The sequence below is a fragment of the Pelodiscus sinensis genome, chromosome 2 (genome assembly GCF_052426305.1).
Source record: "Pelodiscus sinensis isolate ZL-2025 chromosome 2, ASM5242630v1, whole genome shotgun sequence".
In the NCBI taxonomy this organism is placed as follows: Eukaryota; Metazoa; Chordata; order Testudines; family Trionychidae; genus Pelodiscus; species Pelodiscus sinensis.
The window spans coordinates 238,753,740-238,825,828 of NC_143053.1; positions in this window are offsets into that span (position 1 = coordinate 238,753,740).

Below are 72,089 nucleotides of genomic sequence, written 5' to 3' on the forward strand. Positions count from 1 at the left end.
AGCCGTGTTAGTCTGGTGTAGCTGAAACAAAATACAGGACTATGTAGCACTTTAAAGACTAACAAGATGGTTTATTAGATGATGAGCTTTCGTGGGCCAGACCCACTTCCTCAGATCAAATAGTGGAAGAAAATATATATGGTTGTGACTATTTTCTTCCACTATTTGATCTGAGGAAGTGGGTCTGGCCCACGAAAGCTCATCATCTAATAAACCATCTTGTTAGTCTTTAAAGTGCTACATAGTCCTGTATTTTGTTTCATTTACATCATAGACATGCTTGAGAAGAAATAGGATAGTCAGTTTGCCAGTCGGAACTTTAAAGTATTTCCCAAAGCATTAAGGCTGCTGTTATAATGACAAATGCCTTTACTTTCAAAAACTGCAAAGATCTCCCTCCAAAAAATCTGCTAAAATGGGTACAGTCACCAAGCTATGAAGTCTTTTAAAAACCTGGAAGACATCTGAAATGTGCCCAATTCCAAATATTTCAGACCAACACTACAACAGGCTATGTTATTTTGGGCCAATTGCATATTTTTCCCTTCTCATAAAAGCGCCCCACTGAAGTGAACAAAGTCTCACAGGGGTGAATTTGGTGTTCATGTCTCAACTCATAAGAGAGCTGTGAAAGCTTCAAGCAGGTTTACAAAGAACATAGTATATTTCAGCATTAGCTTTTGTCTCTGTTGATAATTTGTGCATTTAGTTGTGTGCAACAGTATGTATATAAAGTAAAAAAGGGCTCTTCATTTTGGAACCTTTGTTAGTATCATATTGCTTACATATACATTTCAGTGACAATGAATTCTGGGTGTCCAGTAGCTAGGTTCAGAACCACTTCATGTTTATTTACTGCATTAAAATTGTTTTACCATCTGCCACTACTTCAGACAGTGATTCTGCTCTGGATGACCTTTGTTTTCCGTTTTTTGGAAACCTGTCCTAGTCAGCCCGGATTGATTTGGTTCTACTTTACGAATCCTTTAGGGCAAAAATCAACGGGTAATGTACCAGGAGCCATTTTTGAAGAAGATTGCTTTATTTTTACATTCTGAAACTTACACCTCTCTTCCCTTGTTCTGAGTGGTGAAGAAAACATACATCTTGCCTTAGGATATAGGCAGCTATGTATCTTTCTCACAGATACAAATGCATTTGAGAGCTCTAGCAATCAATTAGTAAAACACATTGCAATAAGAAGTACTTCTGGAGAGGGAAATTCATAGCTGGGAATTCAAAATTGCAGGACATCAGTACTGTATGTGAGGTTATGTATTTATGGAAATGGCAATCAAAGCAGTGTATGGCATCATCTTCACATGTCCCCTGAATAAAGAGGAGGGTGTGCTGAAAATATTTCTGTATGCAGTATGTGTTGAGTGATACTCTATTGCTCAGAAGTATTTACCCAAACTTAAGAAAAATGAGTACATAGCATCACAAAATATATGTGGATTATCCTGATGTTCATTTTGTCAGTGCATGAACTGTTTTAAGAGTAGAGTTTTTAAACTATTTCAGCATTTATTGTAAACAGTTGAAGGTAGTGATTATCTTGTGCCCTCAATTTGCACACTATAATTACAGTACCTAATCCTAATCATGAAAGGAGTCTGTTACCTGCCAGAAATTTAAGTAATATTTTATTTTTTGTAAAGCATATCTACAAAATCTTAGCATATCGGTAAAATGCAGAGGGAATGGATAATTTCTTCTAGCTTTCTCACAATAGAACAAATACGTTCATTTTTACAGTTTTGTCATAAACTCTGTGCTTACTTAATTCAGAAAGCATTTAATTATTTGGATTTTGCCCTTAATGAATAACAGGCATGAAGTCACTTAGCTCAATCCTGAAGTCCTTTCTCAGACAAAATATATATTGGCTAGAAAGAGTGATTGCTTAAGTAAAAACTGAGCAACAACCTCAGGTTTGGGCTTCAAGATTGGTCTCGATAGATTCTTGTTTGCTGTAGAAAGTGAGTTTGCAATATCATTATGACCATCATTCTATTTAAAGCCCTCTGCTTAATACTGATGCTGGCGGACTAATTATCCAAAGGTGAAAATTTGAGGGGAGGACACTTTAAATATTTAAATGAGAATGCAGAATAGAAAGTGTCCTATTCTCTGCTCATTTTAAACTTGAATAACCTGCTACTGACTGCATTTGCTCTCTTTGCTGAAATCAGCTTTTCAAGCTGACTAATCTGAATTGTATTTTACAATAACATCTCTTATTCAAAGGGGTGATTTTTTTCCCCCTAAATTACATGTGTGCAAGTCTACTTCAGATCCTGAGATTTCTTGCCTGGGACTGAAACTAGAATTTGATCTAGTATATTTTTTAAAAGTTTGAAATTCAATAAATTAGATACTACAACTAAGGTGGTTGCTTAGCTACTATGCACTCATGAATGGAAGCAAACATTTTGCCTCAGACATCGACTGCTCTTTCACTGAGGAGGAAATGTTGTACGGGGCAATATCACTCATCCTGTTTTCCACCCTCAGTGGGTGAGCCAACAGACTCACTGAGCTCCTGGGGAAAATGAAGGGGGCTAGCACCGCACTCCTGGAAGGGGCAGGGCCTTGGGTGGAAAGGGTGGGCCAGAGCAGCCAGCCCTCATCACTGCCCTGATCACATACCCCTCCAGCACCATCCGGAGCACACTGCCTGGGACTCTGCCACTCTGGCAGTGATTTAAAGGGCCCAGGACTCTGGCTGCTGACATTGCTTCAGTAGTGTTGGCCAGGAGCCCAAGAACCTTTGAATTGCTCTGTGCCCTGGTAGTTTCCCCCTTCCCCTTCCCTCTCCCCCACCAGTAAGCCTGCCCCAGGAAGTTTTGGTGGTCAGTTGAAAGGCTGACCTTTACTGATTTTCAAAATGTTCCCCCATTCTTGAAAAGAGCGTAGTTCATTCAGATACCAAGTGGAATTAATATGCAATCCTTGCGGATTGTGCTGCTACCCAGTGTGTGCTTCTACAAAGCACACAAAGGACCTGTTACCCACACAAATTTATCTATCCCTTCCACACTTTAAGAACACACACCTTTACCCAGTTCCTAGGGCTCAAGGTGCAACCTTGTTAATTTACACACACACACGTACCGAATTCCTAGGGCTCAGGGCAGAATTTCCTGCGGGTTTTCAGGTTCGTTAGCTACTGAAAGAGCCTCACACAGTAATATTCTTATTCTCTATTTATTAATTCCTGAACAAGCAGAATACACATGCTAAGCATACGGTATCATGCTCACCAATCCTGATACAGGCAGGCAGACTTCCCCTGCTGACTAAGCAAGGTCAGTCTCTCTGGATTTTAGCTGCTGCACATCATGGTCATGCAGGAGAATACTGGCAGCTCTGGTCTTAGGCTGTGTCTTGAAGGTGAGTAGTTCTTCCAGGTCTTCCCCCTTCTTCTTGGTCTTATTTTCTTTCCTTCTACTTCTATTACTTTAGCTCTTCTTGCTGGTCTCCTTCTTGGACCCCAGTTTATATAGTGAAACGTGAGTCTTGCTTAGCTATACCGTAACCAATTATTTTAGTATAATTTTACTAACCAATCATAACATACTGTAACAGAATTACCTAACCAATCATACCCCACCACCTTGGTTGATTTACATGTAGCAAAATTAATTATACAGCAAACAGAAACAGTTACAAACCAGAGAGAGAGATCACACAGACAAACAATAGGAAAGTGTGAGGACAATAATAATAGAATGAGGATTCCACAACCACAGCTATTGATAAGCAGTTTCTTGCCAGACAGAATGGTGTTACGTAAGTTTTCTTTACCCATTTTGAGATCTGTTTCTTTATCTGGTGACAGTGGGGGGCTATTAGGACAAGGTCGTATTCTCATAGCCTAATGTGACACTATTTTAATGCAATTTAGATGGAATGTGAATATGTGACTGCAGACTTTACAGCTAATGGCTGCTGTTCTTCTGTCTGGCTGCTGAACGCTTTGGTTCAAGCATACCAATATGGCTACAGGTCTTCCAACGTGGTTACAGAAAAACCATATTGTTACAGACTACACATACACAATTTGCAATAGAATTGGCCAAAGAGATTTTGGGAGGCTCTAAATGATAAAATAGCTTCTGTGATAAAATAGCTTTTAAAGTGATAAAATGCTGGAGATTTAACTCTTTCACCATGAGATGATACCAAGCTGGGAGGGGTTGCAACTGCTTTGGAGGATAGGGTCATGATTCAAAATGATCTGGACAAACTGGAAAAATGGTCTAAGGTAAATAGGATGAAGTTTAATAAGGACAAATGCAAAGTACTCCACTTAGGAAGGAAAAATCAGTTTCATTCATACAGAATGGAAAGCGACTGTCTAGGAAGGAGTACTGCAGAAAGGGATCTAAGGGTCATAGTGGACCACAAGCTAAATATGATTTAATGGTGGGATACTGTTGCAAAAAAAAGCAAACATGATTCTGGGATGCATTAACAGGAGTGTTGTGAGCAAGACACAAGAAGTCATTCTTCAACTCTACTTTGCACTGATTAGGCCTCAATTGGAGTATTGTGTCCAGTTCTGGACACCACATTTCAAGAAAGATGTGGAGAAATTGGAGAGGGTTCAGAGAAGAGCAACAAGAATGATTAAAGGTCTAGAGAACATGAGCTATGAGGGAAGACTGAAAGAATTGGGCTTATTTAGTTTAGAAAGGAGAAGACTGAGAGGAGACATGATAGTGGTTTTCAAGTACCTAAAAATGTGTCATGAGGAGGAGAGAGAAAAATTATTCTCCTTGGTCTGTGGGGCTAGGACAAGAAGCAATGGGCTTAAATTGCAGCAAGGGAGGTGTAACGTCCTAACTGTCTGGGTGGTTAAACACTGGAAAAAACTGCTGAGGGAAGTTATGGAATCTCCATCTCTGGAGATATTTAAGAGCAGGTTAGATAGACATCTATCAGGGATCGTCTAGATAGTGCTTGGTCCTGCCATGAGGGCAGGGGACTAGTCTCAGTAATCTCTCATGACATGACATGCATCTGACGAAGTGGGTCTTTGCCCACGAAAGCTTATGTTCCAACACTTCAATTAGTCTATAAGGTGCCACAGGGCTCCTCACCGCTTTTAATGATCTCTCAAGCTCCCTTCCAGTTCTAATATTCTATGAAATCTATGAAACTCTCCATAATATATAGAATGTTTAAGATCTGATTGATTGATTCTAGTATAAGAACATAAGAACAGCCTGTATACATCTGTTGTTGTGTTCAGTTACAGAGCTTTTGACATCCTGGGAGACAGAGCAAAACAATACAAATAAAATCCATCTGAGGAATTGTCAATGGATAGTTCAAATGTCTAAAGAAAATGATTGTCATTCAATGCATAATGATCAAGATAAAGAGGAAGTAAACTTTATTAAAAAATTATGACAGCCATGGAGAAAAATCTGATCATTTGTTACTCTGACTTTCACACTGTATGACTGTGTGCGCCAACCTCAGAGCAGAGATCTCAAGTTGGTTGTGTGTCCTATAATTAGATTTTACAAACCCAGTATAAACTCCTAAAATGCTGTGACAGTCTGAGTATGCCCACAGACAGTCCCTTTGGGCAATCTAGTCTTTCTGCCACCCAAGCAAGCTGTAGTAAGCGATAGTTGGTTGCCCTAAACCTAAAATCACAAACGTTTCAGGTTACTTCCAGTCCCAAGAGACCAGTCACATAGAGAAGGTCAATTTGTACCTCAGACCTCACTCCAAAGATGACATTTGTAGCCAATCCTATAGTTAATTGACTAAGGATTTATTAACTAGGAAAAAAGAAATGGGAGAGTAAAGCAGGCAATATATACACACAAATGAAATGAACAGTCAGTCTATTGTTCCAAAGGTGACAGAGATATAGTAATGTCAGCAATGAATGTCTTTTAGATCTAACATAAATTGGCCCTTGGGCTCTTGTCCCCTGTTTCTTAGATCCAGACCAATAAAATTCCAAACAGCGGGGGTGGGGAGAGAGAGAGAATTTACTTAGCCATCTAAATGTATTTCCTTTTTCCCAGAATTAAAGCTGATGTTATGAGCCTTTTTGCCTCTTCCTCAATGTGATGAGGCAATTAATAAAGCCTTTGGATTATGATGTCACACAATGCCCTATTTGGATTCAGTTATTTTTTTCTGATAGTGCCTTTTTTAAAAATTCAGCAGGGACAGAACACACATCCATGGGATTCCAGGAACAAAATGAAGATGCAGTTCTGCTCCATCATAGTGTACAGTTTCAAGTCTCATGATGAAGGTACATACAGCACATGTTTCTTTTAAAATTTCATAACTTGGAGTAAAAAACATCTCTGAATGGACATCCTCAGATAGGTTAAGGCACATGAAGTTCTTTTATAGAGGCAAAACACAAACACAAAAACAATACTTATTTTTAGTTGTAACTCCCCATAAATCAATACATATGTTGCAATTAGGCTCAGAAGAAAATTTGAAAGTCAATGTAAGTTGTAAAAATGCCTCATAAAAATGTTATTGGCGGTGATCACTAGCTTCTACTAGCATAGCTGAAAGTTAAGCTAAAGTTTGTTGAAAAGGTTATGTCAACACTGTGAAGCTATTTAGGGATACCAGAAGTATCCTGAAATAGCTATTCCACGTCTTTAAAGCAGCCCGTTATGTCAAAATAAATTTTGAAATAATGGACATGCTATTCCAGTGTCCCTGTAACCCCCATGGAACAAAGATTAAGGGACATTTCAGAATAGCACTTTATTTCAAAATGTGGTGCTGTGTAGACAGTGCCAAATATTGAAATAAGCTATGCAATTTGCAAGTTATGGGTGCAGTGTAGACACACCCTTAGAGAAAAGTTGCTCATCATATAATGATGAGCTGATGAAGTCACAAAGTAGTATCAGTGGGGATTATGAAATTGGTAAAAAGCATTAGGCAAGGCTAAAGATGATATGATAGGGAAGAAGTTGTCAAAGAGAATAAAGTAGCAGTTTCACAGCTGAAGGAGGAACAGCGGAGACTTTCAACTCAACTGATGATAGGACAGCACCATACTGTAAGCATAAAGCATGAACAAACAACCCTATCGAAATAAAATTTGAGTTAACAAGGCAGTATGCTAGCAAGTACTGAGAAATCATGTGAAATGTCAAAAGGTATTACAGGATCTTTATAGCGCAAGTGAACTAGACAGTAAAGAGCTCTGTTAAAATTTCAGCTGAAAAAAAGCTGAGGATGAATATTTTTTATTATGAATGGAAAAAATAGTGAAGTATTAAAGCTAAGTAAGATTTTAACATGAAACCAAAAAAAAAAAAACCCCACAGGCATATTCTGAGTTAAGTTTCTCTGAACCATTTTAATTATTTCCTGTCTAACATAACTAGTGCAGTATCCAATATTAAGCTCACTCATACTTCCCACATTACAATTTTAATGTATTATGACAACAGTAGTGGTGGTGAAGTAACCCAAATTAATATAGAGACATGTACGCAGGTTTGGTTTTCCTTGCATGATTTTAATCTTGACATAACTTTCCTATTCAGTTTCATGGATCAGTTTCAGGATCTGATTAGAAAAGTAACTACTATGCACATAGGAGTCCAGTGGCACTTTAAAGACTAACAAATTTATTAGGCTATTAGAGCATAAACTATTATGAGCTACAGCTCACTTCCTCAGATGCTGAAGAGAAAAAGTAAAGCAAGAAAGAAAGATACAAAGACAGGACTGTGACATCAGTGCTAATAAGTGAGGGTATGTCTACACTACCCCGCTAGTTCGAACTAGCGGGGTAATGTATGCATACCGCACTTGCTAATGAAGCCCGGGATTTGAATTTCCCGGGCTTCATTAGCATAAGCGGGGAGCCGCCATTTTTAAATCCCCGCTGCTTCGAACCCCGTGCAGCACGGCTACACGGGGCTCGAACTAGGTAGTTCGGACTAGGGTGCCTATTCCGAACTACCGGTACACCTCATTTCACGAGGAGTAACGGTAGTTCGGAATAGGAACCTAGTCCGAACTACCTAGTTCGAGCCCCGTGTAGCCACGCTGCACGGGGTTCGAAGCAGCGGGGATTTAAAAATGGCGGCTCCCCGCTTATGCTAATGAAGCCCAGGAAATTCAAATCCCGGGCTTCATTAGCAAGTGCGGTATGCATACATTACCCCGCTAGTTCGAACTAGCGGGGTAGTGTAGACATACCCTCAGAATGGATGTGGCTCATCTCCAAAACTGGTGAGAAGTTGAGAATACCTGAATGGGAAACTACCTATTGTAAAGCAAGAACCGCTCCATGGCTTTTCCGCTTTTCCGGAAAAACTTGCCAGCTGTCTACACTGGCCGCTTGAATTTCCGCAAAAGCACTGACGATCTCATGTAAGATTGTCAGTGCTTTTGCGGAAATACTATGCTGCTCCCGTTCGGGCAAAAGTCTTTTTCCGAAAAACTTTTGCACAAAAGGGCCAGTGTAGACAGCAGAGATTTGTTTTCTGCAAAAAAGCCCCGATCGTGAAAATGGTGATCGGGGCTTTTTTGCGGAAAAGTACGTCTAGATTGGCCACGGACACTTTTCTGCAAAAAGTGCTTTTGCGGAAAAGCGTCCTGCCAATCTAGATGCGCTTTTCCGAAAATTCTTTTAATGGAAAACTTTTCCGTTAAAAGCATTTCCGGAAAATCATGCCAGTCTAGACGTAGCCCATGTGTTTATTTTGACCTTAGTTCAGGGTGTCAAATTTGCATATGAATTCCAGCTCAATAGTTTCCCTCTGCAAGTTGCAATTCTCAGGCAGAAAAACTTCAAAAATGGACCGCAGAGAGAAACTGCTCTAATAAATGTGTTATTTTAGCACTCTTTGTTTTTGCTGAAACAGACTAATGTGGCACTACCTCTCTGAAATCTGAAACAAAATACAGGACTATGTAGCACTTTAAAGACTAAGATGGTTTATTAGATGATGAGCTTTTGTGGGCCAGACCCACTTCCTCAGATCAAATAGTGGAAGAAAATAGTCACAACCATATATACCAAAGGATATAATTAAAAAAAAGTGAACACATATGAAAAGGACAAATCACATTTCAGAACAGAAGGCGGATGCGGGGGGGGGGGGAGGAAGGTAAATGTCTGTGAGCTAATGATATTAGAGGTGGAAATCTCTGAAATCTGTTACTTTGCACAGGCATACAAGAAAGTTGGTGTGTTCTGGTTTTAAATTCACCCCAATTGGTGCACCAGAAAAAGATTCACTCCCTAGGGAAGCCACATATTGCTGGACCAAAACCATCTACTAATCTCATGGTCTTCTCACTATTGCTAGTTTGATGCTGCCAGTGTCTCCTTTTTCTTCTAGGAGCATTCCCTACAAGACCCATGAGTTCCTTTACAATTGCCATGAGTATATTGAAACCTGATTCTTGTCTGAACAATGCACTGCCTTTTTTGTTTCTTTACTCTTTCCTTCCATTTTTTTCTGGCTATATGCTTTACTAAAGCTCAATACTGAACTTTTCTGTTATGTATTGAACTTACATAGTTTTTTATTAGCCCACTTAATCTTATGTAATTTCATTTGTTGTTTGCAGTTTGCTACTCTGAGAGCAGTTGTGATAAGTGAGCCCACAAATTTATTCTAGATGTGACCTCAACAGTAAACGCTGAGTGTAGGTTCATAAGCTGTCAAAGTAACCTATAACTACAACTGTTAATGGGAAAAGGTATGAAAGGGAGACAGACTGAATTAGTTCAAACAAAAAGGTCTGCTGGTATAACTCAAAGATTGTGTAAACAAGAAAAGTTTGGAACCAGGATCCAAAGAACCAAAATTAATGTGTTAGAAACTAGGACTAATTGGTGGACAAAATAATGCAGGGATGGGCTATCCAACCTATCACTTCCTCTGGGGCTATGTCTACATTGCACATTTATTTCAGAATAAGCTACACTGCAGGGAGGCCTCAAAATTAGTCTGAGGCAGGCTTCCCTAATGTAGACATGCTATTTCAGTGTAGAGCCCTGGAAGGAATAAGTTAGAATGGCCCTGGTGAGGGGTTATTTCAAAATAGCAGAAGTGGAGCATCTACACAGCCCCTATTCCAAAATAACTATTTCAAAATAGGCATTAATCTTCATGGAATGATGTTTACAGAAGTTGGAATAAGCCTCCAATTATTTTGAAATTATTTCAAAATAATGCTATTTCTGCGTAGATGCTTGCATTGTTATTTCGGAATAACGGCCATTATTCTGAAATAACTTTGCTGTGTAGACACACCCTGGGGGTCCCTAAAGAAAGAGAAAAATTGACCAAGTTTCACCATCTGAATTGCCGCCACCATTATCTCCTAACACCCCAGACCTTCTTTGCCCTAATCCTGAAAGATGTCCTGATCAGATGGGGCAGGTCCTGGGAGATGACAAATGGGATCAGGAAAATGGGTCCACATGACATTGTATCCTACACCAGATCCAGCTAAATAAGGAATACCACCTGGGTTCTGGTGTAGGAGACAGTGTCATCTGGACCCGTTTCTGTGACCCCATCTGACATGACTCCTCATTTTTCTGCCCCTCTCCATGATTCCTCATTTTTCTTCCCAATCTTATTTCTTGTGGCTAAGACTGGATATTTTGCAACAGTCTGGAACCAGAAAGAGACAACTAAAAAAATGCCCTCTAGAACGTAGGTGGCGACTGTATGGATATGTCTACACAGCTTCCTTCTTCAACAGAAGCCTATGTAAATGAAGTGTGGATTAGCATATTGCTGTGTTTCATTTGCATAATGAATTAGCAGATGATTTTTGTGCAAGAGCTTTTTGCACAAAAAAACCCTCTTGAGGAAGAGCTGTTCTTTCTCATGTTTTCTATAACATCATCTAAAAGATTTTCAAACAAGGGGTTTGTTCCTGCTAAAAACTCTCACCAGTTAAAGGCAGAAAGAACAAGAAATGTTCAAATGAAAACTTTCTTTAATATTTTCCATTTCAAATGATCTAACTGTTTTGTTTACTTTTTTCATCTTTAATAAATTTTTCAAGTATTTTGATAGTTTGTTTGTTATGGTGCTAAACAGGCTAACGTCTATGTATACCAAATACTACACCTGGTTTAAAACAGTTTTATGGTGTACAGTAATTGTGTTATGGCCTCTGTATTCCAAGTAAATTAATGCATAAGCATCATCCTCACGTTTGTGTTATTTACCAGGTTCCTGAGCACACTTTTTTTCCTCTTCCAGCTTCCCTGGTCCATTCCCTTCTATTGCCAGAATTTATCTTGACATTGACCCTTTACTTCTGCTCAATACCCTGATTAAAGCTTTAATTCCTTCCCATTTTTAACTGTCCCCAGTGGGCTGGATCCTTCAGTCCTGACTCTGTCAAACTCTTTGAAGTCAGTGGAATTACTTGAGTGCTTTAGTGCTATTTGGGATGTGTAAGGTAGCAGAACCAGGCCCTTTGGGATTCATCCTGGCACTTTCGTAGCCCCATCAATTTGGCATTCTCTTCTCACCTTCCCTCTCTCTGAACCAAATAATTGTTTCTTAGGGGTGGAATTTCGCAGGGAGTATGGGATGATGAAAATCCCAGCTTACTTTGTAAAAGTCTAGTGCCCTGTTAGGCAAAAGCGTAAGCTACTCTCTGGACGAGGGAAAAGCCAATGGATGATGTCTACTATGGAAAAGTCATGTCTGCTGTTGTCATTACAGAAAAAAATAAGAATATTGGACTTAAAAGTAAATTATATTGTAAAACCTGAAGCTGGATTGACATAACAGTTGTTTGCTCCCAAAGATAGCAAGAGCTGGAAGACTGAGCCTGGGTTTTCTGCCACTTTAGTATTTTGACTGAATAATGCATCTCACATCACTGCACTCTTCAGAGAAAACCTTCCCTCCTGAATTGTTTTGAAAATCCCCCCTGAATCACTTTAAAGAAGATCACAAAACAGAGTGGTATAACATGGCATAGGAGCTGCAGAAGGCAAAGAATTATCCTTCTGTAAAAGCACCAAAAAGAATACTCAATACTTTTCCACAATAGAATTTTGCATTTTTGTCGTCTGCTCTTTATTATCCAGTAGTTTAATAATTCCAATTGTTACTCTGTATGAAAGCTATCAGAGGTACTGACTTTCCAGTTAGAATAGTTTAAATGATATTGAGATGGAAGGGCATGCAGGATGACTAAAATGAATAGCATCTTGTTCAAATAAAATCCAGTCCATTACTAGAATCAGGACTGTGTGGCAAAGCCTGTTCACCTCACATCTTAGTGTTAAAATGGAGACAACTTCAACCACATTGAGTTCAGAATAAGTGTTTAATATTATTGGTTTTGGTTTAAAATGTGAATAGAACCTCAGCAGGATAACATGAATTTGTGTTTAAAAGGACAAGTCGTTTTCTAAGGCAGTAGTCTAAATTGTTCCTCTCTCTTGTGTTTATAACAGGATAATCCATAATAGCCATCAATAAAGATCTAGGACAACTAAATGCAATGGTGAAATTTCATTATAGAGGCCTAGGACATGACATATGTAGTGCTTATTGGTTTTGGAGCACGGTGCTTACACAGCAAACACAGCCGACAAATTAATCTAGGAATTCTTTTTTTAAAGCAGTTATGACACTTAATTATGCAGCATTCTCTATATTCGCCATTGCCATAAATATTGCTACTTGTCCTAAAGCATGGCATGGCCGTGTGTTGCTAAGCAATTCCTGACATTAATGGAGAGAAGCTAAATAAACATATACGCTGCATAGAAATGCATGCATATGTAATCAGGCAGTCCTCTTTAACTCAAGACAACAGCTTAAAATAGTTGCTCTACATTTTCTTTGCAGTAGTTCCCCGCCCCCTCCCCCTAATTTGGAGCGCCATTCTGCAGTTACTCATGTTGAGCAGCATGTTCTCACACAGATATCCCAATGAAGTTCATTGGGGCTTCTCTCGCATGAATGCAAATCGAAGAATTGAGCTCCTATGGAATTACTGTATCTGTTTCCTGGCAAAATATTTTCAGTAGCATGCAAACACTTATGGAAAACTGGGTTTCATAGAAGAGACAAAAGTATCAGCTTGTGAGTACAGCAAAGTGTGTAATGTATGGTCCAGCAGGGAGTCCCACCTGAGAGGTTGCAGCGTGGGAGTAGAGCTGGTCTGGTGGCAGGCAGCATGTGGGGCCAGTGGCTGGGAGTGGATGTGAAGCCAGCCTGTGGGCCAGCAGCTGAGTCTTTTCAGGCTGGGGAATGGAGCCCAGGCAGCTGAGGGCAGGGAGCCCCATGCTCAGCAGCGGAGCCCCAGGGGCCAGGAGGGAAGCCCTGGAGAGCCCCTGAGAGCCTGGAGACCTGACCTCCCCTGGTCTGGAAAACTCTCTTTTTCGGGACCACTCCGATCCCCAAGGTGCTGGACCAGGGAGGTCCAACCTATAGAACTAGATTGCTCATGGTCCATCTGTAGCGTGAAGTAGGAGAGTACAAAGGAACCTATCCCTTCTCTTAGGAAGGCACTGTGAGGGTGTGTCTAGACTACAGAGTTTTGTCGACAAAAGTGGACTTTTGTCAACAAAACTATACCTTGTTATTGCATGTAAACTGTCCTTTGCGTCTACACTACCATGTCGACAAAGCAGCTTGCTTTGTCGACAGAACTCAATGCAGTCTAGACACTCTTTGTCGACAGAAGTTCTGTCGACAGAAGCCTGTAGTCTAGACGTACCCTGAGAGTCAAGCAAAATTTCTATTCCAACAGTCCAGGGTGCACAAAATTTGCTCCCTTCTTTCCTCCCTCCTGGGTATTCAATACTCTGAGGATATCCGGGATGAGGAGAAAGCATGGTTCCTCATCCCAGAGTCTTATAGGCAGCCATTTGTGGGGTAGTGAGAAGCACCCTCGGGAGTTCTGAAACTGGTGGCACAAAGCCTCCAAAGGCATTTCACTGGGACAGTACAGTACCATACCTGAGCTTGCCTATATGGCATGATCCAGCCTGCCTGGATACTGGCTTTGTATTTGCATTCAGATGGCTTGAAATTCATTTAAAGCTGTCATGCCACTAAGGCATAGCCATCCTACACAAAAGAACAGTGTGCACTCATCGCTGTACTCTTCAGGGGTTGCAGCAGTCTCCCCCCAGTGGCATGACAGAATGCGAGGCTGTTGGGTCAGCGTTCTGGAGGGGAAAGGGATGGAGATGTGGTGAGGTGCAGGTTATTATTTTATGAATAAAATAAACAAACAGATTGAAGTTTCCTGTCATAGGTAGCTATCTTTCATGTGACATTTGCAGCTGTCTTATATAAACACATGTGAGTTATAAAAATTCTTGCTGTGACTATTGCCTTTAAGAAACACACTGAAAAATCAAATAAACATATATGTACTGTAAAATACCTACATGCTATTACATTATGCATTTAGTAAAGAATAATTATATAGATGGCTGTCCTATCTGATAATGATATCATGGCATTGCATGTGTTATCAGGGAGCTGTATAGTCCAATATATAAGGGGCAGGATCATGAACAACGATCAAGATGCTAAAGGTGTCAGTCAGAGCCTTATCTAAAGACATTGATGCAACCCAGGGATAACTGAGCCTTTATTACTGGCTGTGAGAGATGGCAAGATGGCATCCTAGTCCTGTTTGGATAGAGAGAGACTATAAACGTGGAGCACTACAATGCCATTTTTACAAGGACATTTTTCACAATAGAATAATCAGGTACTTGAGAAATAATGTAGACAACCCCCATCTCCCTGGGAAATAATTGGAGTAGGTCAGATTGTTAGAGCAAGGGCATGTCTGGTTCAAATACTGAATCTAGGTTTTTTAATTTTTAATTTTGGTTGAATTTGGTGTTGCTCTCAAATGCTTGGCATTTCACAAAAAGTAAAACTGCATTTGCCAATTTGCCAGTGTAACTCCCAGGGCTGGCTTTAGGAAGTGCACGGCCCAATTCAAACCAAAGTTAGGGAGCGGGGCCCTCTGGCTTTAGGGCGTGGGGCCTTTTTCCGAAAAAACTTCACCTGGATCTAAATTGAAAGAATGTGGCAGTTTTTTCAACAGCAGTAAATCTCATTTTGTGAGGAATAATACCTTTTTCAAAAGAGATCTTTCAAAAAAAAAGGTGTGTGTGGACACAGAGGAGCCTTTTTTTTTTCCAAAAAAAGAGGCTTCCAGGAAAAGCCCTAGTGGACTCTCCTTCTACAGCCCTTGCACCTCCATTGTTCCTGACTGCAGCCATGTTTTAAAGGCACAGGCAGCCAGGAGAAGCATTGTAGCAGGAAGCCAGCTCCCAGCAGGACCCTGACTGCATGACTCATAGACTTTAAGGTCAGAAGGGACCATTATGATCATCTAGTCTGACCCCCTGCATAATGCAGGCCACAGAATCTCACCCACTCCTGGAATAATCCTCTCACCTATATCTCAGATATTGAAGTCCTCAAATGATAGTTTAAAGACCCCAAGATGCAGAGAATCCTCCAGCAAGTGATGCGTGTCCCATGCTACAGCAGAAGGCGAAAAACCTCCAGGGCCTCAGCCAATCTACCCTGGGGGAGAATTCCTTCCCGAACCCAAATATGGCAATCAGCTGAACCCTGAGCATGTGGGCAAGACTCACCAGCCAGACACCCAGGAAAAGTTCTCTGTAGTAACTTCTATCATCCCACCATTGGTCTATTTACCACCGATAGTGAAAGGTCAATTAGTTGCCCAAATCATGTTATCCCATCAAACCATCCCCTTCATAAACCCATCTAGCTTAATCTTAAACCCATCTATCTTAATCTTGAAATGACTTTCCCTGGTAAGCCAACACCGAGCCATGTCACAAGCACAAGCCCTCAGAGACCCCTCTGGCCCTTCCAGGGACACATCCCAAGAGCAAACAAGGGGCACCAAAAGCTGGCCACCATCATGATCTGGCCCAGAGATAAAGACCCTCTTGGAGCTGCGGACCGAGGAGGAGTCTCTGCAGGCCCTGCAGTCCAGGTGGAGGAATGTGGACATTTATGGCCAAATGGCCAATGGCCTTGCAAAGAAAGGCCACCACCCCCGCACTCTAGACCAAGTCATAGCCAAGGTCAAGGAACTGCGACAAGGGTATGTGAGGGCCCATGAGCGCAGCTCCCTCTCTGGGAAAGCACAGCAGTGTGGACTATCAGGAGCCGGACTGAATCCTGGGGGGTGGGGAACCCCTGTCTCCGGAGAAAGTTGTGGAGTCTGGGATGGAGAGACCTGTGCAGCAGCAGCTGCAGCTCCAGGAAGACAACCGTGATGACCAGCAGCTCCTGGACGAGGAAGAGAATGCCAGGAGCATGGTGACCCTCACCCAGAATCCAGTCCCCCAGATGCAGGAGGCCTCCCAGACATCTTTGGATGCCGGGGAGGGAACATAAGGTGAGTGCTGTGAGGTTGCTACACACACAGGGCAGGGGAGGCAGGAGCACAGGGGATGGTGCGCTATCATGACGCGTCATGCTTATCACAGCCTGGGGGGGCCACATACATGTCCAACTCCAGAAAGGGCCATTCTACCCCCACATGGGTGTGAGGCACCACCTGCTCCTGCAGACAGTGCTGCCAGGTGCAGGCATCTGGACTGGGGCCCTGGGAGGGCTAGGCTGCTCCAGGCCCTCTGCAACCCATGGGAATCAACAGTGGCCAGACACTTCTCTGTGCTGCCATGGTGTGTGTGGGTGTGGGGTGGGCAGGTTGGTGGCCTATACACCTCTGGGATCCAGTGAGGCCATGGCTGATGGCCAGGCCACACCAGGGCTTGCTGTGAGAACATCAGTATCCCCTATCCCTAGGTACTCACTGCTCTCAAGGAGGGCATGCCCTCAGGGACAGTGTAAGTATGCATGACTGACTACTTCTCCCTCTTGTCCTCCACAGCCAGACCAACCATCCAGGAGGGGCAAGCTACACCTCTCCCACCACCCAGCCATCTGAATGGAAGCCACCGGCACTGGCGCCAGCACATCAGGGTCCTCCAAAGGATGCAGGACACATTGGCAGAGAGGATGCAGTCAGAGGCAGAGTGGTACAACCATTTAGAAGGCCCTGGGGAGAGTCATTGGTCTCCTTGAGAGAATCTCTCTCTTAGGGTCTCCCGAATGCACAATCCTGACTGGTGGGCCTGGCGGAAAGCAGCTGTCCGAGGCTGCTCAAATTGCCTCTCCTCCACATCACCTCATGTCCCTCACCCAGGGAGGAAGGCTTCCCCTTTCCTCTATACCAGGTTGTGGAGCACACATCAGGTAACAACCACCTTGGGGATGTTGCGTTCCCCCATGTCAAGGTGAGTGAGCAGGCACCTAAACCTCCCCTTCAGATATCCGAAGGCACATTCTGGGTGCAAGCAAGCCTGGTTCAGGTGCGAGTTGAATTGTTCCCTGCTCAGGTCCAGATGGCCAGTGTAGGGTTTCATGAGCCAGGGCATAAGGGGGTAGGCCGCATCAGCCACAATGCACACAGGCATCTGCACATCCCCGACCACAAAATTGCACTGTGGAAAGAATGTCCCAGTCTGCAGCTTGCAGTACAGGTAGTTCTGGAAGATGCGGGCATCATGTGCCCAGCCTGACCACCCGACACACATGTTCGTAAATTGTCCCTGCTGGTTGACCAGGGTCTGCAGCACCATGGAGAAGTAGCCCTTTCTCGTTTTGTACTGGGCTGCTCGATGGGGCGGTGGATGGATCAGGATGTGAGTCCCATCAAGCGCTCCTCCACAGTTCGGGAATCCCAGCCCTGCAAATCCAGCCACGATGGTGTCCAGGTTGCCGGGGTGGACAGTCCTGTGCAGCAGCTTTGAATTGATGGCACTCACCACCTGCAGACAGGGACAGTTAGAAACACACAAAACAGGGAATTAGACGGGTTGCTTGAGCCCTTGAGAGTTGCTCCTCACCCCTTCCCTCCAAGACCCCAGGCCCCCCCCCCCCCACCTCAGGCGGACTCTCCTCCCGCACCAGGGCAGGGTGATGCCAGGAGGGCTCTTCCCATTCCCTCTGCCCTTTTCTGCCCCCCCGACTGTCCCCCAAGAGTGACTTACCTCTATCAATATGGCCCCAACTGTAGACCTCCCCACGCCAAACTGGTGTCCCACCAAGCAATAGCTGTTGGGGGTGGCCAGCTTCCACAGGGCAATAGTGACCCATTTCTCCAGGTGGGTGTCCTGTCATTTGTAGGGTGGGGTGAGCCAGGTGCATGGTTCCTGGAACGTGGACTTCTGCATTTGGAAGTTTCGGATCCAATGCTGGTCATCCCACCACTCCATGACAAGCCGGTTCTACCCGTCTGAACTGGTGTCCAGCCTTCAAAATCGCCTCTCCAGAAAGAAGTTCAGTGGCAAGGTCATTGGTGCTGCAGCCTGGGCGAGGGGCTCAAGTCTGAGTCCAGATGGGGCACGAGTATCTCAGCGGTGTCATGGAGGTACAGCAGAGTTTCCAGCATGATAGTGTGGGGCCATCAGCTGCTCCATGACAAAAAAAAAAAAAAAAAAAAATCAAAATCAGGAAAACTAACAAAAAAACAAAGTGCTGTCGTGTCCAAGAAAGCAGGCAATCACAGCACACACTGTAGAAGCTTGGCTGTCCCTGAGAGGTAGGCAGTTTAGCTGCAGCAGCAGAGAAATGGCTGTCCAGGCTGTCCCTTTAAGCACACGTCTCTGCAAAGGGCATGCAGCAGCAGCCGGAAGTAAATGTTGTCCCCATGCCCTGTCAGAAGTGGTTCCAGGTGCCCTTTTTTCAACAGAGTGTCCAGGCAGTCTGGATGCTCTTTTTCAAAAAAGCAGATCGCTTTTTTGATCCGCTTTAAGGAATCTGGACGCTCTCTTTCAAAAAAGCTTCTTTTGAAAGATGTAGTCAAGATGTACACTAATGTCCTCTAACAGCACAGTAAGCAGAGGAAGTTTTGGTAATGCTGCTAGACAATATTGACCTCCTGTGGTCCAAAAAATTGTCTTGTTCAGAATCAGTCAGGTCCCAAGGGTTGCAGACTACAGGGCTGTGTCCAGACTGGACAGTTTTTCCGGAAAATCAGCCACTTTTCAAGAAAAACTTGCCAGCTGTCTACTTGAATTTCCGCAAAAGCACTGACTTCCTACTGTAAGAAATCAGTGCTTCTTGCGGAAATACTATTCTGCTCCCGTTCAGGCAAAAGTCCCTTTTGCGCAATGCTTTTGTGCAAAAGGGCCAGTGTAGACAGCTCAGATTTGTTTTCCGCAAAAAAGCCCCGATTGCAAAAATGGCGATTGGGGCTTTTTTGCGCAAAAGCGCATCTGGATTGGCACGGACGCTTTTCCACAAAAAGTGCTTTTGCGGAAAAGCGTCCGTGACAATCTAGACGCTCTTTTCCGCAAATGCTTTTAATGGAAAACTCTTCCGTTAAAAGCATTTCCGGAAAATCATGCCAATCTAGACGCAGCAGAGAGGTTCAACCTCTCGTCTTGGCTGGAGTTCAGATACTGAAGGGCATGTGTTGTTCAGAAATAAATAAAGGCCCTACTGGTGGAGTTGCAGGGTATATTAATGCTTAGATAGACTGTGCAGAAATTAGAAGAGATGGAATGGATATGACAGAATCTGAATGGGCCAAAATTACTATGTGGAAGAACACAACTAGAGCTTGCCCTGATACAGTGCTTGGGGCATGTTACAGACCCCCAGGGACTGATTTGGATATGGATAAATACCTCTTCAATTTTTAATGAAGTAAATACTACTGGGAATTGTGTAATTATGGGAGATATTAACTTCCCAGATACAGACTGGAGGACAAGTGCTACTAACGATACGAGGGCCCAGGTTTTATTGAATGTGATAACTGACATATATCTTCACAAAAAAGTTGATGAACCAATAAGAGTTGATGCCATTTTAGATTTGCTACTGATGAGTAGGGAGACTCTTATAGAAAAACTGTTGGCAGAGGACAATCTTGATTCAAATGTGCATGAGATAGATCAGTTTAAACTAAATGGAAGGATAAAGAAAGCAGCTCTGCAATGAGAGCTCTTGATCTCAAAAGAGCTAACTTGAACAAATTAAGAGAATTAGTTGGAGAAATGACCCATGGTGGGTGAGCGAATGGTGCCTCTCACCTGAGTGAGCTGTGTGTGTTTCAGTAGGATTCCTTACTGAGCCAGGGGTGGACCAATCTGCCACTGCCAGCACTTTATGTTGGGAAACCTTACTTGGGCCCTTGTTGACACTGCTACACTGTCTCTGGCTATTAGGCCATGCTGCCCTGTGGCACAGTGCTGCTATACGAACTCTGGCTAGTAGACCCAATACCAGATTTACAATGGAGCCAAAGATGTGATTGTCCCAGGCCTATGCACAGCAAGGGGCCCAGCTGGCCAGCTGACTCTCACCCCCTTCTGCTGTACCCAGTGTCTGCAGTGCATGCTCTCCTCTATCAGCTCTATGCCCCCCTCCCCCTCCGTGCTCATGGCTGGCTGGCTCAGGGCTTCTCCTGGTCCTGGACCCATCACCAATAGTTTCACTCCTTTCTTAGCTTCCATCAACTGAGAGCTCCTTTCTGCACATGCGCCCCACCTCTTCACCTCCCCTTCCAGACAGGGGATGGGGCTTGGAGAGGATCTGACAGAGGGTCCACAGTTGCTTCCTGCTTCCCCAGGGTCAGGAAGCACGGAGTTTTGGAGAGGAGTGGCCAGGAGCACGGGGACAGAGTCCTTGCTGCTGCGCAGGTCTGAGTCTGCAGCAGCAGAGGAAGGGGCAGCGGGGTGAGCCACGAGAGCCCCAAGCCACTCACACACTTGTCTAGCAACTGGTGTGAATCAGTGAGGATGGGGGAGCAAGGATTTCAGGAGTCCCCACCCAGGCAGTGCGCTGGGAACAAGAATCCCTGTGTGGGCTGAAGGCTGGGGACAGTCAGCTTATCCCACAGTTTCCAACCGACCTACCATCAGCTGGGCAGTACAGCAGACATGGCCCTACCCACTAGCTCCTCTTTTCCACTCCCTGGTTCCCCCTCTCACTACCATCCTGCTTCCTTTAAGGCTTAGCCCTCGCATTTTAAAAAATGATGTCCCCTCCTCCCCCAGCTTTTCTGGCCTGCCTGTTGCAAGTATTCCATTTTTTTTAACCATAATCTCCGGTAGAAAATGAGAACTGTCAGTGTCCGTCTGGTTAGCAGTGCTGAAGTCTTTTTGCACCACTCGCCACAAATCACACCACCAGATGTCAGGGTGGAGCTTATTCTGACCCTGCTTATACTTACCCACACCCCTGAGGGCAGGGAGCTGCTGGAGGAAGGACACCTCAGTGAGAGAGAGAGAGACAAAGAACTGGCTACAATCAGTGAGAAAGATAGGTACCAGCTCTGGGAGGGTGGGTGAATCCCACTTGCCCCCTCTCCAGTCCTGGTGTGGTTACCCCTGGACCTTCCCCTCTCTATAGAGACTGGCCTTGGCCCCCGCCCCACTGTACTCTTCCCCCAGCCCCTACTTCACTCCAGCTGGGGATCAGTCCTCCCCCATCCGCATGTTGCTACTTTGCTCCAGCTGGGAACAAATTCTTTCTCTGTAACTTGAAGTATTATACCAAAATTTGGGTAATTCAGCCTGAGGTTATATGTCTATTACAACATGCAATATGCAGGAAATCAGACTAGATAATCACAATGGTCCCTTCTGATCCTAAAGTCTGAGAGTCACTGAGTAGCTTTAACATAAACCTACCACGAGGAGTCATCTCTTGTTTTCACTAAAGATATTGGTGACATCCCAGCAATAATTATTGCTGTGTGATGGGCTTTGGATCAAGCCCATAAACCTGTTGCATGGTGTTTTGTTGGGCTCCACAATGGCTGCCTATGAGAATCCAGGATGAGAGACCATGGAGTTAGTTCCCTTGCTCAGTGACATAAGCCCTTTTCTTACTATGCAAGGACTCAAACAGCAGAAGGATACCATTCTACCTCCCAGCATAATCAATGAAATAGCCACTGTTTCATCAAGTAGTTTGCCTTCAAGACCAGTATTGTCAAAGTGACACATTTCTGAGGATATTCAAACATCATTATTTTATATCCCACCACAGAATTTGGCCCTAAAGAATAGTTAGTACTATTCTAGTTCACTCCTCAGAATCTGTACCACTTAAGATAATTTCACACCACGCTATATATGTTTTCTAACATAAAGCTTCCGATGTGCAGTTATTTTACTTCCAATTAATATTTTCCTGACTTCAGACTCTTTAAAATCATGCAAATTCTCCTATATTTAATGACGTACTTGAAGTTGTGCCACACTGAATAAGAAAATACATTTAGAATACATATAAAAACTCAGCTTTTCAAAAAAGGCTGCTCATGACTGTTACCAAAGAAAATGGAAATTATTCCCTGGTTTACAATATTCTTTGACCAATGTGTTCATTCATTCTTTTCGACTGGATGAATGTTCTCTTTAGTGGAAAATTGCATGGCCGTCGGGAATGAGAATGATATCGGCTCAAAATCTGGCCTAGTGTATATCAAAGCAAACACAAACCACTCTAGTATTTAATGAAAGGCTGGCAAAGTGATTTAAATGCAGTTTGAGTTGCTTTTAAGTGTCATAAACAGGTCATCATAAACACTATTTGTGTGAATTTTATAAAATGCCAAATATTTTGTCATAGTCCTCTATTGTGTACAGTATATTCTAGGCCACATTCTGATCTAAGTTACACTACGCTAACGCTGAATAATTTCTTTGAATTTATTCCTGCATTCACAACAGTATAATTGAGAATCTGGTCCATAGGTGTACAGGTTGAACTTCTCTAGTCCAGCACCCTCAGAACCTGACCAGTTCTGAATGAGAGAATTTCTGGACCGCGGGAGGTCAATATTGTATAGTAGCATTTCCAACACTTCCACTGCTTACTGGAAATTGTTGTTAGAGGACATTTGGTGTAAATTAAAGGTAAGTAACAACACAGAACACTAAGATCGTGGACTGGTGGCTGTAAACAAACTTTATAGGACTGTGGGAAACTTAGCCATACCCATGAAAAGTGGACATCCGATTAACTAACATCATTCTGGATGACAGAAGTTTCTGGCCCAGAAAGTTCTGGATTAAAGAGTATCAAACTGAGGCACAATTGGGCCTCAAATACCAAAATCAACCTTCAAATGACTAGAGTTACAACTATATTAGGAAAATTTGCACCAAAGTGCCTACACTGGAGCATCTTTTTAATATAGATCACTGGTGGGCAACCTTTGGCCCAAGGGCCGAATGAGGTCCATTGAGGTTCTGGGTGAGGCCTGCTAGACATTTTGTTTACCATTGCCCACATGCAGGGTTGCCAGCTTCCACTGGTTTCAGTCCACATTTTTTTTCCTACAGGTATTACTAAAGTGACATGCACATAAAGCAAGGGCACCTGAGGTGAGGTGCATGCTGATTGCACACAACACTGACTGTGAGAGTTGTGCATTCCCTCTGCATCCAATCAAAGCGCTCCTAGGATTCAGTCAGCATACACTGCAAATTCTAGGTGTGCAAGCACAGTTAGCAAAATTACCCCATTCCAGGAAACCGTCTTCGTTACAATGACCTTGCAGCCAACTGAATTGAAGAAGGGCCTCTCATGCATCCCACTCACTAGCCTAGGTTACCTATCACTGATATAGATGAAATGAAGCTTGTTCCAGTGTAACATTTGTTTTTGACAGGGCAACGTCTACCCTGGAAGGAGCAAGCAGGACAGCAGTGAGTCAGAGGCAGGAATCCCTTTTATAGGCACTCTGATAATAAGGTTCTCTGATACTATGGAGTAAAAAATGTTGTAATCAATCCATTGCCCCAGTGTTCTCTGCCCATTGCCTCATTGCCGGTGTTATGTCTGTTAAAATATTATCCCTGAAAGAAAATCCTGCCCTATAGATTTTGTGTTTTTTACATGGCAAAGCTATTAAAGCTTTGTATGTAAAGCTCCATGTCGAACTATAGATCAATGAATATGTCTCAAAATATCAAACATGAAAGTTTTCTGTTTCTGTCCAATGCCTCCCTCGCTATTTCCTTCCCATCTTTCCCTGTCCAGTGTGGAGCAGCTTAGTTTCTGTAGACAAGCCCCGCACCAATCTACTACAGGCAGTCCCCAGGTTACATACAAGATAGGGACTGTAGGTTTGTTCTTAAGTTGAATCTGTATGTAAGTCGGAACTGGCATCAGCCGCTGCTGAAACTGATCAGTTTCAACAGCGGCTGAATCTGGACGCCAGTTCTGACTTACATACAGATTCAACTTAAGAACCCCAGGCATCCCCAAGTCAGCTGCTGCTGAAACTGATCAGCGGCTGATTCCAGGAAGCCAGGGGCAGGGGCTTCCTGTAGTCAGCCACCGGTCAGTTTCAGCAGCTGTCCTATATAATTCCTCATTGGTGACCTTCTGCATCCATCCTAGTCTCAGGATCTTTCTATAACAACTCCTCTTGGATGCCAATATCCTTCTCTTTGAATCTTTCTGTACAACATCTGTACCACATGCTGCTAAATACACACATTTTCAAGATGCTCAGCTTTGTTGCTAAGCTAATCACTTTACTTTTCCAGATCTTATCCATTACCTTCAAACTCACTCTTGCTTTCACTATTCTGGTCACTATTTCCTTCTTACAGTCTAGATTATACATCATGTTGCTCCCCAAATACGTGAACTTCTCTATGTTCTCTAGTTCGATCCCATCTACACTGATCTTCCTTCCTATTTCCTCATCTCCAAATAAGATAACCAACCCTCCTCCTTTATCCAGGCTTGGGACTGTCATTAAACCCCTAGAGGCTTCATGGTGGAGTTTAGATGGATCTAGTAGTCTAAAAACCAATTATTTTTGCTTGTTTTCAATTTGAATAGCAGCAGTCTCTTTCAAGATTCCATAGACTAGAGTTGTAGTCTCCTTTTAAGATGCTGGAGAAGAAACAAATCGTGCTTTTTCAGTATAGACATGAAATAAAAATACTCTTCTGGTTCTTGATTGAACCCTCACTGCCATTTTAGAAGCTTGTTGGTGCTGCCAACAAGACAATCACAGAGCTTTTTTTTCTAATCCATTATTGTTTTTCCTTTTCAGGATTTCAGCAACTAATTTTGAAAGCATGTTACTTATAAAATAAAGTTTCCTTAAAAATAATGAAGCTCACTTGCTGTTTTTGTCGTTCAGTGGGATCAGATGTACACGTACATTAATAAATGTATTGTGAATAGAGCCTTCAGCAATGAACCAGTTTCCCAAGACCTGTTGTGTAAGCCATCTGATATACTGTCACACTTACGAAAAACAATTGTAATTTTTTGTTCTGAAAAAGTCTTCAGATTTCATTTACATATTCCAGAGAGTAAAAAGTCTATTAGACTTGTTACAGCAGCTCTTCTTCTTCTATAGTCCCTCAAATATTTTCTATACAGAGCAAATGCACTTTCCTTCAGAATTTAAGGCCAAATTCCTGTAAAAGATTCCATGAATGACGGAAATACATTTTCTGCTGTTGAATGCAATATGTAAAATAAGGATTCTCAATTTTAAACTAATCACACTCTTCATTCTAGTAATAACATGTTTTTAAAAACCAGTTGATACCATCATCTCAACGTATTGCAGGAAAATATTTTTATAAAAATTCCAGTTTCAGAAGATGTCTATCTTTTAGAAGCAATATACAGAGATTCCGCCTATTAAAATCCTCCATAGATAGTGGTATTCTGTGCGTGTAATGAACCCAAGCCATTGCTGGAACTCCATCATGCATAAACCTTGGGCAAACAAGGAACATTTAGAAATTTCATTGATCTGATATTAAAGAACTCCAGAGGTTACACTGCAACTTGTTTCTTGGAAATCAGTGTGATCCTAGTGGTTTTCAATTTGTACTCCATGGACAATTGGGATCTGCAGATTGTGTCTAAGGGGTCTATGAAAGGTTGCTATTACCATAGAATTGTGGTTTTCAAACTATATTACACAGCCTCTTGGGAGTCTGAAGACTCTGTCTAAGATTTCCAAAGGATATATACCTCTCTCAGTTTTTATGGGGGATGCAAATAAAACAAGTCTGAAAAACATTGATCTATCCTAAGCTAAAATTGGGGGTAGTACTAACAATATTCAATAAAAAAAGTTGAAAATGAAAATAAAGGAGAATTATAAAGATTAAAAAGACAAGCTTTTAAAATTTGTTAAAGAATGAGAATAGTTTAGAAAAGGTATATATGTTACAGCAAATACAAGAGTACATTTGCTCAGTTAATAAAGACGTAAGGGCACTAAGGGTACGTCTACACTTGCTCCCTAGTTCGAACTAAGGATGCAAATGTAGGTGACCGAAATTGTTAATGAAGCGAGGATTTACATATCCCGCACTTCATTAGCATGATCTCGCCGGCGCGTTAGTTTGAATCACACCCCTTGGTTCAAACTAATGTGTCCCGGAGCACACGTTCACTTTTGAAACAGCTGTTGAGCCGAGTAACACAGTGGCGAGATCATGCTAATGATGTGTGGGATATTTAAATCCCTGCGTCATTAGCAATTTCAGTCGCCTACATTTGCATCCCTAGTTCGAACTAGGGATGCAAATGTAGATCTACCCTAAAAGAATGAGAATCAGAAAGGCTACTATGCATGTTATTCAACAAACCTTCAAAAGAGCTTTCCCAGTCATTTTGTATAAGCACACATTAGTGCAAATGTGTGGGTTTTAGAATTTGTGCTGAGATCTCTTCTCTCTAGAACTCCTCCTTAGTCTCCACTTAAACATTAATTCATTCATTGTGTAAATGAAGTAGCAAAGAGTTAAATGAAAGGCTTTGCTTTCTGTTGCATCTCACAGAATAAGATTGCCACAGAGTTATCCCAACAGGTTAAAACCTGTGCAATTCTCTCACCGCAGGTAAAACCGTTGAAAAATAAAATCATAAGAGATTTGTATTCACAATCGACAGAGGAGGGAGGGAGAAGATTTATTTAAGCTTCAGAAAAAGGTGCAGTGTTAGGTTTGGAAAGGTGCAGTTTGTCTTCAACAAAGCTTCTTTTCTAATAGTCCAAATCCTCAGCTCTGGTCTGCAGATGCACTTTATTCAGCTACATTTCAAATACGCAATATTTTCAATTCCGATTCTCTAGGCTCCACTCCCTCCTGTGAGGTGATTCCTTATAGCTTCACCACTGGGATTTGGAATTGTTTAAAATGAACAAAGGCTGCCAGTGGGAACAGACTATAGCTAAAATGTGCCATACAGTACTATATGTTCTTCATATGGGGTGGTATCATAAAAACAGTCTCCAGTTTGTTCCATCTTCATAATTCCAGCACAACCTGAGAACTAAATGTTCATCTGAGTGATTAGAAGGTGTAATATGAACTAGAATTGGCCTATTAATGTGTGACCTTAGACCACAAACTGAGCTACTATGCCTACCTGAAGACAGCAGCTAAAGTTAAGACAGACAACTACCTTCTGAGCAAATTGGCAGGTTTGTCATGGGGTGCTCATGCTCCAACCCTTTAGATGTCAGCTTTTGCCACCTTATATTCAGTGGAGTTGATCGTTACACACCAAACTGGTGGATACGCAGTTACGGACCTCCATGCACATCATCTTCAGCACCCTGCATCTGACTTTACTCCTATGGTTTCCAGTTCTGAGCAAAATTGCTCATATCAGACAAGAGGGTGCCACCAGGCCTGCTGGTAGGGGAGCAAAGAGGGCAGTTGCCCCAGGGCCCAGCAATTCAAAGCCATAGTAGCAGCTGTGGCAGCTGGGAGCCCTGGCCCCCTTTGAATTGCCACCAGAGTGTTGGGGTGCCATTTCATGCATCTCTGAGGGCTGGGTGGGGCTAAGAGCTCATGCCTCTGGTCTCAGACCTTCCACTACTGGCAAGTTACTGGAGGGAACTGCATGTCAACCCAAAAAGGCCACTGCACAGTGACCTTTTGAAACCACCAGCTGCATGTTTTCATCACATCACCCACTATGCTCTCATCTACCACACCAGGATGTTAGGGCAGAAAGACTTTGGTGAGAGGAATGGATATCTGCTATAATCCGCAACCAGTCTCTCTCTGCCAACCCTACAGTCTTCTGGCCTGGTTTTGACCCTCTCCATCGCCACTGGTTTCTGTTGAATAGGTTCCATGTGAGGCAAGGTCTGTGCAGCCAACCACTATTTCTGGGGCCTTTGTCAGCCCTTTGTGCAACTGCAGTGCAACACAGAGGGTGACATATATGGTCAATGAATATCTGCTGACCAAATTCAGTTATGGTCTAAAAGAACTGCATTATGCCCACTAGATGCTATTGCTTGGCTAGACAACTATGCATGACTACACAAGCTAAAGAAATAAAGAAATGTTAAGTGTACTAGTAACATGAACCAATTCACCTGTATGTAGATATCAAAGAAATGTTCATGTTATTTTCTTTACTTACTTATAACCAATCATTTGCTATCATATTAGTAAATGTAGATAACCATAGGTTAAAATGCATGTTAGTATTAATATGTAAATGTACTGGATAATGATGCAAACTTCGTGAAAACTAATGAAGGATTCTTTCTGGCTATTTACCCATCACATGAGATTGGAGCTTTGGAAATATAAAAGATTGCTAACTTCAAAGCATGGGTCATTGGCTGCGTCTAGACTGACAAGAGTTTGTGCAAAAGTGGCTGCTTTTGTGCAAAAACTTGCCAGCTGTCTACACTGGCCGCTTGAATTTCCGCAAGAACACTGACGATCTCATGCAAGATTGTCAGTGTTCTTGCGGAAATACTATGCTGCTCCCGTTCGGCAAAAGCCCTCTTGTGCAAATGCTTTTGCGCAAGAGGGCCAATGTAGACAACGCAGTATTGTTTTGCGCAAAAAAGCCCCGATCGCGAAAATGGCGATCAGGGCTTTCTTGTGCAAAACCACGTCTAGATTGGCACAGACGCTTTTCCGCAAAAACTTTTCCGTTAAAAACATTTGCGGAAAATCATGCCAGTCTAGATGTAGCCATTGTGTTTGGCAGTGGAAGTTCACAAACACATCAAAAAAAGGAAAAGCACAAAGGGGCTTGGTGAAACACTTAAAACATTGCTTTCCATGGAATGCAGCTCTAAGATTGGATCCAGGAATCAATCCTGTATCTCTGAGCTGTTTGGACCCTTTCAGGGAACATTCTAGGTGCAAGACAGAGATCTTCAAAATTATTCTGGGGAACCCTGAAATACTTATGGGAAAACTATCAGTTCATTACATGTCGACTATTATTCTGGACTTACAAACTTTCTCTTGTTAATACATTTTATCTGCTTTAACCCTCTGACCATTTCTTAACTAATAATCTTTTAGTTAGTTTACTAGAGAAATTGGCTACCAGTGTTGCTTTTGATGTGAGATTGAGAGTACGTGATCTTTGATACTAGGGCCATAATCATAAAGTCTAGAGTATCTGATGGTGGGATAGACTGAAGAGCCTAGGAGGGACTGTTTGTGATGCTATAGTAAGATTACATTAATGCTCCATGAATTAACTTTTATTGCTGGCTTGATGAACTCATGTTAGAATATACATCCAGTTTGGGATGTCTGCCCTGTTTTCTGACAGTCTGACCCAAGATTGGTACTTGCTGTTGTGGGTCACTTTAGACAGCATGATGAGGAGAATGAAAAAATTTCAGGTCAAATTAAATATTTTGTTGCTGGGCACTTAAAGCAAAGGAAGTAATGTGTTAGATCTGCAAAACCAAAGGGGTAGGTTCTTCCTTTATACTCCCTAACTGAGAATGTGGAAGACTCAAGGTCAGATGCCTGCTCTGAATCGGGCACAGCTAAGTTGTAACGTTATGTGAGTACTCTAATCACTGGTCTCTGAATCTCACCTCTGGAAGCAATTTCACATTGTAAAAATACTTACTTTCTTTGACATAGTTAAGTGAGAATGACCCTATAGTCTGATAGTTAGGCCTTTGATCTGTCCACCAAGTTTTGACCCACCCAGTTGCCACTGGTCTCTGATTCTTGCCCCATATGGATCCCTGTTCAACAGTCAAGTTCTTGTTTCAGAGTGGGGATTTGAACCTAGGTCTCCCCCCACATGGATGAGTACCCCTAATCACTGAGCAATTCAGTAAAATGGCACAACACTATTTTCTCGAGTCTGGTGAATGGTGACTAAGACCCGCTTGAGAATTTAGCCAAAATTGTGGTTTTGGTTGGGTTTTGTTTGTTTGTTTGTTTGTTTTTTGGCCAAAACTAATTTGGCAAATTTTGCTGAATTTGAAAATCTCCACAGTTGACCCCAAACTGTACTTTTCAACAAATAAACTATTAATCCAAAAAAAATCACCCAGCTCTAATCTTTGGTTTGTGTACTACTTTACAAAAGGGCTTTATCTGATTCTTTTTCAGCTGAAGTTCAAACAGTTCCATAGTATAATCTGTCTGCTACTTGTTAAAAGGAACAGCTGTATATATCTCTCCCTTCCACCTTCACCTCCTCCCACCTTCTCATGCCAAGTTTCTGTATCTCCCTGGAAAGTAAAATGCTGTTAAGATGAAACAAACAGTACGCTGGGCTCATAGCCCAGCATCTCAGCAGCTTAAAGTTTGACCCGCATTTGGCAAAAGGCATAGAAACTATATATGGCACTTCAAACAACTCTTAAAGGAATGTATAATAAGCATCAACAACTCCCTCAATAACATGAACCATTTCTTTCTAGTATCATAAGCCAAAAAGAAGCCTGTTATAGTATCATCAGTTAATTGCGTGGCTCTTCTCCTCGATGGGCACATAAAAGAAACAGTTAAGAGCAAAAAGAATATACTGTAGCAGTGACAGATTGAGACTCTTCTTGTTAAATTATATTTGTCTGAAGATACAATGTATTAAAGTGGACAGCTGTGATAATGGATCCTGTTTCTATAGTGTGTCTATGTGTAAATTAGCTACCTCTCACTGCTGTTTGGTCAATAAAGCTTCTGCAGTTTTGCTTCTAGTTCCACATATGCTGCAGTAATTACAACTGTGTCTTTATTTACTTTTGATGGTAAATATGAATAAATTATGTCACATCACTTTGGTCATCTTCTGCCTGGTCTCTCATTCCAGTATATGTTATGTCATGTCCTATATTCCAATGATTCTATGCAACATGATGCCTGTGGCAGATGTGTCTCATTGTGACATATTTCCCTTTCAATCAGGTCTTTAAACTTTAGTCTACCTATTTTCTGAAAGAAGCTTCAAGGCCCAATAGAAATAGAATATCTATAGTGTCCATACAATGTAATTGTGCTTTGTCACTGCCAAAATTACTTGTGTTTGCAGCATTGCTAAAAACATTTTGGTCCTAGGATATTAGAAAGACAAGGTGAATGAGGTAATATTTTTTACTGGATCAAATTCAGTTGGTGAAAGAAACAAGCTTTCACATTTACACAAATTAATTTGGAGCAATTTAAACCATTGTGGACTATTACCCGCCTCCCTTTTTTTAATGAGACTCCCCTTTCTTAATCATTGCATCATACCATCAGTACTAAAACTAATTCTTCAGTGGCCCTCGTGCTTTGTAGCTAAATTGATTTTTCTCTTCCTAATTCCTATTTTTACTTCCATTTCAAAGCCCACTGGGATTCCCCCATGGGCAATGGATCTGTATTTTCAGACAGTTATATAAAAGAACTGAGCATTCTCAGAGCTTTCAAACAGGATCCTAAACAAGAGATTCTTTTATTACAATTGAACATAAAAGTTGTGAAATCCTGTGATAAGTATTTCTATTGTATCTTCTTTTCTGCAATTGCATTTTCAAGATCAATTCTTATAAACTGTACAAAATTATTACTTTTGGCAGATACATTTTTAAATAAGAATCATTTGAAATGTATAGTGATTTCAAAAATCCTAGAACATATAATGAATCATTCCATTCAAGAATTGTATTAGCTCTTTATATTTTTGGTTTGTTTTAAACTTCTTTTTTGAAGTTTTGAGCAACTTTAAAACTGAGGGAAAGCAATTGGAAGAGCAATATGCAATCATTACAAACATCCAGATTTTATTTTTTTTAAGGTTTAACACCTTTGGAGGAGAAACAAATGAACATGTTTCAAATAAATTATATTTCTTAAGATTCTGACTAACAAAAGCATCTTCCAATTTTTAAATAAATAACTCTCCTACTTCGAGATGTGAACATCTGCAAATCAGAATGTTACTCAGCAAGCAATGTCAACCTTCTTGTGCTCCTTCAAAGCACAGGAACAGATGCTGCTTTCCCTTACCATCTATTACAATAAAGTGTATCAACTGATTCTGGATTGAAAAATACTAGTAGGGGAAACTAATGTGAAATGACAGAGGGAAATAAAATGCCATATGGAAAAACTGTTAATTCATAAAGCTCTTCTTAATAGGACGAATATATACATGTATATGTGTATGTGTTCACTGTGCATTTGTGTGTGCTTGCCATTGCAATGATTACTGGGCAACCAGACACTGCTCTTTATTGCTTCCTGTATCGTAAGAGTAAAGAAACAGTCAATTAAATTAATAGGCAACACATTTAAAACAGATGAGGAGCTATGAATGTACTGTATTATCTTTAGATTCACAACCAGATGAAATTGAGGACAATAGTTTATTAAGATTCAAAAGACTTAAACTCTTCAGCTTGAGCCTGTAAACTCTCTCAGCACAAAACTCAGTGGGTAGCATGTTTGTGGAGGACTTGTAAAACAGAGCCAAATCCTGAAGCCTATATTAATCTTTACACAGCTTGTTCACAGTTTCTCTGGGTTTTGTTAATCCCATCAAATCAGTTCCCTGATCCCTATTTTATACGTTTAGCTTTTATTTCAGGTAAAATAGGTAATCATTTGTAGACAGAAAAAATACAAGATTTGATACTAGTTATTCTGTACATATGGATCCTTCTATTTCCAGCTAAAATTACCTGATCCTAAAATGACTTATGTTACGAAGGGAAAAGAGAGATGCAGGTTTAATCTGAAAAGAGACTGTTAAATGTGGAACAAACATGGATTCTCCTCCCTTGAAATCAATGGCCTGGTCTATACTACAGCGGGAGGTTGAATTAAGATACTCAACTCCAGCTACGCTAATTACTTATCTGGAATCAACGTATCTTAAATTACGTTTCCATGCCATATACACAGAGGAGGGCCGACAGAAGCAAACGTTCCTATCAGCTCCCTTTACTCCTTACAGTTGTGAAGAGTACAGACGCCAGACAGAGCTGCCCTCTGCATCTGATTTACAGGTCTATACTAGACCTACTAAATTGAGCTCCAGAAGATCAACCTCTGGAGCATCGATCCACAGGTAAGTATAGACGTGACCAATGAGATTTCTGCCCCTGACTTCCATGGTCAGAGAATCAAGGCCTCAATGCCAACAAGATCATCATATGGCCTAGGGGTGGGCAAGAGAGCTTCTGCGGGCTGCACCTAGCTCACCAAGTAGGTTGATTTGGCCTATAGACACCCTGCTGCTCCACTGCTTCCAAGCCAACCAGGGCCTGGGGATAGGGGAGCGTGCAGTGTCCTCTCCCCCCCCCCCCCAGGCTTCCCTCTGAGCACCATGTGACCCTTGCAGGGTGGGTGCAGGGAACAAGAGACTGATTGACCTGGAGGGGGAGCATGTGAAGTCTCCTCCCACCACCAAGGACACAGGTGCCTACAGGGAATCTCCAGACATTCAGAACAGCTGGTGATTCTGTCAGTGTGGAGGGCAAAGATCTCATGTACTCCCCAACACCCAAGCCAATCAGGGTCTGTGGGCAGGGGAACATGGAAGTGTTCTGGCCTCGCCCCTTCTACTCAAAGCCCCACTCCTTCCGGGGCAGCCCTGAGCCACTTCAAAACTTTGTGAAGTGGCCCCACTTCTAAAAGTATTGCCCACCCCGATAAATTTATTAACACAATTAAATAGATTTTAAAATGGGGAATGGAGTCCTGGCATCTTTCTTAATTATTGGTGAAAACAGTTAATTCCTAATTAAAGTTACAATTCTGCAAATATTTAAGCACGTGTTTATATTTAAGCATGCAAGGAGTTTTGTTTGAATGCTTAAAGCTAAACAAGGGTATGTCTACACTACCCCGCTAGTTCGAACACGAGGTGTACCGGTAGTTCGGAATAGGAAGCCTAGTCCGAACTACCTAGTTCGAGCCCCGTGTAGCTGTGCTGCACGGGGTTCGAACCAGCGGGGTTTTAAAAATGGCGGCTTCCCGCTTATGCAAATGAAGCCCGGGAAATTCAAATCCCGGGCTTCATTTGCAAGTGCGGTATGCCTACATTACCCTCCTAGTTCAAACTAGGAGGGTAGTGTAGACATACCCCAAGCTATTAAGTATCTGCAGGATAAAGGCATTAATTAATTATAATATTTCTTTACTGTGAGTTCATGGTTGTTCTTATGTAATTATATGAAATACTGAGCTTTGTATCCAAGTATACAATCTTTAAAGAAAAAATAGATCTCCCCCCCCCCCATTTATGTAGCAACATTAATCAGAAAAGAACACCATTTATTCAAAATAGAAATATAACTGTTCTCATCCTGGTTTATATATAGGTATTTTCTTTATTATTTGCTAAAACTCAATAAAAATTAAAAAATATTGGTGAATAAATCTCCATTTTATTTATGTCACTCATTACAGGCTGATCATTTCCAGGTAAATGGGATTTTCTTTTTCTTTTTCTTTTTCTTTCTTTTAATAAAAACTTATATCCAAAATTTCTAAATAAATAAGCAAACGTTGATTTAAAGCAGGGCTGGCTCACATATACCTATGTCTGGATCAGTAGGTGTTGTTCTCCAGATCTTTAATAAGAAAAATATTTTTGAAGCTAATTAAATGTGTCTGAATAGTGTTAGAGTGAGAGTACTAGGGACTAAGGTCCAATCCACAGAACAGAGAGAAACGATTCAAATTACTGCACACCACTTAATACAATTTGGCCTTGATTTAGGAGAGATTATCGCTACAGTTATTGGCCCTATTCAGTTGTATTTGTCTTCTCTGCTGACAACAGACACCTGTTAGTCACTACTGTGCATACCCTAACAGAGGGGGGAGCAGGCGGGCCATTTGGCCTGGGCCTTGGTGAGACAAATGGGCCTCAAATTTTGACATTTTTCTACCAAGTCATTTTAATTTATTATACACTTTACTGTTATAACAGAGACAAAAAAGAATAAAAAAACTTGATTTAAATCATTGTGGGACCTTGGGCCTTCTGCAATTTTTCAGTCACATCCAAGTTTTCATCTGTGTGACCGGCAACTGGAGTAGCTTCTGTGATTAGTAATTCAATGTTATGAAATGTTGTTTACGGTCTTTGAAAAGTTTAGAGTTTTTGAAAGTCATAATTAATTCTGTTACTGTAAAGTGATTTTGCTTGGTGTGAGGGTGAGTTTAACCTTTAAATTAGATGTTTATCTCTGCGTAGGAGATTTTCATATTTCTGTTTTTTCTTGTGTCTTTGTATGCAATAACCATATCAGGTTCAGCTATAAGCTACCTCTTTGTCCAGTTTTAGAATCACCTTTAAAGGCTTTTTTGTGATAAAAAACTTTTAATTCTAGTTATTTAATTAATTTTATATCTAATCTGGCAATCGATCCATGTTCTTATTCATAATAATGCACTAGTTCTTAGAAGAATTTAATAACATGAACATGTTAGCAGACAAAATTTCAATACTTTGAAATAAGGCTATAAGGGCTGTAGTAAATTACACTCCCAAACTGTTGTTATATAATATTAATTATGAGCTATATATAATTTTTGTATATCCCATATTCTTTAGTGAATTAATTTATTGTATATTACTGTGTTTCAAAAGAACCTCTTATAAAAATGAAGTGAAGATTTGAAAGTGGCGCAAGTAAGAGATGGTGAAAGCAACAGAGTGAATCAGCCGTTAAGAATTTAAAGCCAATAACATCATTTCTCATAGAAAAGACACCTCAGCCATTAGACAGTGACCATACTAACAGCAACACTTCCAGTTCAGTTCTGATGATGAAAACTTTGTACCCACAAATGACATTTCAATGCCACTGCCTCAAAATGAGGAGGTCATCAATCAAGACACAGAAATGCCAACAGTAAAGATAGATGCAGAATCTACCCTTGATTTAGAGACTGTGAAGACAGAAAATAAGGACCTCGGAGACGCTGCACAGCAAGAGTAAGAACTTATGACTACCACAGGACACAGTGTAACAAGAGTGGTATCAGAACCTGATATTGGACTTCTTGATAAGAACAATACAGTCATTTCTCAAAATTAGTTGTTTTCAGATTCCAAGCAATATACCAAAAGATGCTGAAAATAGTGCTTTTCCCACTTATCTTGCTGACAAAAATTCTTCCAAGTGGATAGATCTATGCAAGAGACTGGCTTTGCTGGAGCATGGAAAACCAGGCTCTGTACTGTGTACAATGTTTCATTTTTAACAGTAATACTTCAAATACATCAGTACTGTCTGATCCATCTGGTTAGAGCATTAGTTGAAGTTGGAGGAAGTTGAAAGACCAAATACATGTACATGAAACTTCAGTACATGAAGCTTCAGATAACTATGTTACATGGAAATCAGCTAGCAGAGCAGCACTAGCTGACAGTTCAACTGAAAACTTACTCCTGAAATGAAATAAATGCAGAGACTGATAACTTGAGTGCATATTGAATGTCATTCTTTTTCTTTCTTAACAGGGATTGTCTTTGTTTGGTTCAAGTTAATATATCGGTGACCCTACAAATGGAAACTTTCTTGGTATACTTGAGCTTCTTAGCAAGTATGGTCCACTTTTATCAAGCCATGTTCATGAACCATAAGAGAGCAAAAAATGCATGCAAGTCCATTATCTGTCTACCCGTATACAAAATGAGTTTATTGAGCTGTGTGGAACGTTGTGCAAACAATAGTTCTTGAAGCGATATGACATGCAAAGTACTTTTCAATTATTATTGATGCAATGCCAGACTGTTCTCATAAAGAACACTCAACCTTGGTTGTTCAATATGTTAAACTGCAGAAAGTTCAAAGGTTTCAGTTGAAGAACAATTAATTTAGTTTGATAATTTCATGCAGCAGCTCCAGAAGCTCAGGGCCAGAGCCCTATGGCAGCATAAGGGCCAGGGGCAGAGCCCTGAGGCTGGAGTCAGAGCTTGTGGCAGCCTGGGCCACCCAGGGAGCTGACAGCAACTGGACAAGCAGCCCAGCCAGGCTGGGGGAGTGGCCAAGGCAGGGGTGCAGCTGAGATGATAGCCTGCCTGCAGCAGGTGGTGGGTGTAGGGGCCATTGGCAGAGGACCTCCCTGGTCTGGCAAATTCTCTCATTTGGGACCAGTAAGTCCCAATGGTACCGGATCAAAGAGGTCCAACCTATAGCTTGTCTTTATTACATTTAGCTGTAATGCAAGGAACCTGCAGACCTGTATCCTATAAGTTATTAGCTTCAACAATGTTAGAAAACAGTTTGAAGCCTACAAATTTTGGCCCAGATGAATGACTTAACAAAAAACCCCAAGTAGAGTGTTTAAGGGGAATTTTCAATCACAAGAACACAAGTCCAACCACAAAGTTCTCATGGAAACAGACTGGCATACATAACAATAACAGGTATGTGAGCTACAGCCACAGATACCTATATCACGTATTGGATTTTATAATGAGCAGACAGATCACTGCTGCACCCACAAGGGGGTGTTTGCCCCAAAGTCTATACAAAGAGGGCCATGTGAGGTGTCAAATGAGAGCTTATGTTCTACAGATTCTATGTATGCTACTCATGTACTTGTATGATGTTTGTGTGTGGAGTTATGAATATGGACTCTGTGCTGGAACTATGAATTTTCTCTGTCTGAGACGGAACAATGGCCTGGACTGCCTGTTGTAAGGAAGGAATGTCCAATGAATGACTATGCTAACTAGCATGACTTCAGGGACAATGGCTCTCATAGAGGCCACACCTGAGGTATGCGTCTGGAAACCTGCAACCAGCCAGGGCATAATGGCAGCTGGCATGTGGAACAGAGACAGGTCACTTGACCATATGACCCACTCCAGCTTCGGAGGTACCAGGAATGGATATAAAATGCCATGAGGCAGTCTTCATCTTGTCTTCAATCTTGCTACCGATCCCAGATGCAACCTTGCGAGGGACAGAGAGCTAGGAAGGATTGTTGACCCATCCTGACATAGGATGTACACCCAAGACTTTTAAGATAGCAGTTTGTAACATCTCTGTTGAGAGCCTGCATCAAAAACTTGGAGCTTGGTGCATGTAATGTATTCTCTTTAACAACCCTACTCTCAACCTTTTCTTTCTTTTATTAATAAACCTTTAGATTTTAGATTCTAAAGGACTGGCCCGGTACGATCTTGTGGGTAAGATCTAAAGTATAAATTGACCAGGGATCTGTGGCTGGTTCTTTAGGACCGGGAGGATCTGTTCAGGAGATTGGGTTCTATAACCTCTCACCTGTGTGTAGGCCTGGGGCTGATTGTGGCACAGGGAGAGCTGGGTTGTCTGAGGGGTTTGCTCGTGAGGCTTCCTGATGGCTGGATTGGCAGCTGAAGTGCTCCGTGTAGCTGGTTTATGGCCTATTTGGGAAAGGTCTCCAGGAGAGGGCTGTAAGAAGCCCTGATTTTGAGCTACTCGCCCTGAGCAGATACCTTCAGCGGTGCCCAGGCCCAGCCCGGTCCATCACAACCTAACCCTAAGAGAGCCATGGCAATGAATTAATATATAAGTTTAGATGATCTATATACTAACCCATAGGTGAAGGACACAAATAAAAAAAATGGGAAATCCCTACTGAATATACATCAAACATAGGCATGCAAGCATAACTTACCATAGAAGTTTCATCCCACCTCAGTGGCAGTGAGAGAGAGAGAGAGAGATGTAGCCTGTAAGAGGAGCCAGAAAGATGACCACTGGTGATGGGTGGGAAGGTGGTGATGATGAGGAAGATAAGGTTAGAAGGTTGTTCTGCAGTGGATGGTGTGAGTATACAAATATTCAGATGCACGTTCAGGTGCATGTTTTGTAGTAACTCTAGCTACCTTACTGTGTTAGGTAGCTATACTGGAGCCTCTTTATGGTACAGGAACCGGGCAAATCTTGAAGTGATAACTGGAAATTCTTAAGTAATCACAATTTCAACATAATGATCAGGAAAACTATCTTAACATCTTTTTACATCTTTCTTTGAGTTGTTAGAATAAACATTGACCTTCAAACTTCAATTGGTCATGATCTGTGGACTGTTCCAATGTGCTTTTTTCCCTCCCACTGAGTTAAATACAGAGCCAGGCTTAACTTTGAATATCTAGGCTGTTTTCAGTAAAATTCAGAAACCTCAACATTCTTCAGTGTTTGTATACTGTCAGTCTACTCCAGATTATCTGAAAAATCAACAGGCACCATTTCATTAATGTAATACAACCCTCCCTTCAGAAGATCCTTTATCCTGCCTTCCTAATGCAGGAGCCAGCTGCATCTCTGGGGTAGCCTGTGTTGGCTGTCCAGCTGCTCCTGGGGTGGGGGGGGAAGGAGGAGGAAGAGCTTGAACCCACCTCTCCCCAGGTGAATGCCCTACCCACTAGTCCATTCTAGACCCAGCCCAACTCTCTGTCTTCAGAGGGTCCGTTACCCTGTGTTGATGGTCTGGTTGCTCTCAGGGTGGGTGGGCTTGAGCCTACCACCCTGTGCTCCCCAGACAAATGCACGATATCCCTTAGGCCACTCCAGAACCCACCCCACTTCCCTACCTTCGGCAGGTCCCTTATCCTGCTTTCCTAATGTTCTCATTTCCAGGTTCTATTTGCACCAGGACACATCTTATGTATATGGTGCTCTTTTGTTTTGTTTTGTTTTTCACCACTATCATCCTTTTATTGCCCTTCAAACAAAAACAAAATAAAATAAAGGGGGAACTCCTAATTAGCACCTTAAAGTCTTCACGAGATGAACCACCAGAAGCCCTGATTCAGCGAAACGCCCAGGGATTACTTTGCTGAATTAGTGCTACAATGATATGCAATCTGTAGTGAGGCAGAGTGGCTTCCCTCCAGACTGGAGTGTGAGGGACCACTGTTTTTCCCTGGGTGAGCGGAGCCAAACACACCTTCCCCCTTACTGGAAAAACTAGGGGAGAGAGCAGATGCCTTCTAGAAAACAAATACCCCTTCAAGAGTCTGTCTGAGACTCGTGTAGATCAATGCCTTGACATCAGGTAAGATAGATGCAAACCCCAAGAAGCTGCTGGAGCTGTCAGTGGCTGAGTACCCCAAGAAGACTGGTTTTTAAGGCAACAGACACTCCCTGTGTGCATCCCTTCATTGGTACCTCCACACTGCCAGCGCTTGCACACTCGTTTTCTCACCCTTGTTTCTCCCCCTTTAGATCCCAGGACCATATACTCACGCTGTGATAGAAAGTAGCCTAGAGGGACCAGACTCTAGTCTAGTTCTACTTCCAGAGTGTGTGAGTCAGTGTGTTGAGGCTGGATTCCCCACTGATCCAGTGACCGAACAAATCTTCCACTGTTAGGGCCCTGGACTGGAGTCCAGAGGGCCCCCGTCTCCCTACCCTCCTTCCGCTGACTCCACTCCCTCGTTTTGGCCAAAAGGCCTGAGCTGTATGGTGAGCTCAACCCAACCAGAAGGCTATGGATCCATAGACTGCTAATTTCCATCTGTTTGTGGCTCTGCCCTACCCAGAGATCCAGTGCTTCCTGATAGGCTGCTCATTACTATTGTGCTTCACCCCCCCTTAGGGGGCTGCTTTACCCTATAAGGCTGGAGTGTGAGGGACCACTACAATATGCCTTATGGGAACTGGTTTGAAAATATCAATATGCATAACTGAAAGATGCTTTATGCAAAACAGGTCATGCAACCTATCAATGTTGCAGTTATAATCTGATGAATCTGTATATCCTATTTTTGTGTATGTATCATTCTTGTATGTATGTGAAGTTAGAAATATGAAGTGTGGATCTATTTATAATTTAGAATTTGCTAATGAGAGCCATCATTGATGCCCCAGAAACCTAATGGCTCGGTCATCAGCATAACGACCTGTGAATAGAGAGTGCCTGGCCCTCCCTAAGAGGATACAAAAGAACTTTGAAAAAGATGCAAACTCCAGTCCTCTGAAGAAGTGGGCTGTGCCCACAAAGCTCATGATATCATCTACATATTTTGTTAGTCTAAAAAGTGCTACCAGACCATTTGGGGTTTTTTTCTGTACAGACTAACTCAGCTACCTCCTGAAGTTTCTGTAGACCCAAGTCAGAGTAAAAGATCAACTCTGATTTGAAGCTTTTTACTTGAAATAAGAACAGCTGTAAGAATGTGCATGTGAGTTTCTTAATGGATTAGCATTAGCTAAGCATTTTTGTTTATTTTAACAAATGAATGTCTGTTTTCACTTGCAACCAGTTAAATCCTACTTTTTATACTTAATAAACAAATTTTGTTTATTATCAAACCCACTGTGAGTAATTGCTACCTGTGGGGAAGTAACCACTGTGCATATATCTCTTTCATTGATAAAGGTGGGGAATTTATGATCTTTTCTGTCTTAAACTTTTACACAGAATAAGATGAATTTATTTGAGGCTCTGGTCCCATTTGGAAGTTGGTTTTCTGAATGCTATGAGGAGTCTCATAGCTGAGTGCTGAAGTGGTTCAGTGTTTGTGCTGTTCTGCAGTGTGGTTGTAACCTCTGTGCATTCTCTGGGGGAGACCAGAGGATCGGGCCCAGCAGGACAGAGTTGGGCAGCCGCAGGGAACAGGAAAGTGGAGATTAGTAGCATGATCAGCACACCAGAGGACAGTCCTCAGGGGACTTCTGTGATTTCAACCCAATGATCCTATGATGTTCTTATTGCAAATATACTGTGACAAAACCATCGCCATCTAGGAAGATTGTGTAGGTTGCTAAGTATCACAAAATGGCCTAATCAAAACTTTATGATGATTGTAGGATCTTAAATCTTGCTGCACAAAACGAACGGATCCCTACTGCTTGCACTGAAAGAAAATCACTATTTACTGCAAACTCTATTGAGCTCAGGTACACAGTAGAATAGAACTGATTCTCCCCAGCAGATGGCAGTGCACTCAGCAAAACTGTATTGATACAGTATCCTTACACTTCTATAAAGCTTTTGAATTATTCCCATATGACATTCTGAATAAAAAAGAAAAACCCCTGATATAAAATCAATGTAGCACAGTTTAAATGGTTTTAAAACTGGTTAATTGATGAATGTTAAAAAAAATTAAATGGCAAATCAACACCATCAACTGGAGGGAAAAGACACAATTCCAGAGGGGTCTTGAAGGGATTTACTTGGTCCATTGCTAATCAATATATTTATCAGTGACCTAAAAGAAAACACAAAATCATTGCTGGTAAAATTTGCTGAAGACACCAAAAAATAGTGGAGTGATAAATAATGATTACAGAGGGTGAACTATTTAAAAAGCAATTTATATCACTCGGCAAGGTAGACTCATTTTAGCAAGTGTTTTTAGTACAGCAAAATATAGAGTCATACATCTAGGAATGGAGAATGTAGGTCAGGTTATACTTAAAAGATGGGAGATCATAGCTTGAAAACCAATGTCACAGAAAAGAACTTAGAGATGCTCGAGATGCACTGTGGTAGCTAAGACAGCAAATACAATTCTTGGATATTGTGGAATGGTGGACTAAGTCTAGAGGCCCCTTGTCAGAGGCCTTGTGGTCCTGTTTCACCATGCTGCAGAGCAGAATAGCAAGAAGTCCTCCAGGCAGAATGGTTGCAGAGGAGCACAAATCGCAGAGGCTTGTTGCCAGTGCGGATCCAGACTGACCAAATAAGAGTTTGCTGCCTGAAGCTTGAAGGGGGAGGATCACATGCCTGGCTGGCTGGCTGGCTGAGCAGTAGGACCATGGAAAGGTCAGTGCAGGCAGACTGCGCTCAGAAGCCTGAGCACAGAACATTGCCAGACCAGGCTGGAACACTGAGTTGGACTGTTCTGGTCTTGTTGCAGACTCAGCCCGGGGTGGGGCTGGAGAAAAGGACACTGGCTGAGACTACAGAGATGAGCTAGGTGGCTGAAGAAGGCAGAGCCTCTGGAAAGACACCTAAGAGCTATGAGCCCATATCAATGCCCTAATAAGAACTTGGGACTATATATCCCAGAAGTGTGGGGGGTGGGAGGGGGTATGTGCACATCTCAGCCAGAGGACTGAGTGGCTGAAGTCTGGCTAAGAGAATCATTGGCTGGGAATAATGCTTTCGAGAGGCAGATGCCACCCTTATATACTAACTAAAATCAAAATCAGGCTCGCCCAACCAACAAAAGAGAGCTGTCTATGAGCAGTGGATGTAGCCCCATGAAAAGACTGTGATTGCAGGCATATCAGCAAGAGCAAGGGGCACGTGAGAGAAGTGGGTGATAACCCCATTATAGATATATAAGCAAAAGAAGTTGAAGAAGCTCAGTCTATTTAGTTTCTCCAAGAGAAGGTTAAGAGGTGACTTACTCACAGTCTACTAGAATGTATGTGGATGAAGAGATTTCTGATAGTTAAGGACTCTTGTGTGTAACAGAAAAAGTCATAATAAGATTCAGTCATTGGAAGCTGAAACTTTTGACACATTCAGACTAGAAATAAAGCACACATATTTAACAGTGAGGGTAATTAACCATTGAACAACTTACCTTAGGGCTTGGTGGATTCTCCATCACTTGAAGTCTTTAAATCAAGACTGGATATATTTCTAAAAGTCATGTTATTTCTCAAATAGAAGTTATGGAGGAATTGCTCCTGGCTGAGGTTCTATGCCTATGTTACATAGGAGGTAAGATTAGATTTTTGTAATGCTCATAAAATTCCTTCAGAGCTTAAATCAATGACTCTGTGCACAATAATAAGTAGTATATTTAAAGTAAAAAATACATTCACTTGTCTTCATAAGGAACAGGGGAAAAGAGAGTTTCTAGGGTTTCATGTTACAAAAAATGTAAAATTGCACTTCCCAAGTATTACATTGTGGTTGTGGAAATGGAGATATTTCATTCCATATATCTTGGGCTGATGACATATTATGGCTGTTGTGCTTGTCTGCATGGAGTAGTGACTAGTGAAGAAGCTCTCCTGTCAGTGTAGGTTCTCCACCTCCCCAAGAGGCACTAGCTAAGTCCACAGAAGAAACCCTCCCATTGACATAGTGCTATCTACACTGGAAGTTAGGTATAACAGCATCACATAGGGGTGTAGAAAATTCAGTGTATTACTTCATGCCTCTAATTTCTCTGTCCTAACTCCTCTTCCCTTCCTTCTTACTTTCCACTGACTTTCTTTGTCTTTTCTTCCCAGATGTATAAGTCTCTGCCACGCATATGAAAACCACTCAGCTTTCCTTCTGGGCCTCAATAAGCATGGATTTGTACCATGAAAAAATGAACATATCTCTGATAAGTGCTCACAATGGGCATGTCTATACATGCAAGAAGATCAGCCCTCTGGAGGTTGATCTTTTAGCGTTTGATTTTAATGGGTCTAATATAGACCCATAAATTGAATACTGAGGGCAGCCCCTGCCGGGGGCCAGTACTTCTCATTCTGTGAGGAGTAAGGGAATCTGACAGAAATGTGTACTCCTATTGGCCTCCTGCTATGTGGATGCTGCCATGGCTCAGCTTAAGGCAAGCCAACTCCAGCTATGCATTTTGTGTAGCTAGAGTTGTATAACATAAGCCAACCTGCCTGGTCCAGTATAGACCAGGCCCATGAGACTTCCAGTCAAGCTTAGCTACAAACCTCAACTATTGTAAACTTTTTTCAAATGGCCTTTCAAATATTGCACTTAACTACTATTTCATATGAACAACAATATATAGTTTTCCAAGGAAATGAGTACAGTTTAGATTTCACACTGGATTGTAAGATGAAGTACTAGAAGGCCTCCAAAAGTAGCATGCTCAGCAAATAATAGCAAGAAATTAGGACACTAATTTCATAACTTTAGTCTTTCTTTCAGTTGTTATCTCTGTATCTCCAACCAAATATCATTCAAGCCCTATAAAATTAGATTTTTTAAATTGTTTTTAAAAAATCTCATGATTTTGAAATCATAGGGTCTTTTTATTGTCCTTCTGGAGTCTGAGCCTTATCTTCAAGCATAGGACCATGTCAGCCGACGGTCAGGGCAGTGAGTGGTGTGTGTGTGTTATACACCCGAGACTTCAACTGCTGAGACCGGGGTCCCTTGCAGCGGGCAACCTGGAGGAGGTTGATGGGTGCCCCAATTCTGCCAACCGACGGTCAGGGCAGTGAGTGGTGTGTGTGTGTGCTATACACCCGAGACTTCAACTGCTGAGATCGGGGTCCCTTGCAGCGGGCAACCTGGAGGAGGTTGACGGGAGCCCCAATAAGTTTACAGGGAGAGCTTATTACACCTCAGATTTTAGCTGCTAGAATCCGTGATTCCTTCGCAGCGGGCAGCCTGGGGGATGCTGAGAGGTGCCCCAACGGACCTATCACCTGGGAGTGACACAAATCCAAACACCCAAGCTCTCCCTATACCTGTCCCTGATGACCGGCTGAAGTTCTTTTAAATTGTGCTTGGTTCCGTTACAGCAACTGAAGGAGTCAGGTTAAAGCTTAAACAGTTACTATTTTATTGTTACAGGGTAAACTTAGCTGTTAAATGCTACTGCTGTGTTACAGATAACACAGCCACTACAAAGGACAGGACAGAAATTACACTAATAAGTCACTTACAGGTGCCATGAAACCCTTTTGGTTCTCTGAGCTCTTATTAAATGCATGTAAAATAGACATCTAGCAGGTATATATTCTCACCCCTGCATTCCAGACTTGGCGTGGCCAGTGTCTCTCTCAATCCCTCGGGAAGAAGTAGGGCGAGGTTGGGCGTCCCACAGACCTCGGGAGACAATCAATACCTGCCAGCAAGTGTAGATGATTGGAGCTCAAATGGGGTAGGCTACTAAACCCCTCTTTATACCCCTTGGGTCACGTAAGCTTCTTCCTGGTCTCAAGTGGCCAATTAGGAAAAATGGCTTTGAATGCCAAGTTTCCCACGAAGGGTGCAAAGCATAATTCACACCTGGGAAAATGCAGACAATGGGCACCTCTGGTATGTGATGGGCGAAGATTCCTCTCCTGGGACAGTGCAGGCGTGTCAATTACTGGTACGAGCCATCAGGGCGACAGGAGGCCCCGGGTCGTCAGCTAGCCCATTTACTGTGTGGTTTCTGTTTATGGTAGAGTCAGGGACAGGCAGCACACCTGCGTTCCCAGGGCATCAAAGGCTGACTGCCTTTCTCTTGCTCTCTGGGGGTGTCAGCCGACGGTCAGGGCAGTGAGTCCCTTATGACTGGCTGAAGTTCTTTTAAATTGTGCTTGGTTCTGTTACAGCAACTGAAGGAGTCAGGTTAAAGCTTAAACAGTTACTATTTTATTGTTACAGGGTAAACTTAGTTGTTAAATGCTACTACTGTGTTACAGATAACACAGACACTACAAAGGACAGGACAGAAATTACACTAATAAGTCACTTACAGGTACCATGAAACCCTTTGGTTCTCTGAGCTCTTATTAAATGCATGCAAAATAGACACACAGCAGGTATATATTCTCACCCCTGCGTTCCAGACTTGGCGTGGCCAGCGTCTTTCTCTCAATCCCTCGGGAAGAAGTAGGGCGAGGTTGGGCGTCCCACAGACCTCGGGAGACAATCAATACCTGCCAGCAGGTATAGATGATTGGAGCTCAAATGGGGTGGGCGGCTGAACCTCTTTTTATACCCCTTGGGTCGTGTAGGCTTCTTCCTGGTTTCAAGTGGCCAATTAGGAAAAATGGCTTTGAATGCCAAGTTTCCCACGAAGGGTGCAAAGCATAATTTACACCTGGGAAAATGCAGACAATGGGCACCTCTGGTATGTGATGGGCGAAGATTCCTCTCCTGGGACAGTGCAGGCGTGTCAATTACTGGTACTAGCCATCAGGGCGACGGGAGGTCCCGGGTCGTCAGCTAGCCCATTTACTGTCTGGTTTCTGTTTATGGTAGAGTCAGGGACAGGCAGCACACCTGCGTTCCCAGGGCATCAAAGGCTGACTGCCTTTCTCTTGCTCTCTGGGGGGGGGGGAAACAAGATGGGGCTCGTGGAAAAACAAGATGGGGTTTTGTGTCTGGCTACGGGGGGGGGGGGAACAAGATGGGGTTCATGTCTGGCTAAAGACCACAACCATGCAGACTAGAAACTTTTTTTAAGTAAAAGAAGGCTGAAATATTAATGTAATGAATTGACTCCAATAGCTGAGAAAAGTATCAAAACTCATGATAGTTATTAATACTGCCATCTTTGAAAATGAATAGTCATCTTCCAATGTGCCCACCACCAGACAACTCACAGGTTTTAAAGCTATGTTCAGCAGTCTTGTTTCTTCTATCAGAAACCACTGAAAATCAGGCATAATTAAACTAAGAGTGAGATAGGAATCAAGTTGACTAAGACCTTGTTTAAACCATAAACTTATCTGACAGTACAATTGGGTCACTAAGGGATGTGGATTTTCACAATAACAGTTCATAAGTAACTCCATTCACGACACTTAAATTATTGGGAGGAGAAAATCCTTCTCTCTGATAAACATGCATATGTTAGCATTGAGTCAGACGTGAACAGAAGACACACCAATATATAATTTTAAAAGCGCATTTTTTACTTTTATGTGAGTATATCATAACCCTGAAAATTTTTTACTCAAAAGTTCCTCTGGTATTTTTATTCTGAAAATATTTTCACCTTAGAATGATGAATGTATCTTGTAACTGTTATGATTTGTGTTCTGTGTATGGCACCTTTAAATCTAGGAAAGACTTACTGTAGCAGCAGCAGCTACCATGTAGTCTGCTATCAAATAGAGAAATGCAGTGTGCTCTCTCAGGTTATGTCTACACTGCAGGCTTTTGCCTTCAGAGAGTATGCTAAAGAAGCACTCATTAGCATTTGTCACACTTTCATTTGCATATTCTCTGCAAATGCTTCTTGCGCAAAAAGCTTTGGCAGAGAATATGCAAATGACACTGTGAAAATGCTAATGAGCACATTAGCATATTCTCTGCCCGCAAAAGCCTGCAGTGTAGACATAGCCTCATTGAGACTTTTGTTTGTTCATGTTTTCCTTTATCTAACATATAGGATTTTACACGTTAAAGCATTTGTCTATGGAAACATAACAAGCAGCACTGAAACAGTCTAGAAACTGTGTCTTGGCAATTTTAAACTTAATATTACTTTAATACTCAAAAATAGTATTTCTTACAAACAAGCTAAATTAAATGAGAGGGTGTCAAATTCCTGTGAAATTATTTACCTACTTTTTATGTTATAAAACCTATTGGGGACGGAATTTTTAAGATGCTATTATATCTAATTATAAGCTTAACTTTAAGAAGATAATATATACTCTTTCAAGTGTTACTTTATCACTTGTTTGGTATGAAAGTATAATCCTGTTCTATGTAAATGGCCTGATTATAAAGTAGATCCACTCCTGAATTGATCAAACGTATTTTTATTTCTCTCTGATTTTTTTTTTTTTTTTTTGTGTGTGTACTGTAGATGATAAATTTTTCTGAGCTGAAAATGTAGTCCTTTCTTTGGGCACCCTGAAGGATCATATGGCAGATCGGGTTTTTTAGTTGTTTTTTTGGCAAAGAAGTTTTCCATGAATAACAAAGAAAAAGCTGTAGCACGAAGAATGTCTAAAATGGCTTTCCCGTGCTGTAAAAACAAATCATGAAAACCCAAAATAAATGGAAAATCAAGTAAATCTATTCAATGTGGCTAAAACCAGGTGCAGTATCAGTTTATTGCCTAATACACCCTCTATGTGGGATTATAGAGGTCAACATTAAAAAGTGACTAATGTCCCATTCTCTACCTAGGTGACCATATATATTTCACATACCATGGAATGGAAACTGTTGGCAAATACTGACTTTTTAATGGCAAGCAGTATTATATGCTGCATAGTGGTGATGGATTCGCTAATCTAATGAAGATTTTCCATAGTTAACATTCAGAAGAAGACATAATGACCAGTCATTACATATTTTATCTCTGCAAAATATGCCTACCAGATGATAAAGAGTATCTTAACAAGGGACTATGGTGAAATATGTAATTAAGCAGATTCCGCAACATTATTTTTCTTCTATCCATAGTACCCTAATGCTGCCACAGTACCATAACACTATAAAATTATTCCCTTAGAAGACACCTTAATGATGCAGTCTGAGACTACGTCTAGACTGCAGGCTTCTTTCGGAAGAAGTTTTTCCAGAAGACATCTTCCAGAAAAACTTCTTTTCTAAAGAGAGCATCTACACAGCAAAAGCACAAGAAAAAGCACTCTGCTTTTTTGAAAGATAGTATTCACATTGATTGGATGCTATCTCGCATTTCTGTTGTGATTACTGTGGACGGAGCGGCCACCAGGGCACCTGTGCTTTTTCCTGGAGGCTTCTTTTTTTGAAAAAACACTCTTCTGCATCCACACACACCTTTTTCTGAAAAAGATTTTTCGGAAAAAGGATTCTTCCTCGTAGAAAGAGGTTTACCGCTGTCGGAAAAACCCCTCCGTTCTTTCGACTTTCTGTGTAGACATACTCTGAGTGCTATCTATATCTAGAATGTCTAACATAAAAGAAGAAAACAACATCAGAAAAACACACTATAGAAAAGAAAGAGGACTTGCCTGCATCCTGTGGATCAGTTCCTTCTTCCAGCAAAGCTTTGCTGGATCAGTTCCTTCTTCCAGCAAAGCTTCCCAAAATCTCTGATTTTGCAAGGGCTCTGATTTGATGGTACATTTAATGCACATGAAGGACACTGTCATTTGCTTTACATTGTACCTTGAAGGCCTGGTGTTGTGAACTTCATTATTGCAGCCTCCCTTGCTCTGATTTGCATATACGAAAATTCACTGTTTGAAATTGTTTTTACAAAATTACTGTGCCTCTAGTGGAGCAAAATTGTCAATGTCTTTTAGAAGCTTCTTAATTTAAAGGGCAAGCTTCACTCAGGACCCATCCACTTCCTATTACTTCCCACATCATTTCTGTTAGTTATATTACCAATCCTCTTAAATCCATCAACATTGCAAAATGTTATTATGTTATCTTTTTTTACTAAAGTGAAACCTCTGTTATCCAGCACTCTGTTAACCAGAAAACTTTGTTAACTAGCATTGCCCCCAGCCACAATACTGTCATATCTTCAGGCACACAGGCCTGGCTTGGTTTAACATGATTGGCTTAACATTTTTTTATTTAAGAAGTACTAATCATCTTTAACTCAAAATAGAAATGTGAGACCACCTGCCTCAGTCTACAAAACTACCAATATTAAAAACTTGAGCTTTATTATTATTATCCATTGGTTTCTCCTATGTTGATGGGACTTTCAGATAACCAGAATTTTTAGATAATCGGAATGTCCTAATCCCCGAGCATGCCAGATAACACAGGCTTTACTGTACATTCAGTCAGGACACTGAAATCACTGATCATGAGGAGACTAATTTATGGAATAAGTTTGGGTATGTCTACACTTGCCCCCTGGTTCGTATTTGGTATGCTTCATTTGCCTCCCTAAGTTGCTAATGAAGCATGGGATTTAAATATCCCATGCTTGATTAGCATATTCGTGGCTGGTCATCATTTTAAAATGCCAGTAGCCTGAATTAACTCACCGCGTATAGACATGGTAGTCTGATCCAAAACCCTTCCCTTGAATTAACTGAAACAAAAAAACAGGACAAAAGCTCATCACCTAATAAACCATCTTGTTAGTCTTTAAAGTGCTACATAGTCCTGTTTTTTGTTTCAGCTACACCAGACTAACAAGGCTACATTTCTATCACTACTCGAATTAACTGTTACTCTTCATTGCACAAGGAGTAACAGTTAATTCGAGGAAAGGGTTTTGGATCGGACTACTGAATCTACATGCGGTGAGTTAATTTGGGCTACCGGCATTTTAAAATGGCGACCGGCCGCGAATATGCTAATCAAGCGTGGGATATTAAATCCCATGCTTCAGTAGCAACTTCGGTTTGCTTCATTTGCCTCCCTAGTCCAAAATAGGGGGCAAGTAAAGACATAACCTATCTTTCTTCAGCTGGATAGACCTAAGGAGAGTAAATGACCAGAAACAACACCAAAATTTAAGAACAGTTGGAAAAATATCTTCTAAACTTCTAAATACTCTTTATTAAAAACAGAATCAGACCTTCCATTTGTATATAGCATTGCCACAATTTTGCATTTTCCCCCTTAAACCTACAGTTAAGCACATAATTTGGTTTTGTATACTAGTTGATTAGTTCCCCTTCTTTTGTGTTTTTCAAACTAGAGTGTGTTCCTGATATTCAAAATAATTCTGCTAGTGTAGACATGGCCTTAGATGTTGTGACAGAACACAGGTAGGTACAGAACTGCAGCCTCCACTGGTGTGGGGAAGGAGTTCCCTGTGCCTAGAATCTAGCTACATAAGAAACTCCTCTCTCCTGCTGCACAGACATTAACAAGTAAATTGGAGTTGGATTTTGTTACTATAAAAGAGAAGAGATGTCAGCCAGGTTGGACCTGAAATACAACCTAGCTTGTCAAACTTCCAGTTGTGCTTCAAAGGCCATCTTTTTATAGAGCTTGGAGGAAAGCATTGAGGGTATGTATACTGGAGATAATAGAAAAGCATAGGTGCTAACTCTATGTGTGCATCTACACAGCACCCTTATCTGAAAATAAGCTACGCGATTTGTGCTACGCAAATTGCATAGCTTATTTGAGGTTATTTTGAAATTTGAAATTTGGTGCTGTCTACACAACGTCAAATTTCAAAATAAAGCAGTATTCCGAGAAGTCCCTTAACCCTTGTAGAACGAGGGTTAGAGGGACACTGGAATAGCAAACCTGTTATTTCAAAATATATTTCAAAATAATGGGCATGTTTTAAGACATTGAATTGCTATTTTGGGATACTTCTGGTATCCTGAAATAGCCCTGCTGTCTAGACGTAGCCTGTGAGTGCTCATCACCCATCAGCCACCCATGCATCAGCTGTTTAGTTGATTAGCTGATCAGTGGGGCCCACCAGAGGCAGGAGGAAGAGGCGGAGGGGGGCAAGGGGAGGCATAGTGAGAGCAAGCCTCAGGGCAGACGGAAGAGTGGGGCAGAAAGAGTGAAGCATGAGGACTTGGGGCAGAAAGAGTGAAGCATGAGGACTTGGGGGGGATACGGTGGAGTGCCTCAGGGTACAGTGGGGGTGGAGTATCTGCACAGAAAAAGGAAAGTTGGCACCTGTGTAGAAAAGAGAATTTTCTGCTTGATTAATTTATTCCTGCCTTTGACTATTTTTATACTGTTGAGTGGTCACTGTTTTGTAGATACAATTGTAATTAATTTATGATACCCCTAGCTGCATAGCTGATGGGTTAGTTGCCTATATGAGTGATATAGATGGTGCCAACTTGTTGAACCTATGCAGAGCATCAAATGGCATGTTTTGGAAGCTAGGACAGCAGAACAAATATGAGAGCAAAGAGAAAGAGGACATAAAGAGAAGCCAACAGAGGCTCAGCTGGCTAACTAGTCTTTTTTTTTTTTTTTTTTTTTTTAAACTATGTTGCTGTTTAAATGACTAGCAAGCAGCTCTGGTTCTTGCCACAGTGGAAGCAGTGTTTTTGCATAGACTTCTTAATAATACTATCTTTGTTTTATTACTTCAATTTCTTTTACAAAGAGCTGTGGATTTCACTCTCCCTGACTTTCCCTGATAAGCATGTGTGCTAAAAGGAGTACAATGAGACTATTGGTGCAAATTACTAAGCAGATAATATTGTTTGACATTAAGGTCAATAGTGTTGTTTGCAATGGGGAAGGTAGTTAAATTTAAATAAAAGAATGTTCAAATTAGAGAGACCCAGTGTTATTTCCTAGTCACAAAAGATAAAATTATGCATATGGTAATAATAAGTCCTTCTACCACAATATGTTACTTTTTTTGTTCATGAAGTAGTGGAGAAATGTAATCCTGCTTAAATATAGTAAGCTGTTTTCAAATTATTATTGTTTTATTTTTGGGATTATTTTAAGTTTTCATTCACGCTGTTTACCATGTTGGAGAAAAATTTTAAAAAGATGGCCATTTTCCTTATTATGTAAGTAAAATTTTTTGCTTTTTCTTAACATTTCTCTGAGGATTTTGAGAAGAAATTTAGAAAATATTTTATGTTCCATTCAAGAAAAACAGGAGCCAGTCTTGTTCTTTTTTATGCTTCTCTTTGTTTGGCTTTGACAGTGGAATGCAGAAAAATACAGATATTTCAAAAGAAGCAGAGCTAAACAAAAAGCACTTCTAGCTCCCAAAATGTAGGTCGCTATCATTTGGCCTAACAGAGTCATTCATTAACTGATGGCACTTGCAGCTAAAAGAGGACATTGCTCACACACATAGCCTTACAACTTATATGTGACAAGAGGACTGAACTCCTGTAATACATTGGCTGGCGCACTGTCTAGTGAATATGCCATGGGAGTGGGAAGAAAGGCCATGTCTACACTACTCAGAAGAGCAAAGTTGCCGCCGTCGATCTTCCAGGGTTCAGATCAGCAGATCTAGTGAAGACTCACTAAGTCAAACTGAGAAGGCACCCCCATCAGAACTGGTAGTCCTGCTCCTCACGAGGAGTAAGGGAAGCCAACGGGAGCATTTAATTAATGTAGTTGGAGTTACGTATCTTAAGTCAACCTTTCCCTTTAGCGTATACCAGGCCTAAGGGAGCAGCATTTTAATTCTGTGTCTGCCACTGATTTGCAAAGTAATTTGAGGTATGTTACTTTCTCATGTTTCTTGTGCCTCTAATTCCATATGTGGAAATAGACCATAATTTCCAAAATTGGACAAAGTGCTTCCAAGATCTAAAGATGAAAGGTACTGAGCAATATTCGAAGGGACACCGTGGATCCAAAGTGATAATCTGACAGGACATGATTGATAGTCCCTAATCATAGGGCAAAGAAGGAAAGAAGGAGATTTGGAGCTCAAATACTTAGATTTCTATAAATCGTTGGACTTTGTATAACACAACATTTTGATTAATATACGAAAGTGATACAAAATCAGCATGGCACACATTAAGTGGATTAAAATCTTATAGGCCTCAAAATGTAATTGCAAATGGGGACTCATCATGGAGAAGGTGTGGTTCCAATGGGTCCTCAGAAATTTGCCCAGACACTGTTGAACATGTTTATCGGTGAACTTAGAAGAAAACACAAAATCATTGCTGATAAAAATTGGCACAACACAGAGGCTACGTCTAGACTGGCATGATTTTCTGCAAATGCTTTTAACGGAAAAGTTTTTCCGTTAAAGCATTTGCAGAAAAGAGCATCTAGATTGGCACAGACGCTTTTGCGCAAAAGCACTTTTTGCAGAAACGCGTCCATGCCAATCTAGACACAGTTTTGTGCAAGAAAGCCCTGATTGCCATTTTCGCCATTGGGGCTTTTTTGCGCTAAACAGTCCTGAACTGTCTACACTGGGCCTCTTGCGCAAATACATTTGCGCAAGAGGGCTTTTTCCCGAACGGGAGCATCATAGTATTTGTGGAAGAACACTGACAATCTTACATCAGATCGTCAGTGTTCTTGTGCAAATTCAAGCGGCCAGTATAGACAGCTGGCAAGTTTTTCGGCAAAAGCAGCCACTTTTACTGAAAAACTTGCCAGAATAGAGGCAGCCAGAGAGTGGAGGTGTGGTCACTAACAAATCAGATAGGTCACTGGCAGTGTTCCCTCAAATGTTTTCCACTCCTGAGCAGAATTAATTTTGTTCTCTGCACCCATGTGGAGGTGATGTGCCATACATCATTCATACAGTGGGAATGGGGCTAAGAGGTTCTGAGTGTGGGAGGGGACTCAGGCCTGAATGCAGCGGTGTAAGGGGTTGGGATGCAGTGTTGTAAAGGGTCTAGCTGGGGGTGCACACTCTGGGATAGGGCCAGTGCAGGGGCTCTGGGAAGGAGAGTTTGGGGTGGAAGAGGGAGCTCCAGGCTGGAGAGTGGGGCTGAAGATTTCAGAATATAGGAGGTGGTTGCAGGTTGAGGCAGAGGATTGGGGTTCTGGGTGGGACCAGTGATGAAGAGTTTGGAGTCCTAGGAATGGGGCAACAGTTATGTAAGTTTCAGTATATGTGCAGGGGCGGCCCGTGAGCCTAAGCAAGCTAGGCAGTTGCCTAGGGCACCACTGGCCCGGGCGATTGATGATGACATCACAGGGCGCCGGGGCACCCCATGATGATGTCACGGTCATTGACGGCCATGCAGGCAGGGGCGCCGATTGCGCTGCCCTGCCTAGAGCACCAGCTGATGCATCTGGCCTCGGGCCACTCCTGTATGTGTGTGTTTAATTCACACACCTAATGGGTGTGGGTCACTCTCCCATACGGTGGCACTTAGACCACTTACAGAGAGAAAGAATGAGTTTCCTCCACCGTTTCAGTTGAGAGCTACCTGGCTTTTAGCTCAAGCTGTAGAACAGGGGAGTGGAACTTTTTCTGGGATGGGGGCTGCTGGCCCACAGAAAAATCAGTTGGGTGCTGCTGAACACAAATGAGAAGCAAAACATAACATAACATAACACTGAGGCGGTTCCCAACTGAGAAGGAGAAAGATCTTTCTCCACATTCCCCTCACACACCACGCACAGGCTAGTAGATTTTATGTGCTCCAACCCCATGGAGGATGGGACAGAGGGGGGCGAGGGGGCTGGAGCACCCACATGGGTTCCACAATCCTGAGACCTGGGCCTTAGATTTCCCACCCCTGGAGTAGAAGCTCATGCACAAAGATCCAGAGGTACCAGGTTTGGTTCTGCCTGTCAGTGTTGTATATGGTTCATTATAAGTTTAGCAGACATTGATTTCTTCCTACTAGCATCACCTTCATCATACACATGGTTAGTATTGCCAGTCAGTTTCTTATCTCAGTGCCTTTTACCCAGTGGAGTAACTGGATCAGAGTATTTCAATGCATGCACCTTACTCAGTTGAATCTCATCCCCAAGACATGCATAATAGTGAGCCAAATGATGTCTAAATCTAGGAATAATAGTTTTCTATATATAAATCCAATATTTCTATATTAATTCACATACCTATTCTCCACTTCAATCTGAAAAGCTGCTTATAATGATCTAGCTGTTTATGTCGTCTGTGCAGCCAGTCAGATTGACACTTATCAGCTCATTTCCAATAATCCATCTCTCTTTTTTGGAAAGCAAGAATTTATTTTCGAAAAAATAAATTATTTTCTCATATGTATGTTCAGGAGGTACATTGTTGTTCCTGCCTCATGATCTGCATTCCACTTCTACTGCTCAAGTGTTTGGAGTTTAGTGCCTGTTGCTCATGCCAATCAAGTAAAAGGGAAAATACAACTGAATTGCTGTAAAGTATGCTCTCTGTCCCATAAAAAATACTAATATGACTTACATAGCTGGTTACGCCTAGCTAGCGTGTAATCATCTCGAATTCATGCCTTTTATTTATGCCACTTATCTAGGCTAAGAGTACAAAATCTGATATAATTTTTAAAGGTTTTCAATAAACTAATAGCTATTTGCTTATATTATAATAATATATCCCTATTTAAAATGCCATGTAGATCTAAGATATTTTTAAATTTAATTAATGTTTAGATACAATAAAATATACACAATCGTTATTTGGTGACTTTAATTAATTCTATTTTTCTAGCACAATTTGAATAGGCAGTTGAACAACCATGCACTAAAATACATTAACACCAGGTCATCTACTTTGCATTTCTAACAATAAGCCTACATTTTCCTAAAGGGTAATCTTAAACCACACTTATTTTCAGTATCACTAGAATACCTTTATCTTAAATTTGCAAATGTTACAACAATAGAAGATGGTTAAGAATTAGACAATGATTCTTCATCTCTCAATGATTTATGACACAAAGAAAGACCTTTCAATGAGAGCCTGGGAGATGGGGGGAGCCATATTTTAGGAGGGCAGCTTCTCCACTTTCTCTTAATTTACTCCTCAAGGCCATAGTGATAGAAAATGTGCGTGGACATTTGTCTGCAAGTATATCTACATGTGAATACACACACACACACTTAATCCTTTCTGTGTATTGCACATGAATACATAGGTATAATCTTTCTATATATTTTTGAAATGTGAATAGGTCTGTCTGTCTGTCCATCTCTGAGCTTATTTATTTAGGGGACCTGCACTCCTTCCCTGGCTGCGGCAGCAAGGCCATGGACAGGTGCATCTCACCTGGCCCCAAGCTGCTGCTGTGCAAGAGGGCTGAGGCCATGCTCATATGGGTAGTCATATTCCTTTCAAATGCAAATTTACTTCAGTGATAATACTTATATAATTAGTGTCACATAAACTGCCATTATAAATAATGGGTCGCTGCCAGAGTTTCTGAAGGAAAATGGAAGTTAGAATTGCACTCGCAAGAAAAGCCCTTTATTCCATCTCAGAAGAGTTTAAAAATACACTTGCATATTACACAAGAAGATATCAGACTAGACTCCTCAACTGTTAATTGCTTTGTTGCTAAATATCAGTAGCAGCACAGTATCTGACTTGAAAGAAATAGGCATGTGAAAAAGCTTTTTTACACTGTTTGGTCACCAATGCAACTTCAGAGCTATGAATGCATTTTTCTATTTCATTTCTATTTAAACTCTTTTACAGAGACACTGTAGTAACATGCATATTAATACAACACTAGCATGTGCCCCAGCAATAATCAAATTAACCTACATGCAATGTTCATATACAGGGGCTGAATTCAATGAGAGTTTTCAGATTGGCTTCACTAGGAGCTCTATCAAGAACATACTTTTCAACTTACATTGAACCATATTCCAAGGGAAGACTCTGACTCCTCAGGTTTTAATTATTTACCATTAAGTAAATGTGATTATCTTCACCCTCTGGTGTTACTACTCTCACACTCTCTTACATTGTATGTAGAATAGTGATAGAAATCCAAAGAGGATTGAACAAACACTTGAACTATCTTACCCATTATCAAGATAGCTTCCCCAATTATCACCTCTAATACCATTAACTCACAAACATCCCACTCTCCCCACCTCTAATATCATCAATTCACAGACACTTACCTTCCTTCCTTTCCCCCCTCCCCTGCATCCCCCTCCTGTTCTGAAATGTGATTTGTCCTTTTCATGTGTTCATTTTTTTAATTGTATCCTTTGGTATATATGGTTGTGACTATTTTCTTCCACTATTTGATCTGAGGAAGTGGGTCTGGCCCACGAAAGCTCATCATCTAATAAACCATCTTGTTAGTCTTTAAAGTGCTACATTGTCCTGCATTTTGCTTACATTGTATGGACTCACTCCTAGCTGCTTTGCTGTGTCTCCTACTTCCTTTCTTCTTGAATTTTATTTCTTCAAATACCTATGATAATGGATAGAGTCATTAACAAACCTTCAGTTCAGACTTTTCCTAATTCTCAAGCTGCCTGCTGCAGCCCTTCTGTCTGGAGCTCCCAACACAGACACCCTGTCATCCTCCCTCTTTCTCCACTTTTTGAACCCTCTTCCTGGAACAATCAGCTCTTCTCCCCTTCAGGAAAAGATTTAAAGGGGTCATACTCTCCAACCTTCAACGACTTTCCTATTTGTCATTTTAATTAAACACAAAGGCTAAAATCTTGGCCTTCCCGTCAATGGAAAATTTACCCTTGATTCATATGGGGCCAGGATTTCACTTCAATGAAAATAGAAACATTTACCAAACAAACTCCCTGTCGACCATCTGAGGACATAGCTTTTCAAAAAGTGCTAATGTTGTGTGGCTTCCTTTTCCCAGCACATTCTATCACTTCCTCTTTCCTTATCCCATGCTTTTGATAACTAGGCATTCCACTCTAATGTCTGGTCCAGGATAAGGAATTACAGGTACTATCTCATGAAATTACACTATAACCCTAAGTGGTAGAGGTGTATGTATTGCTGTTGAATGGCCTGGGATTGTTCCCCATTTAAGAACATATAATGGTCTGCATGGTAATAGAATCCCAGTATTTTTGGCTCTGAACAGAAACCTTTATTGCTTTAAATTGAGACAGGCACTGGTTGATAGCAGTAGTGTATACTCAACCCGTATGCATACTAACTACTAACAAGAGACCACAGATCTAGCCAGGGTTTGTCAGGGGAGACTTGTCCCAGTATTTAAGGTGCATTATACTCCAAATACTTGTAACACCAAGATCATCGCTGGAGATTGAAGCTGAAACAATCAGAACTAGAAGCCAATTCCATTGCACAGTAATATCAATATCAGTCTTTCCTCTGGCTTCACTGGACTTTGGCTCAGCCTGGAAATTAAGGAATTTAACTAAAAAATTAGAGGTGCTGGTGATGTAAGTCCCAGGTTCTAGCCTTAGTAATGAGCTGCACTGGGTAGATCATTACACTAGAAGTTCAGAACACCTCATGCCACAAGAGATTTTCTCCACATCTCATGGATATGCCTCAGCACTGCATTTGCATATTCTCATCCACCCCAGTCGATAACTGTGCTTGTATTGTTCTCTGATTTTCTGGGAAAATCTGTGACCTAAAAACTCCTATTATTCCCTTATTTTGGTTTATCCAGAATATTCAAAAACCACCTAAAAAGGGAAATAATATGGGCTGCTGTTCATAGTTTACTGTTGCCTTCAGTTCAGTGAGTCAAAGGCTAAAACAAGGATAAAAAATAGGTAATGTCCTCCCTCAGCACAAATGGATGGACCTCATGAACCCTGGTGGTCCCTTCCAGTACTACAGCTTTATGATTCTATCTCCCAGTTATACAGCAATCATTGCAGAGGCAGGGGGAAGGTTATTTTCTATTGGCTGGAAATCTTTAGCCTTGTCAGACAGGTTTTCAACAAATGTTGATGTCTATACATTAAGACTGACAGATGGGCACCCCAGTTTAGATACTAAAATAGTCTTATGTAGGTATGTATTCCCATCTGACCTGTAATTACATTGAGATATATGTCTTTTATTTATAGCTTGCATCAAGGATAGGTGTATGAAATGCCTAGAATTCTTAAATAGTATGAAATGGACTCAGAGTTATTATTATTATTGTTTATTATTTTATTAATATAAAAAGATTGTATACTTCTATTTTTAAACTGTATAATTCTGTGATGCTTTGCCATTTAATTAATATGCCAGTACAAAAAAAATACACAAAATCATTATTTCATGACATTAATGAAGTCTACTTTTCCAGCACAATTTGAATAGACAATTGAACAACAGTGCACTAAAATACATTAAAACCAGGTCATCTGCTTTGCATTTCTAACAATAAGCCCACACTTCCATGAAGGGTAATCTTAAACCACATTTTTTTTTACAGAACAGCCAGTACATCTTTATCTTAAAATTCCAAATGTTTCAACAATAGAAGATTGTTAAGAACTAGACAATTATTTTTTCACCACCCATTGATTAATGACTTAGTCTATGACACAGAGAGAAAGTGTAGAACAAAGAAGTCCATTATAATAATGCATAGGCATTAAACCATCTTCATTAATAGGGTCTTTTTGGATTCTGCTTAGCATAAAACAAAATATGCCATAAAGAAAGTGAAGTATTAACTTTAAATATCTCTTTAAAGTCAATGAAAGGGAGGCCTAAATAGTATTCCTGCAGTAGTCTTAAAATATTTTGTTTGGTTCTGTTCACAAATGCCTTCCAAGAGAGGATAACAGAGGAAGAGTTGTGAGCTCAGATTTTAGTATGATCATGGAGTAGGATATATTTTTAAATACATTTACACTTGGTTGTTATGCTACTTTTTTTTCCATTATGGGATGCAGTAATTTAAAATAAAAAGCAAAGCTACGATAATAACATACGGTCAGATGGTTCCACATCAAGTCACATTAATTAAGTCATAATCCTTACTCTTTTGAGGCTGTTAGATACTACTACTCAGCGTTAATATGGGTATCAGCCATTAAAGCAATACACTTCTTTTGATTCAGCAATCGAAAATACCAAATCTGGAATAAACAGGAAATAAATCAAACAATTGTTCAATAGATCATCCAATTTTATTCTTATTTAGATGTACCCACATGACTCCAGGAGGTATGTCTGACCACCATGTTTAACACTTGACCTATGTTGGCCCTGATCTAGAAAACACACAGAGGCTTTAGTACTGTGAATACTCCTAGGCTACATCTACACTGCAGGCTTTTTGTGCAAGAATGGCTGTGTTCTTGCACAGGTAAATTAACAGTAAAGCATCAGAAGAGAGGGCTTCTTGTGCAAGAGTTATTTCTCTCCCCATGAGGAATAAGCCCTCTTGTGCAAGAGCTCTTGTGCAAGAAGGCAGAGTAGATGGGCAACAGGGGTTTCTTGCACAAGAAACCCCTATGGCTAAAATGGCCATCAGAGCTTTCTTGTGCAAGAGAGCATCCATACTGCCATGGATGCTCTTGTGCAAAAGAGCATCTCTTGTGCAAAAGCATATGGCAGTGAGGATGCGCTCTTGCGCAAGACCTTTTGCTCAAGAACTCTTGTGCAAGAAGCCTGAAGTGTAAATATAGCCCTATTGACTTCTGTGGGATTACTATTCACAGCATTAAACGATACATGTGTTTGCAGGATCGAAACGTTAGACTAGTTGAATATATTTTTCCTTCTTGTTCTGCTACAGCAAAAATCCATAGTGGAGCTCTTCAAATATTTAGTTAATTTGTCTTTAAATGTAGTAGTAATAGTGCTCAGTTCTGTTCTGTCTTAGACCCTCCAGTTTTAGTAAATATTTTCTTTTGACGATTCCTCCGCACCACCCTGTGCCAGAACTTTTGTTGTAATTTTGACCAATGTTAATAGCAAGGGACTGATAATCCTTTTAGAAACATCCTTGGAGGATTCCTTCTGATGTTCCCAAATTTCACAAATTCTAGCTCTTACAAAATGGGGCAGATTTTGGGGAGTAGGTGAGCTTAACGTGAGAACTGCCAAGAGGATTTGGGGAAATAGATTAATGTCACTTCCTGTGGGTTTGTGATAGGAGTCAGGGAGATAATGTTCTCTGCAGCACAAAGAAGTGGGAGCTCCTGGGGTGGATGGAACAAAAAGGCTTAACCTCCTCTGTCATTTATAGGGAAGATTGATATAGGGCAATTGACTAGTCTATATAAAGGACACAAGATCACCTTAGTTGATTTGGGGAGTGTAATATAACAGGTGGTCTGGTGCTGCTGCTGAGAAGGTCAGATCAGTGTGAATTGCTAATAAACAGGGCTACTTACAGTCCAAGACTAGGATTCCCCCTCTATAAGACACCAAACCAGTCACAAAGTATACTTCAGCTGTCAATCTGGCCAGCAAGAAGTTACAGACGCAATCCCCTCAGACTTTACTTTATACAGATGAGAGGTTATAAAAGCCAATCTCACCAACTCCAAACAGGTTCTCCTAGTCCCAAAGGACCAGCCACAGTCCCAGGTCAATTTATACCTCAGATCTTACCCAAAAAAGTATGCTGTGCCAATCCTTTAGGATTTAAAATCAAGAGGTTTATTAATAAAAGAAAGAAAAGGTTGAGAGTAGGATTGTTATAGCAAATACATTACATACATCAATCACCAAGTTGATGCAGGCTCTTAGCAGAGATGTAACAAACTGCCAGCTTACAAGTCTCTGGTGTACATCCTATATTAGGATGGGTCAAAGAATCCTTCTGGGCCCTCTGTCCTTGGCAAAGGTGCTTCTGGAGCAGAGAGCAGGAATGAAGACCAGATGGAGGCACCCTCACGGTACTTTTCTAACCTTGCCCATGCAGAGGGAAAATCCATTGTTCTCCTGGGTGCTGGTTCCTCCCAAAATGGGGTTGATCATATGATCACCAAACCAGACTACGTCCTTTTTTAGGCAAGGAGACATGGAATATCCAGGTGTGTCCGTCTCAGGCAAGGCGACCCTTAAGGCTACGTCTACACTGCAGCACTATTTCAGGATACTTCACAGTAAGACCATTATTTTGAAATATAATAGGCTCACTATTCCAATGTACTGGTAAACCTCATTCCATGAAGAGTAAGGGATGTTTCAGAATATCAGGTTGTTTCAAATTTGTCACTGTGTAGACAGCGCCAAATTACGAAATAAGCTATCTTATTTCAAACTACGGTGCAGTGTAGATGCACTCTAAGTGCCATTGTCCATGCAGTATTGAGCAACTACTCCTCACAGTAGAAAACATTTAATGTAGAAATACAAAGCCCATATTCATAACTTTACACACACAAATTGTACAAGTACATGAGTAGCCTAGAAACAAGTAGCATAACATAAGTTTTCATTTAATACCTCACATGACCCACCTTACACAGAATTTGGGGCATACACACACCTATGTGTGTAACAGTGGTCTGTCTCCTCACACTAAAATCCAATAATGTGACAGCAAGTGATAGGTGGCAAGGGAGGACATGAAATCTCTAGCCTTTGTAGCCAGGTGGAAAGGACTGATAATTCTGGAGAGGTTAGGAAATGTTTTTAGGAAGTGATGTGTATGGAAGAGACAATGAAAGGAATGCAGAACTGTCCTCTTATGGAAATCAGAGACTCATAGAAATGAGGGGGGGAGACCTTATGGTGAGGGAACATTTTGTAGATATTACAGGAAGGAGAGGTTTGAAATTTGGATATTGCAACTGTATCATGTCTACATGAACATTTGTACTGCTTTGAGATTGGTGATAGCATTGTTTTTAGCAGACCAGAATTCTGATTTTATATTTGGCACACAGGAAATAAAGGGCATTTTGACTAGTTTTATTAGGAATTGTTCAGTACTTGTATTATCATGTCACCTAGGAACCATGGACATGCACCAGGACCCTATTGTGGTAAGTGCTGTACAAATACAACAATAAAATAATTGGTGACTATATTTAATATGGATTTTATATCAGCCTTTAAAGATTCCTTCTTGATTGATAACATTTTAAGTGCCAAGTTGTCATGCCTGGAAACTGTTTATCTATCTACCAGACATGCATTTCTGCAACCTATTCTTTGCTGTCCCTGTTTTTCCCACAAAACTTTTCCACTACAGGGCCCATCTACAAAGTAAGAGACCAGTTGATTCTGATGCAGATGCAGGTAGAAATCCTGGACATGGGTGAAGCCACTGATCTGTCAGTAGGGAGCTACAGGTACATTAGTATCATTGATTTAGATACCTAAATATTGAATTTGGTGTCTGAACTTAAGCCAGGGATGGGCAATAATTTTTGCCCGAGAGCCACTTCAAAAATTTTTGAAGTAGCCCTGGGCCGCCCCAGAAGGGTTGGGGCCTAAACAGGAAGGGGCGGTGCTACCTCACCCCCAGACCATGTTTGGGGGTGGGGAAGCCCCTTTTCCCCCTTCCTGCCAGGGCCAGGGCAGGGCAAAGGAAGCCCCTGATTGCCCTGGGGACAGGGGAGCACGTGAAGCCTCTTCTGCTGTTCCTTCCCCCTTAAAGCAGTGCACAGTGCTTCAAAGCACCATGTGCTCCTGGCAGGGTGAGAGGAGGCTTCGCATGCTCCCCCAGCCCCAGATCCTGATTTTGAAACACCACGTTCAGCTCGCAGGGCAGAGTGGAGAAGACTTTGCGCCCTAATTAGTCTGGGGGCGGGGTAGCAGCAGGGCCTCTGTGGACCAGGTCCACCTGCTTTGCTGGCCGGATCTGGCCCACGGAGGCCCTTTTGCCCACCCCTGCCTTAAGCACTATTGCTATTATTATTTTATTATATATTGTGGTAACACAACAGGATCAAACAAGAACAAACCCCCCTTATGGCAGACAGTAGCAAACATAAAGTAATACGTGGTCCCTGACCAAAATGTCTTAAAATATAAGTGGACAAGACAAAGTGAAGGCGAAAGGGGCATAAAATATAAAATATTGTCTTATCTCCTAGGCATTGTACTATACTCTCAAGGTAGAAACTGGTTTTGCTTGGTGAAGTTTTCATTTTGTTTTCACTTAGGTAAAGAACACACACAGACTCAGAGCATTTTGATTTTCTGATACCATTCGCTTTTGCTATTATGTCTCATTCTGTACAGTATACTATTATTTTTGTTATTTAGCCAATTCTAACAATGCTTTGATGAGCTAGTATTTTTGTTGTTGTTATTTCTGTTTTGCCTTAATTGCACCCATTTAAATAAGTGCATCTGATAAAATATTTACTGACAGCTTACCTGACAAAGAACAAGAATCACTGTGTATTTTGTATATTAACATATTGGTCAGGGTTTAACGATGTAATGCTATATCATGTATACGTTAGCTTATTGATAAACAGTCATACTTTATCTTCTAAATGATCTAGCATAAAAAAACATAATAACTAAAGCATTCCTCAACTTTATTCGTTTGCAACTGATGCAGAATAAAATTAACATTAATTAAAATGTATAGGAATAAGAGAGCAACCCATAATTTTGGACATGAATACAAAAGAAAATGCATTTTAATGCAAAAGTTCTATTATTTTCTTTTTATACTCCCTCAAATGTGGCAATTAAAGTGTGTTAAAAATAGCAGAGAAGCCCATTGTCATGTGTAAATCTGCACTCTTTCATCAACTATTTCAGTAGTTATTGTTATGAGCAGATGTCTTTTAGGGTTTAGGGGTTTTTTTCTGTTCTTTTCTTTTCTGTGACCCCACATTCTACAAACACTATAGCATGTGTGTAATTTGATCTCATCTGAATCCTCTTTTTGTTCCTTTTTGTATGAGCAAGTTAAATATAATCTCAAGTATGAAAGGTTCAGTTCAGATAACTATATACAAGTTCAGTTGCTTCTCAGTGGTACCCCAGCTGCTGAGGGTAAAACAGGACTGGAATGATTACATGAATTCAGGTATTCACCTGTTCAGCTACTTCTTAATGGGACTCAAGAAATGTATCTCTCCTCATATTTTAACCCTTCTTCTTCCACTCTAAACTGATCAGCACTGAAAAACAATGGATGTTTTAAAATCTTAAACTTGGTTCTATACACATGTCCTTCTCAAGCTAGTCCTTCCATCCCTAGTAAAAACTAGAAATAAACCTAAACTGAATTTAAGATCACATGAACTTTAGGGTATTTCAGATCTGAATCTATATCCTGGTTCAAACTTGTGCCCACTTCCAGCAGATACTCTTGACATATTGTAACTAAAAATAATTTCCAATAAGAATTGGATCATACACACATTTTGTATGGAATATAGCTAGGTGAAACGTTGTATCATCTTTTGCTTTGGTTTACTTACACCTTTGTAGTCAACAGGACAGTCAATGTGGTTGACCCTAGGCAATAACTGGTTTCCTCAAAGTGCCCACCTCCAAACTTTATAGATCCAAACTCAGTATCCATTTGATCCCAACTTCTTTGTTGATGCTGCCAGACTATCAATTAGTGACACAGAATTTTTAAGCTGTGGAGAGAAGATGTCTATTTTTATATTGAGATGCAGGCTTTGGGTCTTTACAACATTCCTCTACTATCCAGAAATAGTATTAATGAACAACAACACCTTGATTTCTTATTAAAATACATTGTTGCCCTGAAATCTTTGGGGTTCTTGTTTGTGAGTATGAAGATTCTGCCTGTCTTTCACCATGTTACATGAAAGCTTTTCTTCTTAAGCATTTAAATTCATTACAGTTCCCTACTCCTCCAAAGTTCCCGTGCCTCCTTTTCCAGAATGTTCTCTAAAAACATCAGTTGTCAAGGGGATGCCCTTACCTGGTGCCCTTATTCTTTTTGTGTTTATTTTCATAGTAGGCAGAGGAAGGCGGGGGGGGGGGGGAGAGGGGTGTTTCTTGGTCTATCTGCCTAAACCAGCTCATGTTATCTGAATTATTGAATAGATGCAAGCAGCGGGGCTTTATTATTTTTCTATTACAATAGCACCTAGAGATCCCAAAAAGATTGGGACCCAGCTGTGCTAGTTGTATACATGTAATTGAAGAGACAGTCCCTGACCCATACTTTTGAAATCTAAATTTTAATCCTTATTGACCAGTGTGATAATGTAACACAGGCCAAAGATCCTCACACAGTAACTCCTTCATCAAGCCCTTAACTTTTATTTGAAGCATATCTCTTGAAAAAGATATTTAGTCTTGACTTACAGACTTTAAGTGATGGAAAATTCTATTACTCCCCTACTGTGTATTTCAAATTATCCCAATACATAATTGCAATATGCTTTATTTAGCACTGAAAACAACACATACTAACAGGGAAGTATATGCTTGGAAAACAGCAATGCTGAAAGAAACAAGAGCTGATGGTGCACCATTGATGGAAACTAGGGTATGTCTACACTAGAAAGTTAGTTCGAACTAACGGACGTTAGTTCGAACTAACTTTCCTATGCGCTACACTAGCGCTCCGCTAGTTCGAATTTGAATCGAACTAGCGGAGCGCTTAGTTCGAACTAGGAAAACCTCATTTTACGAGGACTAACGCCTAGTTCGAACTAGCTAGTTCGAACTAAGGGCTGTGTAGCCCTTTAGTTCGAACTAGTGGGAGGCTAGCCCTCCCCAGGTTTCCCTGGTGGCCACTCTGGCCAACACCAGGGAAACTCTATGCCCCCCTCCCGGCCCCGGACCCCTTAAAGGGGCACGGGCTGGCTACGGTGCCCGTGCCAGGTGCAAGCCTGCCAGCACCCAGCTAGCAGACCCTGCACCTGGCACGGCACAGAGCCACCCACCCGATGCCTCCCAGCCCACCCCCTCTTGCCGGGACCAGGCTGGCGGCTCCCGGGAGCTTGCCCTGGACCGCAAGAGGCGGGCACCTTCCTGGGCTAGTGCGGACATCGTGGACCTCGTCCACGATCTCCGCACTAGGCACAGGAAAGTGGCCGTCTAGGGCAGGAGAGCTGCCAGCCTGGCCACCCAGGAGCAGGTGTGCATGAAAATCAAGGGGGTCCACTGAGACCCCCGACCCTGAGCCCTGAGCTTACAATGGCCGTCCTGGGTCAGACCAAGGGTCCATCTAGCCCAGTAGCCTGTCTGCCAACAGCGGCCAACCCTAGGGACCCTGGAGGGGATGGACCGAAGACAATGACCAAGCCATTTGTCTCGTGCCATCCCTCTCCAGCCTTCCACAAACTTTGGGCAGGGACACCACTCCTACCCTCTGGCTAATAGGACTCCATGGACCCAACCTCCATCACTTGATCTCACTTCCCTTTAAACTCTGTTCTAGTTCTAGCCTTCACAGCCTCCTGCAGCAAGGAGTTCCACAGGTTAACTATTTGCTTTGGGAAGAAGAACAACTTTCTCTTACTAGTTTGAAGCCTGCTACCCATTCCTTTCCTTTGGTGTCCTCTAGTCCTTCTTTATGGGAACTCATGAAGAACTTTTCTGAATGCACCCTCTCCACCCAACCCCTGCTTTTAGAGACCTCTATCCTGTCCCCCCTCCGTCTCCTCTTTTCTAAGCTGAACAGTCCCAGTCTCTGTAGCCTCTCTTCATCTGGGACCTGTTCCCAACCCCTGATCATGTTAGTTGCCCTCCCCTCTCCCAGCCTTTCTCTTCCCCTCTCCCACCTCCTTTTCCCAGTCTCCCCCAGTTTTTTTTTCAATAAAGACAGAGTCAATGTTGGAAGAAACATTAGCTTTATTTTGTACATCAATAAGAAGGGGGGCTAGGGAAGGGCAAGTGGAAGAAGGTGAGGGAGGAATGGGGCACGAGCCCCCGATGGGGAGGACTGGGCTGGCTCTGCGGGCTTCTGGGGGTGGAAGCTCTCCTGCAGCCCCCCAATTACTCCCTCTCCCCAGATGGCAGCCTGCGGCAAGTGCAGCCGGGCTGATGGCCGAGTGGTGTGATGTGCCCAGTGTGGGCACTCAGGGCACTCCAAGCCAGAACTTCTTTGCAAGCGGGGCACCCCTTAGAACTGTGTGTCCGGGGTGGGGGTCGGGACCCTTTAAGCGCAGCCCTCGGCTAGCCTGAGACAGTATCTCCACGCTCTAAGTCCTCCTTTTATGCCCTGCCGGCACTGCTTCCGGCCATCCTTAAGCCCTGTTCAGAGTCCACTCAATGTGGACTTACTAGTTCGAACTAGCAAAACGCTAGTTCGAACTAGTTTTTAGTTCTAGATGCGTTAGTTCGAACTAGCTTAGTTCGAATTAACTAATTCGAACTAAGTTAGTTCGAACTAGCGCTGTAGTGTAGACGTACCCCTAGAGATGATGGTGTAGTTGTGGGCTTACAGTCTGATCTGGCAGTAAGAAAAGGCTAGTGCTATTTTGGGTAGCTTATGAAAAAGCATCACACAGGAAAAGAGGAAGCTTACAACACAGTATTGGGTGTCAAAGGTTCAAGGTTTAAGTTATGGTTCTGACACAATTTCTGAGTGATTTTGAGCATGTCACAGAGAGCTTCTGTAGAGGGGAAAGGATACACATAGGGTATATCTACACTACAAAGTTAATTCGAACTAACAGACGTTAGTTCGAATTAACTTTGATAGGCGCTACACATACAAACCGCTAGTTCGAACTTAATTCGAACTAGCGGAGCGCTTAATTCGAACTAGGTAAACCTCATTCTACGAGGACTAACGCCTAGTTCGAATTAAGTAGTTCAAATTAAGGGCTGTGCAGCCACTTAATTCGAACTAGTGGGAGGCTAGCCCTCTCCAGCTTTCCCTGGTGGCCACTCTGGGCACCACCAGGGAAACTCTTCTGCCCCCCTCCCAGCCCCAGAGCCCTTAAAGGAGCACGGTCTGGGCTACGGTGCCCGTGCCAGGTGCAAGCCTGCCAGCACCCAGCCAGCAGACCCTGTACCTGGCACGGCACACGCCAGCCACCCGCTGCCACCCAGCCCTCCGCCTCTTCCCGGGACCAGGCTGGTGGCTCCCGGGAGCCTGCCCTGGTCCACAAAAGGCGGGCGCCCGCCTGGTCTAGTGCGGACATCGTGGACCTCATCGAAGTTTGGGAGGAAGCCTCCAACGTCCATGACCTTCGCACTAGGCACGGGAAAGTGGCCGTCTAGGGCAGGATAGCTGCCAGCCTGGCCACCCAGGAGCAGCTTTGCATGAAAATCAAGGTGCTCCAGTGAGACCCCGATCCTGAGCACTGAGCTTAGAACATAAAAACATAAGAATGGCCGTACTGGGTTAGACCAAAGGTCCATCTATCCCAGTAGCCTGTCTGCCGATAGCGGCCAACGATAGATACCCTGGAGGGGATGGACTGAAGACAATGACCAAGCCATTTGTCTCGTGCCATCCATCTCCAGCCTTCCACAAACAGAGGCCAGGGACACCATTTCTACCCCCTGGCTAATACCACTCCATGGACCCAACCTCCATGAATTGATCTCACTTCTCTTTAAACTCAGTTATAGTTCTAGCCTTCACAGCCTCCTGCTGCAAGGAGTTCCACAGATTGACTATTTGCTTTGTGAAGAAGAACTTTCTGTTATTAGTTTGAAACCTGCTACCCATTAATTTCATTTGGTGTCCTCTAGTCCTTCTATTGTGGGAACTAATGAAGAACTTTTCTTTATGCACCCTCTCCACACCACTCATGCTTTTATAGACCTCTATCATATCCCCCCTCAGTCTCCTCTTTTCTAAGCTGAAAAGTCCCAGTCTCTTTAGCCTCTCTTCATATGGGACCTGTTACAAACCCCTAATCACTTTAGTTGCCCTTTTCTGAACCTTTTCCAAGGCCAAAATATCTTTTCTGGGGTGAGGAGATCACATCTGTACACAGTACTGAAGATACGGCGTACCATAGGGTATGTCTACACTGCATCCCTAGTTCGAACTAGGGATGCAAATGGAGACAATCGAAGTAGTTAATGAAGCGGGGATTTAATGAAGCGGGGATCTCGCCGGCGCGCTAGTTCGAATCACAGCTGATTCGAACCAGGAAGTGCGCGCCGGGACGCGTTAGTTCGGACTAAAGCCCTTAGTCCGAACTAATGTTACTCCTCAAAAAATGACAAGCGAGTTAGACAAGCGAACGGGGCACCCTTGAGAACTTTCTGTCCAGGGTGGGGGTTGGGTCCCTTTAAGCACAGCTCTCGGCTAGCCTGAGACAGCAGCTCCACGCTCTAAGTCCTAATCTGATGCCCTGCCGGCACTGCTTCCGGACAGCCTTAACCTCGGTTCAGGGTCCACTCAATGTGGACATGCTAGTTCGAATTAGCAAAATGCTAATTCAAACTAGTTTTTAGGTCTAGATGCACTAGTTCGAATTAGGTTAGTTCGAATTAACTAAGTCGAATTAAGTTAGTTCGAATTAGTGCTGTAGTGTAGACATACCCATAGGTATTACTAAAAGTGAGGCACAATGAAATATAAAATGGAATATTTATGCTGAAAGTAAGGGGAAATTGCCTTCACAGTGGAATACATTAAACTCTGGAACAAAGAAAATCTAGAAAAGCCAATTATTTGGGACATTTCAATTAGACTGACAGAAATTCTAGAATTATACTGTAGGAAGTAGTCCTGCACTGGCAGAGAGATTGACTGGATGAGCTAATAGTCTTCATGGCTGATTTCTATTACTTACTGGGTTCCCATCCTGTAATTACTGAAGGTTTGTCATAATTCCCATTTACTTCAGTGGAAGCAAGATTGGAAATAGACAGACTATGGATGGGCCTCCATTAGAGATGTTCCCACCTCATGAAGCCAGTGTATCCATCAGGCATTAATATTTTTATTCCTTTTATTTAAAAAAAATTAGAAAACAAACAGAAACAAAGATGCTTTGTCTGTTTGCACAATTCACTGTTACTTATGTAGGAGACAGATGACCAGAA